Source organism: Antedon mediterranea, chromosome 8 (genome assembly GCF_964355755.1).
Source record: "Antedon mediterranea chromosome 8, ecAntMedi1.1, whole genome shotgun sequence".
Classification (NCBI taxonomy): Eukaryota; Metazoa; Echinodermata; class Crinoidea; order Comatulida; family Antedonidae; genus Antedon; species Antedon mediterranea.
Window position 1 is genome coordinate 22,276,736 of NC_092677.1, and position 60,948 is coordinate 22,337,683.

At 33.6% G+C, this 60,948-nt stretch overlaps 4 protein-coding genes across 4 annotated transcripts; 2 read left to right on the top strand and 2 right to left on the bottom strand.

The window, feature by feature from the left end:
• The first annotated feature begins 3,318 nt into the window (after positions 1-3,318).
• Positions 3,319-23,275, top strand: LOC140056317 (programmed cell death protein 5-like). The gene is made up of 6 exons (XM_072101652.1): positions 3,319-3,464; positions 6,779-6,810; positions 7,047-7,114; positions 14,616-14,707; positions 16,417-16,488; positions 16,868-23,275. The coding sequence occupies exons 1-6, from the start codon at positions 3,396-3,398 to the stop codon at positions 16,916-16,918; spliced, it is 384 nt and encodes a 127-aa protein (XP_071957753.1). The 5' UTR covers positions 3,319-3,395; the 3' UTR covers positions 16,919-23,275.
• Positions 23,276-23,956: 681 nt separating this feature from the next.
• On the bottom strand, positions 23,957-28,531 carry LOC140057712 (uncharacterized). Its single transcript, XM_072103432.1, has 2 exons — positions 27,837-28,531; positions 23,957-27,749 (listed from the first exon to the last, which is right to left on the bottom strand). Exons 1-2 carry the CDS (start codon positions 28,529-28,531, stop codon positions 23,957-23,959), a joined length of 4,488 nt encoding a protein of 1,495 aa, XP_071959533.1.
• A 2,848-nt stretch (positions 28,532-31,379) lies between these two features.
• LOC140056323 (lipid scramblase CLPTM1L-like) lies at positions 31,380-48,023 on the bottom strand. Its single transcript, XM_072101660.1, has 15 exons — positions 47,870-48,023; positions 44,811-45,187; positions 44,472-44,569; positions 43,571-43,757; positions 43,236-43,357; positions 42,446-42,518; positions 41,610-41,727; positions 39,816-39,910; positions 38,275-38,359; positions 35,056-35,159; positions 34,471-34,670; positions 33,878-33,968; positions 33,695-33,739; positions 33,367-33,482; positions 31,380-32,732 (listed from the first exon to the last, which is right to left on the bottom strand). The coding sequence occupies exons 2-15, from the start codon at positions 44,967-44,969 to the stop codon at positions 32,633-32,635; spliced, it is 1,593 nt and encodes a 530-aa protein (XP_071957761.1). The 5' UTR covers positions 44,970-45,187; positions 47,870-48,023; the 3' UTR covers positions 31,380-32,632.
• A 5,322-nt stretch (positions 48,024-53,345) lies between these two features.
• LOC140056304 (uncharacterized) lies at positions 53,346-58,546 on the top strand. Its single transcript, XM_072101630.1, has 2 exons — positions 53,346-53,964; positions 55,972-58,546. Exons 1-2 carry the CDS (start codon positions 53,841-53,843, stop codon positions 56,724-56,726), a joined length of 879 nt encoding a protein of 292 aa, XP_071957731.1. The 5' UTR covers positions 53,346-53,840; the 3' UTR covers positions 56,727-58,546.
• Positions 58,547-60,948: the final 2,402 nt, after the last annotated feature.

The window sequence follows — 60,948 nt, forward strand, 5'->3', positions numbered from 1 at the left end:
CCAAAATTGTGGAAAGAATTCACTTGTAATGGTGGTAATAAACCGGTTATCTTAAAGAAACAAAATAAATGTATAAAAAAACAGGTTAAAAAATACTTTTTATCACTATATGCTGATTAACAACACCTTTGTTTATTTAAGTTCTATATACTTGTTCTTATGTAAAAGGGTCCTACAAAAAAACGAAGCTATAGCTTTTTTATGCAGGATCCCTGTTCTCAGTTGTACTGTAATTATGATGTACTGTAATTGATGACTAAATAAATGTGGAATAAAAAAATGAAATCATAGAACCCTTTAAAATATGAAATCGTGTTGCCAAGTTGTTTTGTTTATTAATTGTTTAGTCCTTAGCCTCCTTCGTAGGTCCTACTCAACTCGCACGTATGACCTGCCAAATAAAACGCCAATAAGGTAGGCCTACATAATACCACCACCGGCACACAACAGGATTCACACACAACAGGGCTACACCACTACACAGAACAGGACAGGTTTGGGTGGGAATTAAATCAAATTATCTCCGCGTAATATTAAATCAGGGAGATGTAAATTACATCTCCTTGATTAAATGATCCATATAAAATCCTTTCTAGCCTTCAGAAACTTTCATCAATGTACCCAAAGTACACATTGTCTAAACGTAACATAGCGCATGCGTACCATCTTAGTTGTTGAGTCTTTGAAATTCTGAAATATGAATATTAAAACAGTGTACGAGTGAGTAGCCAATCGCATGCAGCTGAAACTAGTCAACCGGATAATCTATGCACCAAGAATTCTTGGTGTCAAACCACGTGACTTTTGCGTGTTTCCCCAGACGGAGTATCCAAACTCAAGTAATACACGTATGAAACGCCATATGTGCAAAAATATTTATATTTTTACTAATATTAAGAAAAAACTCCGTCTGGAGCCCAGACTAATCGACAAAAATCGCGGTCGAAATAAAAACAAATAAATTTTAAAAAAAACAATACAGACTTGGGGCAAGTCTATTAAACACCCATCTTCCGCCCACTACGTTCTTATCCCTAGGTAATTTCACCAACTTAAGGGTTTCATTTTCTTCTAAAGCTTTCATTTCATTTTCCATGGCCACCCTCCAGTTATTTGAGTGCTCTGATGTTATGGCTTCAGTGTATGTGGTTGGGATTTTACCAAAGGTTTCTTTAACATTGAATACAAAGTCCTCGCCCTCGAAATTGGTTTCATAATTCTGTAAGTAGCTGGGTGGTTCCCTTTTTCTTTGTGGGTATCTTTTGGTCTGGTCATTTTGTTGCGTATTCTCAGATTCAGTCGGACTCTGATATGATGTGTGGTTTTCAATTACTACATTTTCTTCAATTGTTGTTTCGTTTTGGGTAGGGTTTTGTGTCCCGGTTTTATTTATGTTAGGAATTTCATCTTCGGTTTCATGATCATCTGATGTTTGAGTTTCTTGATTATTTTGGGATTTTGGTGCCATTTTAATGAGCCTGACCCTTTGGACTTTGTCTTCATTTGGGTAATACACTAGGTATACTGGGCTTATGGTGTCATATCCGACGAAAATTCCTTGTTTACATTTCGAATCTAATTTCTTTGTTCCGTGGATATATGCATAACATAGGGAGCCGAATATGTTCATTTTGGCTAAATTTGGTTTGGTCCCTGTGAAAGCCTCGAAAGGGGTTTTCTTTAGCCTATTGTTAAAGCATCTTTTTCTGATGTAAGCCGCTGTTTTATGGCGTACGTTCATAGGTGTTTAGGGAGATGAGCCTCTATTATGAGGCATGGGGCCATTTCAAATAATGTGCGCCATTATCTTTCAGCCGTCTCATTTTGGTGGGGGGATTCAGGGGATGAGAATTCTTGTTTAATACCTTGGTTTCTTAAAATTGTAGTGAAATCATGGCTGGTGGACTCGCCACCATTATCACATCTAAGTCGCTTGACTTTACCAATCGGGGAACAATCAGCCAGGAATTGGGTTAAAGCTATCTTGGCGTCACTCTTGTACCTGAGAAGATAAACAGATGTTATACCTGAATAGTCGTCAACAAATGTTATAGCATATTTAAACCCATCCTTCGCAATCGGATCTATTGGTCCGGCTAGGTCTGTGTGGATTAATTCTAATAGGTAATTTGCCTTTTTGTCGGCTTCCCTGTTTCGGGAGTTGGTAAATTTTCCTTTAATGCATACATCACATGTAGATTCATTATTTGGTAGTTTATTTATTTATTTATTTATTTATTAAGGTATAAAAAGCATCAAATTCCAACCAGCAGCAAGAGTTGAAAAGGTTGGATTACAATCACAAACTGAGAAGTAAAATACATCATATGAGATCTAAACTAAACATTAAACTTAAACTTAAAGGATTCGTGCTAAGTGCGGAATAGTAGACCGGGCCGCCTATATCTTTCTGTACGACATCTGCAAGAATCCAACTTTGAGCTAGTATTGCTCCTCAACGATCTTGAATGCCTATCAGATTTATATGCTGGTAACATATTTCTAAATTTGGTAGAGACTCTTGCCAAACTTGAGAAGAATCTGTTCTCTACGGGACTTTAAAGAAGGCAAACCCACTTGCTCTAAGGCTAATTTATAGCTAACATAATGTGGGCTCAAAATTATGCGCAATGCCCGTTTTTGAATTTTTTCTATTAAATTAGATTGCTGAACAGTTAATGATGAATGCCAAACCTGGCAGGAGGCATATTCCAGCACAGGTCTGATATATGATGTAAATACTGTAACCAGGTCACTGACTGGTGCACTAGACCTTTTCAGGATACATAGAGAGAATAACGCGAGGCTCTTGATGTTATATCATTTGAACCCCATTTGAGAACTGCGGCATTTTCCCTGTTGCTTGTAAGGTATCAATTAGCCCTCAATTAGCATTTCCTGTCACCAACTTTGGTGCTTAGTGCACATAATTATTATTGTTTTGTATTCATTTGATCTTGAAAATGGTTCTATGATGGTACTAAACGTCGATTTCTCTTTTTGTCATTAAATTTTATATTGAAATTATATAGTAAACGTCTTTTAATTCGTAAATATATTATTGTCTAAATATTAATATTCATTAAAGGTCAGAATTATTTATAGGCCTAGGCCTAGGCCTAGTTAAAAAATTGTGAAGAAATATTATTTTATCAATCCCCTTCATTTGCACTTTTTGCGTTCCATACTTTAACGGGGCCGAGTTGACGAATTATTTTTTGGCCGAGTTGACTTGGGGCCGAGTTGACTTGGGGCCGAGTTGACTTGGGGCCGAGTTGACTTGGGGCCGAGTTGACTTGGGGCCGAGTTGACTTGGGGCCGACTTGACTTGGGGCCGACTTGGATCGAAATCGCTCAGGAGCAGCTCAATACTTCAGAAAAACTAAAGATTAATCATGGCTGATGATCCAGAACTCGCGGCTATTCGAGCACGTAGAATGGCAGAAATTCAGCAGCAAATGGGGGTGTGTATATTAATTAAAGTTCTTTGTTGTTACTTTGTTTTACAAAGTTATCTGCTTATTTAATACTAGCTTGCCTAGGCCTAGCCTAGGCCTAGTCTATAGGCCTAGGCCTAGGCTATATCCATCCATTCATTTATGATTGACAGCCGATCGGGGCCATAGGTAGACGATCAAGCTTATTCCAAGACAATTGGTACCAACGCGTGTTGTGGACGTTCGGGTCCAACTATGTGGACGTTCGGGCCCAACATAATTATTTAGACAATGATTATTATAAAAAAAAAAGGAAATACGATCGGGTCCATGAAAACTATTGTAAGTATTGTATACTATATATCTCTCGTAATTGGTTTGATAAAAAGAATTGTTTACACTTTACGCCTTTTCAGCATTTCTGTACTGTACTGTACTGTATACATCATATTAAACCTTCAGAAACGGGTGTGTAGAAAGCGATGACCTCGAATTGGTCGACCCCAACGACCCGGGCGACCTCGAATTGGACGACCTAGAATTGGACAACCCATTACACAAAACCGACGACCCCTATAGCCTAGGCCTAAGTGTGGTATAACATCCCGAAGCCGAACATAGCCAAAGATCTTTAAACCATACCTTATATAATACTTGCAAGCAAGCAATTGATTGAAAAAATACAGAAATATTGCCATTTGATACTGAATGTGTCGACATGAACAAACGAACAGTTATGGGACGCCAAGAGAGTGCATCATTAAAACTGCATTCGACATATTAAAAATAAATTAAAAAGAAATAAATATTATACATTACATGGTTAAACCATGGACGTATAATTACATCTCGTCTTCTTATAACGAACACTATAGGCCTACCAAGCAGCGTGTTGCGAACATGTGCATGTGGGGGGGGGGGGGGCATAAGAAAGCTTTACATTTCACACATGCATTGTATACGGTCAAACCTTACCCGCCGCTGAAAAAGGGCCGTTTTGACCTGGTTTGCCATGTTTATGATATTTCGTGTGCTAATCGAGTCGAATGCAGTTTTAATGATGCACTCTTGGCGTTCCATATCTGTTCGTTTGTTTGTGTCGACACATTCAGTATCAAATGGCGATATTCCTGTATTTTTTCAATAAATTGCTTGCTTGCTAATTCCAAAAAAAATAAAAAATAAAATATTTAGGAAAAAAGTGGGTCATTTTGAGTATCATAATAGTTATTAACTTTCACGAAAAATTAGTCAAAAAAATAATCATTTAACTGAAATACAGACGTTTTTTTGTTCAAAAATAACTTTGACTTCCAGTCAAAGTTTTCGATCTAAACATCTCATAATGCAACGCGCTTGTTTGGCTACTAATTAGCATCATGCATAATGCATACTTGCGGTTTGAAATCTTTGTTTACTTTCGCTCGCGACGATTTTCCAGACGACATGTAATCAAATTAATTGATCTGTTACGTAAATTTGGTTTTTTTTGGCTAAAATTTTCGACTTTAGGTGATTAACTTTAATATTGCTTTGATATAGCCAATTTAAATTTAGAATATTTTGACCTTCATTTTTTTGTGTTTCAAGGGACAATACATCTTTAATTAAATACTGGCCTAGGCCAGTATGTATTAACTGAAAAACGTAATGGAATATAGCCTATGCCTATCTAACTTAGGTCTTTAATGTAGGTTGCTAAAATTTCTACCAAGAGTTTGTGATTCCTCGACTGTGAGTGTGATTGGCTATAAAGAGGAAATACGCTCTCTTTTGTGAAAAAATTGCATCTACTGTATTTTTGCACAAATATCAAGTTGACAAACTGCATTTTATGTAAAAATATATGGGGCTATTGCAATAATTTTGTTCATCTTTAAACGGTTGAAAATGTGAAAAATAGCGGCCTGCTACAGTATTACTAGTATGCATAGTGCACAATTTTTGTTTTTATTCTATAATTCAATTTCTTTTTATTTCGGAAATATCATCCATATTAATAAACTTATTTATTAACAGAAAAAGAAAAATCTAAACTTAAGTATAAAGAATGCTTCTCCATCTACAATACATTTTGGAGTTATGGAGCATATGTTTGCAAACACAAGCAACAAGGATGTTACCACTATTCAACATACGTTGCATGAAACCATAGGTAGATTTTCGCATGTACTCATTAAAGGAAGGGACACCATGTTCAATAAACATTGCACTGGCACTACTACTTCTAGAGACATTAAGTATACGGCGCAGAGCATTATTGTAGCATACATTAAGAGATCTAATATTCTTCATACGATAGTTACACCAAAGGGCTGCACAATACATATTAATACAGTAAGATCTAAAGAGACAACATTTAACATTGGGAGAGCATTTCATAAATTTACGATTGAGTGAGTTGCTTCTAATACACAAAGACCTGTACTGACTTTGAATGTCGGCCTCATCACTGCAATCACACATAAGAATATGACCAAGACCAAGTTTAGTAATAGAATTACCTTCAAGTTTGCAAGTACAAGGACAGAAACGCATACAAAAAGATTTCTTATCATTAAATAAAACATCGTTCTCTTGCGAAAACTCTTCACAAACATGTACCAATAGCTGGAGACCAGCAACTGAAGGGGCAAGTAGAACAAGATCATCCGCATAACTAAGATGATTCAAGATAATGTTTCTACATTGGCAACCCTGACACAAACCACTTAGTCTACAATTTAGAGTACTAATATATATGTTATAAAGGAGAGGGGACATGACCCCACCCTGTCTAACTCCATTGGATACTGTAAATGGATTTGAAACAGAGTTTCCCCAACGTATCACAAAACTCTGTAAATTGGTAGTCATTGGATTCCAATGAGTCATTGGATTCCAATGAGTTACCACAATGACTGATCAAAATAGATTTAAACACCTTAGATAATACAGACGCTAAAGCAATAGGTCTATAATTATTCTTATTAGTAATATCACCTGATTTGCTCTTAACAATCGGCACTAGAATAACTTTAACAAGATCTTTAGTTACATGACCATGACACAGCATAGCATTAAAGCATAAACTCAATAGGATATTAAGTCGTTTACTACCATATTTAAGATGTTCACCACCCAAACCATCAAGTCCGGGTGATTTTCCTACAGAAAGTTTATCAATGCAATTAGATACAAGATCAGGAGTGACATTAATACCAATCTCAAGCGGACAGTATTCTAGAGTCTCCTCTACAATGTAACTATAATGCAACCAATTCTGGGCCTAGAAAGCCTACATTTAATATTACTGTATCTGCAGTAAGTTAAACTGATTTATTGTTTTGCTTTCTTTACAGGGGAAGAATAAAAATGATGAAGAGAAAATGAGGTAAAAAAATTGCTTTCTTTCTTTCTTCAAATAATTTTTTAATAATGATTTTTCTCCATGTTATGCAGTTGGGCCGCCGAAAATGTCAAATTTTGTATGAATGCCCAAAATTCATGGAAAAACCAAGCCCAAAATTGATCTGCAGATATATTAAAATAACAAGAAATTATTTATTGTACATGTTTTTTGGTTTATCTTTTTGACATTACTGTATTTGTTCCTGTTATTATATTCAGGCAACAACAAGAAGAACGAACTCATAGTATTTTGTCACAAATTTTAACACAAGGAGCACGTGCAAGATGTGAGTTATTTTTGCCTAATTATTGTATTATTATAACTATGCACAAAACTTTTCGCCGTTATATAATTTACCATACAAAAAATCTAGTTTTTAGTTTAAAAATGTGGTTGCGGCCGCTTATGGGAGATACAAAATGCATTAATTAGATAGGAAGAACAAACAGGTTTTTGAAAGTGGGGGAGGTGTTTTTTTTTAGTCTGCATCATCATAACGTAATTTCATTGTCACTCGTGATCCAGAGCAAAGTTTCAACCAGTGATTGATCCTCTCTTCTTATGAGCAGGTCGCACGTAGCTTTAGCGCTAGTAATTCTCTGCAAAGCTGCTGGAGCATGTGCAAAGCATTGTTGTTATGGGGACAGTGCTCGCAGAATTGCCTTTGCAATGTCCCAGGGCAATTAAAAAATTATGTTGGACATTTAGGATTTCTCTACCTGTGTCCCAAAGGGCAACCTAAAGTAATCAATATTCCTAAAGCATAGCTCCCACTAGAACGCAACGTAACGCATCGACGCAAAGTGCTGTATTGCATCATCACAATTGGGCACCGATGCAACAGTGCTGCAAGCATCGCTACGGGAAATCAAATCACTTTGATTTCATGCAATAAAGCAAGGCAAAATAACACTGGAAAACATAGTACAGCGCGTACCCAAAAGTATGCAGGGTGAGCCAGGGAAAAGTCTACGGCAACTAATGTTGAGTTTTTAGACATCGCGCATGTTGATTTTATACATATCACACATGTCGAGTTTTTGCAAATCGCTCATGTCGCGTTTATGTATCTAAATCAAATATAATATTTGTTCTAAAAGTATGCCTGTTAACTTCCGAGTTGTGGAAGTATTTTTATAATTAAAAAAAGGCCAAAATGTGGCATGACAAACCTCAGAAAAGTGGGTTAATACTGTAGTGTACAAAATTAACAAAAAGCCCAGATATATTAGATTATAAATTAAACGGTATTTTAATATAATACAGTCAGAACTTAAATCTCCCAATATATAGATTGTTTTTCTTTTGTATTGTTGCTTTTATATATTTGTATTTAGATTTGTAAATAGTATACACCTGTGATAACAACTATAGGTCATCAGTACCTGATGTTGAAACACAATGGTTTGTAATGTAAACTCTTTACTATATTTTATGTTTATTTTTATATACCTCTTTATCAACTCAAACCTATGATACTGTAGGACAATTTAATACAGTACCTATATTACCATGTTGGTAATGATTTTTCTTTTATATTTTTGCAAACAGTTTAAGAACCTGTATCCGTCATATAATATATTGTTTTGATGTATTATGTTAAATTGGATGCACCACTTCTGTGTGTGCCACCGATGCAAAGGTGTCATTTCCTAATAAATTATTATTATTATTAATATTATTATTACAGTTTAAATATGCAGTAGTTTTAATGCCACGAAAAAGAGAGAGAATAATTAATAGTTATTATTATTTATAAAGGATAATCATAAATAGCATGATTTTCAACTTTATTATATATTTATTTTTAGACTACTAAACTGCCTTAGTTGGTTGTATTATGTACATGTGTTCTATGCACCTAAATACACACAATTATTACATATATGTATTGTCCCACTGAACAAATTTTTCTTACCAAAAAAAAAATTTAATTTAAAGCAGAAAATAGTCTGCCAGCAACTGTTTATTTAGTCATTTTAAACACATTATTTTATCGGGGGTTTTTTCTATGGAAGTAATTAAACAAACAACAAATGGTCTATTCGAAGTAGGATTATTAAAGGGGGATTCTGGGTTTAAAATTGCTTTTAAATATCGTTTATTTATTAAATAAAAAATATCATAACAATATAGAATATGAAGAAGTAATATTAACGAGAAATTAAAAAAATTTAATTTCATATACATTTTAGGGTAAATTCATGGAAAGTCTGTTTTTCAGCAGCTTAGGGAATCTCATTAATATTCATGAGATATTCACAAAATCACGTCATCAGTGGATTCCAAACTAATTTACATCTCTCTCCCCTGTCAAACAACAACTACCCGATCATTGTGAAATACATTTTTTGTAGATTTCCTAAGCTAGGCCTAAAGTGTAATAATAACAGTAGTAGCATATATTTATTTGACATTTAATGAAATACAAAATTTAGTACAGATTACGGAGTCATAAATTATACTATTTTTATACCTCTATAGTACAGATCGTATTATCGGCTTCACGTACTAGGCCTAGCCTAAATCATTTTTTTTTTTTTATGGGTGAGTGCCATTCAGACTAGGGATTCCATGCCACGATGGCTGCGTTAAAACATTGGGGCCCATGGGCCCAGCTAGCTTACTACTAGACGATAGGCCCATAAATAACAAAACTCAGTGGATTCCAAACCCATCCTATCAACTAAACAATCTAAACCTAAAACGTTCTACAAAATCGGCTGTAAATATTGAGGCAAAACAAGGTCCGATCGCCGTCCGCACGTATGGTGTCCCGATCGTCTAAGTAGGCCTAAAATAGGCCTAGTTTACTCACCAAAAAAAATTAGTTAGTAGGAAGGAGACCTAGCCGATCCGGCCCAGTTAAAAATTGAGCTAGCTAGTGTAGTAGACCCTATGATACTACCAGGCCTTTTACTATAGGCTACACTTGTTAAAATTAGCAATACTTATGTTTACAAATATTCCAAATATCTCATTCAAGCTATATTATCTATACCATTCCGGTAGGTCGAGTCGACCTTCAATCAAATATTGAATATCGTTCATGTTGTGATTATAGACGGGGTATACTCGACCCGACCAGTTTGGTATTGTATACTGTATTTGCTTATCATGTGACGATGCCAGGCATGGGCATAGAGAGCACGTGTATCGTTGTCTCGCTCCTCATCAGGAATGTACAGTATACGTTACGCTTCATAGATTTTGAAGGCTTTCCCTAAGTCAGAGCGAAAAACAGCAAACGTAAAGTGCAAACATATCTTATTTTTCACTGTTTTGATGAATTTTCATAGAAAATTGACTTTATAAAATGGGAAGACCGACTAAAATTCCATCAGATAAGTAAAATTTTACAAAAGTAATTGATATGGTTAATGATAACGAGTCGTCGGAAGATTGACCATTTCACGAATTACCTATTCTGTAACCACAATGTGATTTTGCCATAGCTGCACTTGTAATCTGGCCTTATTTCACAGCCTTCGTTCTGCTTCACTGGGCGCTTATATAAATTGAAACTTTTCCGTTCAAGAGACAAACAAATATATTTTACATTTTTACTATTCATTTTAAACCCGGAACCCCCTTTAATCCTCATTGTTCATGTTTTTGGGTGACAATACATCTTTAAGAAGAGAAAATGGATATTGTATTACATTAAAACAAATGTAAATCACAATAAAAAGATGAAAACACCTTACAATACATTATGAGTGTGTGACTGAAGATAGATAGTACAGAGTAAGCAAAAAGTAAATATAGACATTTATAATCTATAGATTTTAGAATTGGTATGAATGAATTGAATAGGCCTACTTATTTGTAACAAAATATGCCTAAAAATAACAAATTTAAGTAATATTTATACGTGAAAATGTATGGAATTATTGTAAGAAAGGAACAAATAAATGTGTAAAAACTCGACACGTGCGATGTGAACATCCAACAAGCGTGATGTGAACATCCAACAAGCGTGATGTGAACATCCAACAAGAGTGATGTGAACATCCAACAAGCGTGATGTGAACATCCAACAAGAGTGATGTGAACATCCAACAAGAGTGATGTGAACATCCAACAAGAGTGATGTGAACATCCAACAAGAGTGATGTGAACATCCAACAAGCGTGATGTGAACATCCAACAAGAGTGATGTGAACATCCAACAAGAGTGATGTGAACATCCAACAAGAGTGATGTGAACATCCAACAAGAGTGATGTGAACATCCAACAAGCGTGATGTGAACATCCAACAAGAGTGATGTGAACATCCAACAAGCGTGATGTGAACATCCAACAAGAGTGATGTGAAATCCAACAAGAGTGATGTGTACATCCAACAAGAGTGATGTGAACATCCAACAAGCGTGATGTGAACATCCAACAAGAGTGATGTGAACATCCAACAAGCGTGATGTGAACATCCAACAAGCGTGATGTGAACATCCAACAAGCGTGATGTGAACATCCAACAAGCGTGATGTGAACATCCAACAAGCGTGATGTGAACATCCAACAAGCGTGATGTGAACATCCAACAAGAGTGATGTGAACATCCAACAAGAGTGATGTGTACATCCAACAAGAGTGATGTGAACATCCAACAAGCGTGATGTGAACATCCAACAAGAGTGATGTGAACATCCAACAAGCGTGATGTGAACATCCAACAAGCGTGATGTGAACATCCAACAAGCGTGATGTGAACATCCAACAAGCGTGATGTGAACATCCAACAAGCGTGATGTGAACATCCAACAAGAGTGATGTGAACATCCAACAAGCGTGATGTGAACATCCAACAAGAGTGATGTGAACATCCAACAAGCGTGATGTGAACATCCAACAAGCGTGATGTGAACATCCAACAAGCGTGATGTGAACATCCAACAAGAGTGATGTGAACATCCAACAAGCGTGATGTGAACATCCAACAAGCGTGATGTGAACATCCAACAAGAGTGATGTGAACATCCAACAAGAGTGATGTGAACATCCAACAAGCGTGATGTGAACATCCAACAAGCGTGATGTGAACATCCAACAAGAGTGATGTGAACATCCAACAAGAGTGATGTGAACATCCAACAAGCGTGATGTGAACATCCAACAAGCGTGATGTGAACATCCAACAAGCGTGATGTGAACATCCAACAAGAGTGATGTGAACATCCAACAAGCGTGATGTGAACATCCAACAAGCGTGATGTGAACATCCAACAAGCGTGATGTGAACATCCAACAAGCGTGATGTGAACATCCAACAAGAGTGATGTGAACATCCAACAAGAGTGATGTGAACATCCAACAAGCGTGATGTGAACATCCAACAAGAGTGATGTGTAAACTCAACACGCGCGATGTCAACATTCTACAAGCGATGTGTAAACGCGACACGACCGATGTTAACATAACACGAGCGAGGTCAACTTGACATAGTTATGTCCGTAGGAAATGTACAGTAACCCCTGAATTTTCATGTGTTTGCTTTTGCAAGTTTATTCATGCTACAGCTGCTTGGTTGACGGCTCCTTTAAATGCCCAGCATTATATTTATCAAATTCCTGGTTTTAAGTGAACTGACAGCAGTTTAATTTACAATTTACTGATGTCAAAAATATTGAGTTTTTGTATAATGTGCATTGTTTATACAAAAGTTTAAAATATGCAATTGTAAATCATAATAAGGCCTAAAAAAAAAAAGTTTGTTTGCTGTCATCCGCCGCCCCTAATTTCGCCAAAAAATAGGGGCGGAGATAAGAAAAAAGTTGTTTTTTACGTTGAGGGCGCTTTTTAAAAAAAAGTTTTTTTATGAGTTTTTTTGGCCGAAAAGGTGTTAATCGAGTGTGCGAGGATGAAACAATTAAAATAATAACGTACCATTTATTTCGGTGTATAATCCCACTTTTGACACGCAAATTTAACCTCTTATTTTATACACCGAACATAAATGCCTCACCACACAGATATCGCTAACTAGCTACAATGTACTAACGTAACAGCAACCTGCACGTTTTCAGGGCATTTTATCGTGATTTTGTACTAAATATGATGAAAAGATGTGTTCATTATGGAGCTGTTTTAGGCGCTCCAATAAAATTTCATTTGTAAACGTTTACGATTGGAATAGTATTATAGTTATACGCACGATCGCCGACCGCCGTACCCCCAGCGTGAGCAAGCCCTTCTTGGTAACCACATGGTGTAACAGTATTCGACTAGTATATTCTCCAGTTGATTATAGCATAAACCTAGTGTACACACTTCTAGGATACATAGATACTAATCAAATACGATTGTCCCAGAGCCATATATATAAAGAGTTACGACATTGGATTATAGTCACGTGATATGCAGATCAATTTGTGTCAAACTTGTCTCCATTAATGCATGTAAAGAATAGGAGCAAGAAAATAAAAAAATGTAATTGCACATTTTACGGTGAAATATCGATGTGCACAGCGTAAAGAAGTACTTGCGGCAAAGAATATTGCGCGCGCGTGCGCTAGTACATTATAAAGTTCGATTGATTGATTCTGGAACGAAACATCCCATAACTACGTCCTATTAATAACAATTATGTAACATTTTAAATTCATAATGCATGCTTAATGACTAAATAAAATAATAAAGTGTCGTGGATATATTTGTTAATATATTGAATAGCGTATGAACAATATTAAAATAATAAAGGCAAATTATTACAAATGAAATGATGAACGAGTCTCTGAAAGTTTGTGTCAAAAACACACAGAGAGCCATATACTGTATAAAAAGAGGGGTGAATTTGTGTGTTTTTTGTATTGGTTCATGCTTTGATGTATCCTGACTTGCATGTAGTAGGCCCTAGCATTTATTCTTTTGTTATAATAGACACAATATATATACTGTATGTTACCAAATTAATACCATTAATAAAATTAATTACTAAAATAAAAACGGAATATAAGCGTTATTTCATAGACAAAAAAATCTAAAAATAATGCATGAACTACAGGAAAACGCTATACAAAATAGACGCGCGCGCCCTCAGCGTGCGAATTCTTTGACACAAAAATGGCTTCTAATTTTCAATGTTGCAACTCTTTATATATGGCTCTGGATTGTCCGTGAAACGTGCGCCCTCTCGATAAAAGGATCGAGCGAGGCTAGCCCGCCCGGCCACACACACACGACGTGCGGTCATGCACTCGATGTTGTCGGGGTGCGAAACTCATGAATAACAAGTTAGAAAGAACTGACAGAATGGGGGACTTCCCTTCTTGTTGAGGCTGAGCCTAGGTGAGAAAAAACATTGTTTTGATGAAATATAAAGTGCGTCTTATACATCGACGATATACAAAATACCGATATTTTACTCTCAGTTAGGGGGTGCGTCTTATACACAGGTGCGACTTTTATACACCGAAATATACGGTACACTAAATTCTAAAACGACCTACTGTGTGTAGTAGTAGGCCTAGCCTAGACTAGTTTAGTCACGGGGCGTAACGCGCCCAAAAAACAGAATTAAAGTGTGAAACAAATTATGAATAGATGTTTGAGCTCGTTGTTTTACTCAGTGTGTTTTGTTACTCTCAAATTCGCGTAAAATTAACAGAGAAATTAACATTAAAAAAAAAAAAAATTCTGCGAGGCCTGCTGTGGACGTACTATTGGAATTGAAGTCACCGCACGCACCAGTAGAGTGATGGTATTTACTTTTTAACCCACAATCGTCCAATTAAATGACAGGAGTATATTTAGATGTTATATAATTTGTGATATTTTTTTTTCATAGTAAATAGTATTGCATTGGTAAAACCAGAAAAAATTAAAATGGTTGAGAGCATGTTGATTAGGATGGCCACATCTGGACAAATTCCAGGGAAGGTAAATTGTTTATTTTGTTTGTAGAAACATATATTATTAGTTCAAAAACCAAATGTTTACAAATAATTATTAGTAATTAAGGCCCTGTTTCTGCTGCCAAGAAAATACTGTATTTAATACAGTATTTTTTGAATACCGTATTTTTTTGCCAGCAGAAACTGCGCTCATAACAAAAATACCGCATTTTGTATACCATATTTTCCCCATCAAATTTGTGGATAAAATACAGTATTTACCCATTTATACCGTATTTTTAGTTGCGTGGACGCGACTCTATAGTTCACTATGTCGGTCGGTCTGTCTGTCGGTCCGGTATCACTATGCGTTTTATAGCTTTCTGACCTTATCTTGATATCAGTTTAAGTCAATTTTTCACAGTATATTCCTTATGGCCAGGAATCGCTGTGGTTATGTTTTCACGGTGCGCAATAAAAAATTACGCGGTCTTACTACGCACGATTTAACGAAATCACGTTTGTAATCATATCTTCACAACTATGAATCACAATTAAATAAAATTTGGTACTCATAAATTTCAGGGCATAAATCATCATATGGCAATACAATTACGTGCGTAGCGCGCTTAAAATTGTCGAAATTTATTTTCGATGAAATAAGAGTACGTTTCAGGCAATTTTAAGCGTTTACAAAACTGCCATGAGTGCGCCAATTTTTGCGCGCGCACTGCGCGTTAAATGTTATTGCGCACTCTTTTTGCCCGATTTCTGTTTTCTTGACTTACTTTTCAACTCGAAATTACGTTATACGAGCACGTCAAAAGTGACAGGCTACGCACATGTAAATTAAAAATATATAAATGTTTTTAAACATTTCAACATTTTTAAACATGTTCAGTAATTTCGGTCAGTTGGTAGGTTGGTCGGTCGGTCGGTAAACACTAATGAGCATGCGACTGCAGTCATCTATATGGCCTTGTTTTTACCCTTTTCTGCTGCCAATAAACAATACCATATTTTTTTTAACCTGGTCAGCATCGTGTTTTTATTTTCTGTCGCTGTCAGCTGTTTTACACACGTGTAGGCCTATAGATATTATATTCTGTGAAAATGTGGAGCGAAGAGGTCACAGTATTTACTATATAAATCAGTGTGGGGAGGGAGGGGGAAGGGAAGCTAAAATTTCTGGCCAACTAAATAAATAAGGTAATAAAAGGGACAACCACATTTTATAAAGACATTTCTAAAAAATATAAAGCAGGAGTACGGAATAGACTTGTCTCCAAAGCAAGTAAATTCAAAGCTGAAGCGCCTGCGAAAGCAGTACAACATTGCAAAATACAATAACTCGGGGAGGGAACGAATTACTTGTCCCCATTACAATGTTTTCTGTGCTCTCACAACATCTCTATCACTAGGGCTAGGCTGTTGAAAGTGAGGCGTAAAACTTCCTTTATTGCGATATTTAATTATCGACCAAATAAATAAATGAATGGAAATTTGGGTAAAAGGATGAATTTTAACACGACCACCCAAAAAAGTATTGTTAGCAGAAACAGGCCCTCAGTAAAGGAATCATTTCAAAATATTAGATTAATAGAACTGATATTGACATAGTAGCATAATGTCATGATTACACAAAATGGCACAAAGGGTTCATGTGTTTTCACTATTTAAGGAAGTTGTTGATATTTTATAGTCTATTTTTTATAGTTTAATAATTTACTCTATGTATTCTCTCTGTAATTGTAGGTTGATGAAAATCAATTAAAAGATTTACTTTCTCAAGTTAGTTCACAAACAGAAAGGAAAACAACAGTTAAGGTACCAACCATCTCTTGTTGCATATTGCATTAGTGGCCATAAAACATTATTCCAATTAAGTATTGATGTGGCAAAAATGAAACAATAGAATGAACCCTGCCCCAACACACTTTCTGCCATAGAAAGTGCCTGACACATTGTTTACTATAGACACCTAGCCTAGATATTTTGTGGAATATTGTATTGTAATGTATATTTTTCATTCATAGCACACTATTATTTTGAAAATGTCATTTATTTCAATGTTTATTTCAGTTTGATCATGTAAATACACTGCATATATTCACTAAATGTCTATATTGTATCTGAAATATAAGAGTGAATTTTCATTTTGTAATAATTTGCTTCAAGGATAACCAATATATCATTATTTCTACAGTTTGATAGACGAAGGCTTAATTTGGATGACGACGATGATGATGATTACTGACGAGTACTATAATACATCATTTATGTATCCATCCAATTTGTTGCGTTTTTCAAAAAGGTTGTTTCTTGGCTTTCTACCATTGATTGGACAGCTTGAACACTCTACATTATATAGTGCGCTGGTGGTGGTGTTTGCCTTTTGATGTAATGTCATTCATCTTCAACACACCAAATGTTGCTATAGTATAAATACGTATTATTGTATTTGTTAGTATAGAAGGGTATACTTATTGTTGCCTCATGGTAACTTACAGTATGTACACAATAGTACCTGTAATCAATGCAAATACTCAAGCAATGGAATATGCACCAATGTACAAATATTTAATGGAAAGTTAAATAAGTTAAAGAATAAATAATTCACAAATTTGTTAGAGATTTTAAGAACAGACCAAGGTTAAATAGAAGATTAGGCATAGATGAAATCTGTGTAAAGCTTTAGTCAGTTGGTTTAATCAGATTTGGTTGTTTACACAGATTCTTAAGCGTAACTATATCCCTCCCTCTATTACATTGATGCGTTGTGGGAATCAATGCATGTTGTTTAATTTGGACTGTCCAGCGAGTTCTTCCAAAGTTCATTTTGGAAAGAATAAAAAACTGACGGTGGAGCTCGGACTAATAAACTGACCCAGAGGAAAATGCAACAAAAAGAATAGTTCAAATGAGGCTTATGTATTATTTCTAGTAGTCTTAGAGATTGTGAGAGATATATTTTGGTACATCTGAAAACCCAATTCTGAAGTGATTCTGGTAATTCACTTTTGGGTCATGCACTTTCGGGTCGGAGGTCAATGACCTATTTTTTCAAGTAATTTTACCAACTAGATGGTACGCTTGCTTCGCTCGCGTACCATCTAGGTCTTGTCCACAGATGGTTCTCGATTACACAGTAATTTCAGCGTCAAAAAACTGGCGATTTCAAATGTACGTACCGCGGACTATAAATACATTGTCGTTTTCAGAAACGAATAAATAGACGATGATTAATGTAGTCAACTAAAATTAGCACACTGGGAATTAGGCCTACTTCCGAAGGAGATACTTGTCTTAAAATGAGTCCAAAAAACTAAAACTGTCCCTGTTATACTAGTCGATTGAAATAGTAAAGTACGGTACATGCAACGATACACCACTACGGCATTTATATTTTTTATAATTACTAATAAACAGTAACCACATTCACAGTAAGGAAATTTTGATTCAAATGGCGACCAAAAATGGTTATTACGTACAGTATTTACAATATTGTCAAAGTATTGCAATAATGCTATATCTCAGTTTTAAGTTTATTCTCAAAGGGCCCATAAATTTACCTACTTGTGTTAAACCATGGAGGGCTCATAAATTTACCTACAAACTGGGAGTCTGAGGGTATGTTCAGACTCACAGAGTTACGGTGGAGTTATGTAAGCGGCGTACATATTTTTGTGTCTGAACCATGCCGCGGATTAGCGTTAGGAAGCTGTTACTCCGCGCCAGTGGCGTTAATAACTCTAGCGGGAGGGTAGATTTCATAACGCTAATCCAGTGATGCATCAGTGATTTTAACCTTAACCAATGAAAATACACGACCACGTTTAGCAGACAGCAACTACATACCCGTACCCTATGATACGACAGCGAATTAGCTATGTCAAATGTATTTTCAGGTTAAGATTTTAAAGAACAGTAAAGTTGGCGTCAGTAATATGATATTTTCATAAATTAAATCAATTAATCAGATAATTGTCCATGTAACAATTACGTTTTAAATTATTTTGAATTAAAATGCAATTCTACAAGTAGTAAGAACAAATCAGTATATTTGAAGGTAAACATTATATAAATAAAAATTAAAAAAACAATGTAAACGTTACTTTCATGCATTGTCATGAATGTATACATATAGTTCTATCTGCTTTGACCTGATCAGAGTGTTTTAAACGCAAGGCATTGGAATGTTGATCGTTGTGTCTGAACACCTTGGCTTTTAACGCCACGGATTACCGTACGCCTTGCGTAGATAACTCCACCGTAACTCTGTGAGTCTGAACATACCCTGAGAGATTGGAATGTTCCATTCATCGCAAATCAATACATTTGTATAAACGTATATTAAATCTATCAAAATAGTATTTTTTAAAGAAAATCGGCCTGTCTTCAACATTATGATACTGTACTCGAGCTGTTCAACCGGTTTTCAGCTATTAAAAACAATTATCGTAGGAGGAGATAGGAAAATTCGAAGCATCCTCGTATTATTGTGTGCAGGACATCCATTAGACAGTGTATACTACGGTCGGAAAACACCCCTATTTGGAGAAAATCGTTCAACCTAAATTCGTTTTAATTGTCAATAACTAATTATCTAACTCAATTTAATTAGTAAACAGGGTTACATCTGGTGGTTTAAATCAGTACCGAGATTCTACCCAACTTTATATACCATCGAGTAAACATTCTAGAAATAACGCGCGATTTACCGAATTTTGCCCTTACGTAAATTTATATATACTAGATGGTACGCTCGCTTCGCTCGCGTACCATCTAGGTCGTGCCCACAGAATTAGCACCCTGGGAATTACTTCCGAAAGAGAAACTTGTCACAAAATGAGACCAATTGTTTTAAGTCAAATTTAAACAAACTTAATTTGTGTTTTGTATGTAACATTATGGTTGAGGGATTAGTCCAGGAGTATTAGACAAAAAAAGGGCAAAAGGTAGAAATAAATATGCTAAAGCTGAATTTTTTAGGATAGGTCCCCAATGTTGTCTGGAACAACATTCTAAAAGTCCCCGGTTTTCCCCGTTGTGCTTCACCCTGATTGGGCCATTTTTCAAAATGGCGGCCATCTTAACATTATTTACCATATTTTGACAGCCAGTAGGTGTAAGTAAACAATTTTGGTATCAAAATACTCAGAAGACCAATATTTATATTCACTATAATGGAGAAGTTTTTTAAAAAATTGTCAGAAATGCCTGTTTTGACCTTTGACCCTAAATTTGGATTATCTCAATATCTCATCAACGACTGGCCGTAGAGAGTTCAAAATTTTCCCAAATTATTCAGAATGCCCAACTTTCTATTCACTCTAATGAAAGAAAAATACTAAATTCCTTTAGAAACCTTCTATTCTGACCTTTGAACTATTGACCTAAGCATATTTTAATTTTATAGACATCTTGGTGATCGATAGGAGTACATACGCGAAATTGGTGTCAAAATACTCAGAAGACCCATATTTATATTCATTATAATGGAAAAGTTTTTACAAAAATGACCGGAAATGCATGTTTTGAACTTTGACCCTAAATTTGGATTATCTCAATATCTCATCAACGAATGGCCGTTGAGACTTCAAAGTTGTCCCAAATTATTTTGAATGCCCAACTTTCTATTTACTTTAATGAAAGAAAAATACCAAAAACCTTTAGAAACCTTATATTTTGACCTTTGAACTATTTATGTAGGCATATTTATTTTTATAGACATCTTGGTGATCGATAGGATACGAAATTGGTTTCAAAATTTATAACTTTGACCCTAAATTTGGGTTATCTCAATACCGCATCAACTGCTGGCCGTAGACTTCAAAATTGTCCTAAATTAAGCAGTGTGCCCAACTCTCTATTCACTGTAGTTAAAGAAAAATACTAAAGCCTTTAGAAACCACCTATTTTGCCATTTGAACTATTGATCTGGCCAATACAGTATTTTATATCATAATTATATAGAAATCTTGGTGATCGATAGGAATACATAAGCGAATTTGTTGTCAAAATATTTCAAAACACCCATGTTTTTTTACCTTTGACTTTAATCACTACATTATAATTTAATAATTTAAGTCCAAATAGCATGATGGACATATCATACCATTCATCATGCCATGAGATGTCAAATTTATCTGAAACAACCAAGAAAAAATGTCCGATGGACGAATAATAATATTCATCAATATAGATATGAGGCCATAATTTCTGGTATCAAAGGGTCACAATGTGTCATTTGACAAATCACCTAAATAATAAAATACAATATGAAACTCTTACAAATCTATCAAAATGGATTATAAAGAAATTGTCACTGTAAAGTTGTTATGGTCTTCAACAGATTTTCATGCCCTTATTTTATTAACCATCATATAGTCCTGAAGTATTTTCGATTTTTTGAGAATTTTGATTAGAAAAAAAACAGAGAAAAATGTTCACATCTTAAAGATAAATGCAAAAATTCTTTTAAAATTAAATTGCATCATATCAGATAAGAATCGGAGGTATGACTAGAGCCTAAAATGAGACTTAGACTGAGACCTTGATAAATGGTTGGGTGGGTGACTATGTACAGTGTGCAGTTTTAGACAATTTAAAAAATGTTATAAGATGAATTATGTACTCCAGACCTATATACACAAAGAAATGTAATAGTGCAGCTCAAATCAACCAGTAGTGGTCTCCGAAGAGGAAACATTTCAGAATTGGTGTAGCTCCAAAGTTTAAACATGGACATTAGCCATATAGAGAAGGCGTGGCATTTTTTGGAGGACTAATTTCTAACCTTAATATTTAAAGACTAAATAAATAATAAAATTTGTTTGGTTACTAATGAATAAAAGAAGTGAAAACAGGCTAAAGCCCAAACAGACAGTAAAATGTATCATATATATATATATAGTTTAAAATTGGGGCTTGGTTTGTCCTGTTTAGCATCTGAGCAATTTGGAATGAATTTTACCTCTCATGGCAATGGCCATACTGATGAATTGTTAGATTCTGTCTATCTTTATGTCAACTTAAATTTAACTTTTTGCATCTAAGCCCTCCCTCTGGAGAGCACGGGCTATTGTCGGTTTATACAGGTAAGCTAGGCACGAAATAAGACTAATTCTTATTAAAATGTAATGATTAAGGTCAAAGGTCAAAAGACTTTCAATGGCATTTAGTACATTATTTCTATAAGAGTAAACAGAAACATGGGTGTTTTGGAGTATTTTGACACCAAATTCCCTTATGTATTCCTATCGATCACCAAGATTTCTATACAATTTTGGTATAAAATATGACCAGATCAAGGGTTCAAAAGTCAAAATAGAAGGTTTCTAAAGGAATTTGGTATTTTTCTGTCATTAAAGTGAATAGAAAGTTGGGCATTCCGAATAATTTGGGACAACTTTGAAGTCTCTACGGCCAGTCGTTGATGAGATATTGAGATAATTCAAATTTAGGGTCAAAGTTCAAAACATGCATTTCCGGTCATTTTTTAAAAACTTTCCATTATAATGAATATAAATATGGGTCTTCTGAGTATTTTGACACCAATTTCGCTTGTGTACTCCTATCGATCACTAAGATGTCTATAAAATTAAAATATGTCTAGGTCAATAGTTCAAAGGTCAAAATAGAAGGTTTCTAAAGGAAATTTGGTATTTTTCTTTCATTAAAGTGAATAGAAAGTTGGGCATTCTGAATAATTTGGGACAACTTTGAAGTCTATACGGCCAGTCGTTGATGAGATATTGAGATAATCCAAATTTAGGGTCAAAGGTCAAAATAGGCATTTCTGACCATTTTTTGTTAAACTTTTTCATTACAGTGAATATAAATATGGGTCTTCTGAGTATTTTGACACCAAGATTGTTTACTTACACCTACTGGTTGTCAGCATATGGTAAATAATTTTAAGATGGCCGCCATTTTTAAAAATGGCCCAATCGGGTTGAAGCACAACGGGGAAACCCGGGGACTTTTAGTATGTTGTTTCAGACAACATTAGGGACCTATCCTGAAAAATTCAGCTTTAGCATATTTATTTCTACCTCAAAGTCTAATACTCCTGGACTAGATGGGGAAGAGGATGGATACAAAGAGGAACAATTTTTAAATATATTCTTTATCCATTTAGTAACGAAATATTAATTGTTTTCATGTTTTACAAATAATATACCACTAAACACAGTAAAACATTGCGATGTAATACTTTGTTGAAACTATCACCGTCCTAGTCGATTGAAATAGTAGGCTACAGCACATGTAACGATACATCACTACGACGTGTATATGTTTATAATATAATGTAAAACAATTTGTGAAAACCACCTCTATTCGGGGAAAATCATAAATTCGATTTAATCGTCAATAAATATTAAATTATCTAACTCAACTTAATTAGTAGGCCTAATGGTTTTCAATTGTTTCTTAGAGCCAATTCATACTTAAGTTGGTTCCTACCCTACCCACCAAAGTTGTTCTGCGTTTAGGGCATGTGATGCACCGTAGGCCTATCCTCTACTGGCTTTACAACGCTACTCATGCCAGTGAGGGAAGGGTGATGATGTGGGTGGTTTAACTGCAATAATAAAGGTTTGTATATAATATACGGTGTCACGAACTCCTCTCACGTATGTTTCCGAGCGGTTGAAATACTTTAGGAACTCCCTTGTGACATAAAAGTATACACACAAAATCCACAAAGTTGTAAAATAACTCAAAAACAAAGCTTTAATTTCAATCAACTTCAACTTTCAACAATCCAGTAAGCACTTTAAACAACAGCTTCACAATGACTTTACAATATAACATCCAACCTCTAATCCAACAACCTTACAATAGTTTACATCCCTTTATATACAAGATGCTCCTATCCTTCTAGATCATTCTTTATACTTTTCATTATTACATGATTACAGTTTCTATTAATAGCACTTCTGGAATGTTCTTGATTGTTCTTATTAATTATACATGGTTTATTAAATCAAAACATCTTATTCTAGAATGTTCATGTAAATACTATGTTACTCTATATGTTAGGGAATGGTAATTTATTACACTCCCCCCTCTTTCTGAGCTCAAAACTCTTTCTTGGAGTTTTGAGGGGCAAGTATACACGGACGTGGCAAAATATAACATTTTCGACCTAGAAACCCTGTTTAATATATGAATATAAATTCAAACTACATTACGTGAAAACCAAATTCTCATTACAAACAAAATGTAAGAAACAAGTAACTTATAAACATTAAAACCTATTTTGTCTATTTGTAAAGTAACCCTTGCTTTAAGTTAATGGTTTTCGTGACAATCCGTCAGCATTACCATTAGAAATACCCCTTCTATGTACAACAGTAAAGCAATAAGGTTGTAAATCAAGACTCCATCTAGTTAGTCTTTTGTTTGTCTCTTTCATTTCAACCAACCATTTGAGTGGTTGATGGTCAGTAACTATCTTAAATTTTCTGCCTAGTAGATAATATCGCAGACTTTCGACAGCCCATTTTATAGCTAAACACTCTTTCTCTATAGTTGCATAATTCTGTTCTCTTGGGAACATCTTACGACTAAGATACAATACTGGATGGTCAGTACCATCAGGACCTAGTTGACTAAGTACTGCACCTAACCCTCGATCTGACGCATCTGTTTGCAGTATAAACTCTGCATTAAAATCTGGGTTTCGTAACACAGGGTCTGAACATAACGCCTGTTTTAACTTTACAAGTGCATCTTCGCACTCAGGCGTCCATTTGATTTTATCTGGATGTTTTTTCCCCGTCAGATCAGTTAGAGGTGCTGCAATGTCAGCATAATTAGGAATAAACTTTCGGTAGTATCCTGTCAGGCCAAGAAAAGATTTAACATCCTTCTTAGTTTTAGGGTTTTCCCATTGTACTACCGCTTCTACCTTAGTCTTTTGAGGACGTATCATTCCCTCTCCAATTACATACCCTAAATAATGCACTTTACTATGTGCGAAACTACATTTTGCAGGTTTGACTGTCAGATTAGCTTGCTTGAGGGTCTGAAAAATGTCCCTAAGATGATGGATATGGCTTTCCCAGTCTGGACTAAATATTACCAGATCATCCATATAAGCTGCTGCATAAGATTCTTTCTTGCGCAACAGTTGATCCATCATTCTTTGAAACGTTGCAGGAGCCCCATGCAAGCCAAATGGTAAATACTTAAATTGGTACAAACCCATTGGTGTTGAAAAAGCTGTATATGGTTTTGACCGTTCAGTTAATGGAACCTGCCAGTAACCTTTACATAAATCTAACTTCGTTATAAATTTAGCAGGACCAACCCTGCCTATTATTTCATCTATTCGAGGCATTGGATATGCATCAAACTTGCTCAAGCTATTCACTTTTTTGTAATTTACGCAAAAGCGAGCTGTACCGTCCGGCTTTGGTACCATGATATAAGGAGAGGACCAGGGACTGTGAGACTCTTCTATTACCCCAAGTTCCAACATAGATTCTATCTCTTCTTTTACTTTGCCTAACTTAGCCTGAGGAATTGGATAAGCTCTTAATCTAACTGGGTGTACCCCTAGGTTCATTTCAATATCATGCTTTATTACAGTAGTTTTCCCTGGCTTGTCCTGTAACACTGAGTCAAATTCAGAAAACACCTCCGCTAAATCTGAAAGCTGAGATTCATCTAATCCTTCACCAGAATCTAAGGTTAAATTGGAACTAGAAATATTTGACCAAGAAATGTCCTTATCCTGACCCTCGTCTTGTCCAGTTACATCATTTATAGCCAGCATAACCTCAATAGTTCTACGATGAAATTGTTTTAAAAGATTTATGTGGTAGACTTTTGACTTTTTCCGTTTATCATTAGTTTCCACCTCATAGTTTACTGGACCTAGTTTCCTTAAAACCTTGTAAGGACCTTGCCATTTTGCCTCTAATGCATCGTTACTAGATGGTAAGAGTAATAGGACTTCATCACCTGGACTAAATTCTCTACAAACAGATTTCTGATCATATTTTTGTTTTTGCCTTGTTTGGGATAGTTCAATGTTTTCCTGGACTAGATCTTTCATTGAAGCTAACCTATCTCTCATTTTAACAACGTGTGAAACCACACTTTGAGGACCTGTCACCGTGCCTATCCACATTTCTTTCATTATATCAAGTGGACCTCGTACCTTCCAACCATACAATAATTCAAATGGAGAGAACCCAGTTGACTCCTGCGGTACCTCCCTATAAGCAAATAATAGGTACGGAAGCAATTTATCCCATTCTCGGGGATCATCCTGAACAAATTTTCTAATCATAGCCTTGAGGGTGCCATTAAATCTTTCCACTAATCCATCGGTTTGTGGATGGTAGGGAGAAGTAGTCAAGCCCTTAATTGAAAGTAACTTATAAATTTGACTCAACAACTTAGAGGTAAAGTTAGAGCCTTGATCGGTTAAAATTTCTGTTGGTACCCCTACCCTGGAAAATAATTTAATCAACTCATCCGCTATCTTTGGAGCTTCAATACTTCTCAGTGGGATAGCCTCCGGATATCGAGTTGCATAATCACATATAACCAAGACATATTTATTTCCTGTCTTACTCCGTGCTAGTGGACCAACAATGTCCATAGCGATTCGGCGGAATGGTTCACTGATTATTGGCATAGGAATCATCGGGGCCTTCAATTTAGTTTTATACTTTGAAGTTTTCTGACAATTTTCACAAGTGTTACAATATTCGGTCACATCCTTTCTAATACCAGGCCAAAAGAATCTCTGCTTTATCCTATCTAATGTCTTTTTCCTACCTAAATGACCTGCCAAAGGAATATCATGTGAGACTTTCAATACACTATTACGGCAAGGGTATGGAACTACTAATTGCTCTATTGGTTCTGTCTGGTGTTTAGTGAAAACCTGCCTAAATAAAATTCCATCCTTACAGACTATCTTTATAGTGTCATCATCCTTCTGTACTAACATCTGTTCTCGAAGTGAAATTAAAGTTCTATCCTTAACCTGATAATCCTTAATTTCATCTCTGCCAATATCTAAAATGTCTAATTCACTATCTTGGCCAGATTGAGCTTCCTTTGTTTTTGCAAACTCTTTCCTAACTTTTCGTTTCTCACTTCTGGTTTTATGAACTTTTTCCTTGGGAGGGTTGTTACTGAGTAGTTGGCCATCTAAATGTCCAAATTCTTCTTGAAAATTAACCACATCATCTAACTGATGTGAAATAACCCCAGAAGCTTTTTCCGACTTTAATTCGTTTTCCTCTCTTAGTTTTTCTTTTCTAGCATGATCTCTAGTGGCAACAAAACTATGCCTATCATGATTCTTATCCCTCTTCCCTAATAAGTCTCCAAATTTAGGAAAGTCCCTACCAAGAATTACATCTCTTGGTAAATCGCTGCAAACGCCAACCAACAAATTATGGTCTTCGTTATTAATCTTAATATTGACGAATGCAGTAGGATAGGCTTGGACATGGTCATGGACGCACCTGCATGTAATTTTAGCTTGCTCCGCGCGATTAATTTTTTTAGCCGCTACTAAATCAGAATGAACAAGTGTCATATCACATCCAGAGTCTATCAAAATTTCACAATCACACCCTTCAACTAGGCCTCTACAAATGTAAGGTGTACATGGTTTTGAAACAGTATCTGTCTTTGTCGACAAAAAGCCATCCTTACTTCGACAAAATCGTTCTATGTGGCCTACTTTTTTGCACCGTCTACAAACGAGAGGTTGTCTAGCGTCAGATTGTGATTTATGAAAGTTATCAGGGGGATTATTATTACCCTTACTGTCAACTTCAGGAGTGCCTTTCACTGTTTTCTCCTGGTTGTTTCTATTTTCGTGTTTTCTATTTTGAAACTTTTTCTCAAAATCGATACCTTTTCTAGCTTGAAAATAATTATCTGCTAATTCTGCAGCATTTAATCCAGAATCTGGTTTATGTTCTTTAACCCAAATTTGTACCCCTGTGGGCATAATATCTATTAATTGCTCTAAAATAACAATTTCAGCTAAATCATCTTTGCTTTTATCAGCAGGTCTAGCCCACTTAGTAAATAAATCTTTTAACCTAACATACATTTCTCTATAACTTTCTTCACTTTTCTTTTTAATTGACCTAAACCTTTGCCTATATGTCTCTTCAGTTATGTCATACCTTTGTAATATTGCTTTCTTCACTATGTCGTACTGGTTACTTTCTGTCACTGGTAGTGATGCATAGGCTGCTCTTGCTTTGCCTGTCAAATGAGGTATTAGTTTTACTACCCAGTGTTCTTTTCGCCACTCATAGGTGTTAGCAATTCGTTCAAACGTAGTGAGATAATTTTCAATATCATCACTATCAGAAAGTTTTGCAATCTGAACTTCCTTCAATCTCATCATGTCTTTTAATCGTTTCTCCTCACTGTCCTTTTGCTTATCCATTAACGCCATTACTAACGCTTGCTGTTTCTCCATATCTTCCCTACGTAAACGTTCTTGTCTTTCCATATCTTCTTTGCGTAAACGTTCTTGTGTTTCCATATCTTCTTTGCGTAAACGTTCTTGTTTTTCCATATCTTCTTTGCGTAAACGTTCTTGTTGTTCCATCATCTGCTGCATCATAAGATTCTGTTGTTGCATTTGCTGCTGCATTTGCTGCTGCATTTGCTGCTGCATTTGCTGCTGCATCAACAACAAAACATCTTTTGAAGATGAGTCAGCCCCTGTAGGGTTATGTCCACTGGTTGGTCCAGACTCTTCTGCCTGTTGTTCAGGTTGTACTGATTGAACTGATTCTACATCCGAATCAGTTTCATCGCCACCGCTGTATTCTCTACCGGATCTTGTTGTTGATTGTTTATCAGCCATATTTTAAATCTGGATGAGGGTCTTGTTACTAGTTAATCGTAGTTACCGAGACGTTCACAAGTCTACTGTTCCAAATAAATAATGTACTGTTCTTAAAACAATGTTTGTGTACTTACGATTAAACAAAACGTAGCACTGCGGCTTCCGTAAAATATCACAGTATCGTAAGTACCGCTTTCACAAAATATCAATAAAGTACAGTTGATCCTAAAACAGCCACCAATCTATGGCAAAATACAGTAGATCAAACTGCTACCACAAAATATCACAACCGTAGATAAATACACAGTTAAGTCGAACAGTAGATCGAAATAACCGCTGCCACCAAATTATGTCACGAACTCCTCTCACGTATGTTTCCGAGCGGTTGAAATACTTTAGGAACTCCCTTGTGACATAAAAGTATACACACAAAATCCACAAAGTTGTAAAATAACTCAAAAACAAAGCTTTAATTTCAATCAACTTCAACTTTCAACAATCCAGTAAGCACTTTAAACAACAGCTTCACAATGACTTTACAATATAACATCCAACCTCTAATCCAACAACCTTACAATAGTTTACATCCCTTTATATACAAGATGCTCCTATCCTTCTAGATCATTCTTTATACTTTTCATTATTACATGATTACAGTTTCTATTAATAGCACTTCTGGAATGTTCTTGATTGTTCTTATTAATTATACATGGTTTATTAAATCAAAACATCTTATTCTAGAATGTTCATGTAAATACTATGTTACTCTATATGTTAGGGAATGGTAATTTATTACAACGGCGACTGAAAACGCTAGCTCATTATCCGTTTAAAAAAAAATTATATCCAACCTCTGCAGCACAGATTGAAAAAAAAATGGATCGAATTTCTGTTATGAGTATACAGTACTTGCCTTTACGACGCTTGAGGGAATAGACACTTGGAGAGAGATTGGAATGTTCCATTCATCGCAAATCAATACATTTGTATAAACGTATATTAAATCTATCAAAATAGTTTTTTAAAAAAAATCGGCCTGTCTTCAACATTATGATGCTGTACTCGAGCTGTTCAACCGGTTTTCAGCCATTAAAAACAATTATCGTAGGAGGAGATGGGAAAATGCGAAGCATCCTCGTATTATTGTCTGCGGGTATTTTTCAAGACGGACATCCATTAGACAGTGTATACCACGATCGAAAAACACCCCTATTTGGGGCAAATCGTTGAACCTAAATTCGTTTTAATTGTCAATAAGTAATTATCTAACTCAATTTAATTAGTAAACAGGGTTACATCAGGTGGTTAAAATCAGTACCGAGATTCTAACAAACTTTATATACCATCGAGTAAACATTCTAGAAATAACGTGCGATTTACCGAATTTTGCCCTTACGTAAATTTATATATAGATTATGGCACAGTAATTGATGAAATGCATCAATTCTTTTTGAATTAGGCTCAATTCAAAGCTGATGAAGCATACTACACATTTATCATGTGTAGTATCATGAAAAGTCATTTGAGTCATTATTTTACAAATTATATGGAAAATGAACTCATTTTTTGTGTATTTCATTTTTCTATTTTAATGAATAACAAATATTTTTGTAACATATGCTTGATTTTTTTTCAAAAAACTTTTAAAAATGCCCTGACTTAGTGTTCTACAACAAGTAGTTCAAGAGATAGCATTTGTTGTAATTCTTAACCAATTATGAATAAAAATCAGTATTTTCTAAAGTTATCATGACTTATGGTAGATTTATAACAAAAAAACCCATTACATAACAATGAATATAAACATTATCATTGGCTTTCATTAAATGTATGATTTAGCGTTCTGCGACAAGTAGTTTACAAGGTAGCTTTTTTTGCAATTTTTTACAGAAAATGAGGGAAAACCAGTATTTTCAAAATTTATGATAGGTTTATGACAAAACCTTCCATTACAATGAATATATATTATCATTGGCTTTTATTTAATGTAGGATTTACGAGATAGCTTTTTTTTTGCGATTTGTACCAAAAAATGAATAAAATCAGTATATTACATACATACACAAGCTCTAATTGTAACACAAATTAAAAATTTCTTTTTGATATTCACTCCCATATAGTTAGGGCAGTTGTTAGAAAAATATTTGTTATTCAATAAAACAAAAAAATGGAAAAAATGAGTTTATTTTCAATATATTTTGTAAAATAATGACTTTTTATGATAACCAATGTGTAGTATGATTCATCAGCTTTACATTGAGCCTAATTAAAAAAGAATTGATGCATTTCATCAAATACTGTGCCACAAAATAAAGATATTGGTAAAAAATTACATGAAAAAATAGGTCATTGACCTCTGACCCAAAAGTGCATCACCAGAATCACTTAAGAATTGGGTTTTCAGATGTACCAAAGTAGGTCTCCCACAAACATCATAGAGATGCTATATCTCTAGGAGTTGATGAACCATGTTAACCACCAAGCTAGTGTTTTATATTATTGTAATGCATTTTAAAAATGGTACCGAAAAATTAAAAATAATATTGCTCAATTTGTGTTGGTGTAGTATTGTTCCATTCATTATTGATTATCTGCACTTGGCGGATAACTCCTTTTTATTGTCAGGATCTTTTTTTTCTTTCTTATTCTTATTTCTTTCTTGGAATTTTGTTGCACGTGTATCTCTAATTCTGGTCAACATAAGAATGACCTGTAGATGTGCAAGATATGAAGTCACAGTCACGCAGCGCAAGTTACGCGCGATGGCTGCTCATAATTTCTGAACAAAAATTTATTTTTCAATGGAGCTCGTAGAAAAATGGTTTTTGCAATTGATTTTTGTTTTTCATACCTTCTGTAGTAGATTACATTCATTTTGATGAACTTTAATTGCAAAATAACAACGCACATGCACGTTAAACTTTAAGAATCGTGTGCTAAAAAATGGGTAATTTAATGCAAATTTGTGCAAAAATATACCTATTTTTAATCAGTTATACTGTAGCTCCTCAGGAAGCTGATGAGTTGTAGTTATCAATTCATGTAAAATTTATGTCTACCATATGTTCTGACGTCACCATATGGCCACTCGAATTAAAAAAATAAGATTTTTTTCGCTTCAATGCTAATTAATCCCATTTCATAGAGCGCATTGCGCTTATGCTTACCCCATTTCACCCTAGATTTTAATATGTTTTTTCTCAAACAATAATCTTTCACATGAGTTAAACAAATTTGAATTTTTATTACGTCATCATATAAAAAAATTAGAATATTCGTGACTTGCTTAATTTCATCTATACAGTATATTTCAATCTGTCATAGCTCCTCGGAATGAAAAGTGACCCGCATGATTAAAACTTATTATGGAAGCTGTTGAATTGTAGAAATGAATATGACGTCATCACATGGCCAGTTGAATTCAAAAAGTAAGATTTTCATCTTTTTCGTAAATGTTTTTGTCAAATTTGTATTAATGTAATTATTTAGATAGTTTTCTTCTAAAATTGTTATTTTTACATTTCGCTTTGCGTGTTAAAAATTGGATTAAATGACGGGTCTCGTAATTTCATCTATGCTACACTGTAAATACTGTAATATGCTGTATGATACAAAATAGGTACAATTCAGCACTGTAAGCATATTTAATTCATGTCATAGATTGCCGATGTTCAATATAGTTTAACGTATGTGCATGTTGCATTTCTGCGGATAACCCGAACTCGTCAAAGTGACGAGTTCAAATCTAGTTTTATATTATGTTGCTTACAATCACATAAATCAATGAAAATTGTTGTTTAATCTACAAGTTACCTGCACCATAGACAAATGTAAAATTTTTTTCCTGGAAATGGGGTGTACGAATAAATAGTTAGTTTGCAAAGGTATTTCTTTTGAAGAATATATAAACATATTTTTTAAATCGCAATCTTCAATATTCACTTTTTATTTTGAAATGAGGGCTCTATCAATAATGTAGTTGCAATAATAACTCATTTTAACTCATTTACTAACTAACCTATTAATCTATTCAAAAATTGTTTTAAAAAATAAAATATCAACAATTTATCCAGTTCAACTAAAACATGGTAAGTGTAAATAATTATTATTAAAACAGTGCTATTCTTTCTTGGTTTTCTTATTCTTGTGTTTCATTGTGTCCTCATTCTCATATGAAATGCCATATTCATTCTTCCTACTTTTGTCCACTGGATACAACCTGAACAAATATAAATACAATAATAATCATAACAATAATATGTATTTATTTAGCATCATTAGAATGCACACATATCTACTAAACATGCTCAAGTTAGAACATTGGTCTTAAAACTTTAAAATACAGTAATATGTTGTCTCTTGTAGCCTAATCAGTAAGAACTTGGAACAAAAAACACAGGTCTCTTGTTGGTGTTTTTTTCTTCCAAGATTTCACCAGGGACCTCTGTGAAATCTAGGGAGATTTTTCACAAAAATGTATTCACACTATGCAAACCTTCTTACAACTTGTTACATTTTGCAGATGTGAAAAGGGTATTATTCAAACTAGTACACCATGGTAACCCCATATTCTTTACACCAAAAAATGTGTCAAATTGCTCGACAGAGGAAAACATTTGGTGAAATTAAGTTACTTTTGCACTTTTATAAAATTGTTTTTTATCTTATATAATACTGTACTAATAATATGTAAGATGTGAAAATTATATTATGTATAGTTATGGAGATGGTTTAAAGTTCAGACTTAAGAAATGAATACAAAATTAATAATGAAAAACTGTGTTCAAACATAAAGTTTGAACCACAATGTCTATTTCATCTACTTTTATATACAGTACTATTTATATACTTACCATCGTTGGTACAGATAAATTACAAATACCACATCATCTCTAAAACAGGCCACTCTATGAGTTGTAGGCATGGTGATAACAAATGCACACAAATCATCAATAAAAGTATTCAAAGCCTAGAGAATAAAGTTGTTTGTCTTAGGTACACATATATTTCATGGCATGTACTTTCCAAGATGGCATGCTCCTAGGCTTGTATGCTATCATTACAATTCATAGGTAGGGCAGTAATCATTTTTCATGTAATTAAAGGCCTTGGGCATGCAGACATTTTACATCAAAACACCCATCTTTTTAAGTTGATTAATTTAATCTATGTACAATTTACCTTATACATAAACACTCTCCATGGTAAATGTGAAACAGATTTGAGCTGTCAAAATAAGATTTAAAAAAGGAAAAGGATAATAAAATAGAAACTTAATGTTTAGCGTAAATACAGTTTACTTTAATACCACAACTGTGCTGAGAATGCAACATGTTTTCCTGTATCATATATATCATCACATACCTTGTGGTTTACAAAAAGTTGAGGTAACATAAAGAGAAATCCAAATGCATAGACACCATTAGCTAGACTGTGAATAAGCCATGAATACCAACTGTGAATTCAAAAGACAACATCATTATGTACTTTACCAATTTTCATAACAAATGCCTGTTTTCGTTATTGCAATAATATAATACTAGGCATACAACATTATACAAAAAATGAATGTTTATATAACGGTGTAATAGTACAAATAATTTAATGAAAATAGAAAATTTTATCTTCTCACTGAATTAAATTATTTTCACCATTGCACTAATAGAAAACACTCCGATTTTGGATGCAGAGTAGAACAATTGTTGATTTTCGAACATGCTCAGTTTAGTTTTGCAAGCTGTTGCTCATTGTGTAACAAGCAAGATTCAACAGCCATATAATCAAATTCAGTGGCCTTTACTGTATACTAAAATGTCAAATAGTTGTATACTGTTGATATTTTTTATTGTGTTTATAAAACTATTATTGACATCTTTACATGCCTAAATTGCTTTAATATTTCTATCCTTTCCTGTTTGATTATTTTCAACCGCAAGGAGCATAACAAATATTTGTACCTTTTATACGATACATATAGTAGTGAATAAACAGCAAGTCCTATACATATAGGACCAAGAAGGTAAGATAGATAGACCATAGCTTGGTTATTGATTTCATTTGTGGCCTTCTCTTCCTTAGTACATTCCCCTTTATTGATGATTGGTCTGTAGCCCGAAAGTGAAAAACTGATTTTAAAAGCTTTCTTTATCTTCCAAACCTGGTAAGATACAAATCAAATTGATGTGAAAAGTAATTTAAACACCAAAAACCATTTTGAAGACATAAAGGAGGGTAAAATCGATGGTGACTTACTGTATGATAGTGGTCCATTTATGAGGCCAGGGCTTATGAAGGTAGTCAGTCAGTTTATATGTACATTAGTTTAGAGGCCTTGATTTAAGAGGATGCTGCTTTGAATATAGTGACTTAAGAGCAGGATGCTATTATGATTGCACAAGTAGCTTGTGGCTTGTTTTCAAGGATGGTGGCATATGATGACAGTGGACTGGTGACATCACTGCACTTTGATTATTGATCAGTTAAACTGAAAGCCCACAAGATTTGTGCAAAATTTACCAGCAAATGAAAAATATATGCCATACCTCAATAATTGCACCAATGCCTGCTGGTATAACAACAAGTAAACTAGTGTCCTCATCCATTAGATAGAAAAATATAACAATTTGACTAAATCCACACCAAAGCACTGTCAAACACAAATAAATCATAGAAAATTTACAAAGGTAATTAAATATGGCTATTTATTTTTGTGCACAGGTATGCTAATAAATTAACATATGCTTATCAACAAGATGTTAAAGACCCATATTCCCTACGTTTTTTAGAAACTTTTTTCGTCTTTAAACGGTTAAAAATGTGAAAAATAAGTTAATTCTAATAATTATAGCGGCCCGCTATAAATCCCAAAATGCATTGCGCGGGGATTGATATTTTTGTTTTTCTTCTGTAATTCACCCACTTTTCGATCGATCGTGAGGAAAAAACAAATGGAAGACTTAATTTTCAGCGAAAATACCGGGTTTTCCCCAATTTGTATCAACAGAGTCTGGCAAAAATAGAAAGACAATTAATGCAGCAACTATACATCAGCCTAGGTATATAGCTAGCAAACAATGTTTGTACGTTACCGATGTTTACCAGCTAGGCCTACAAAACTAAGCCTAGCTAGGCTAGGCCTAAAGACCGTCCACGAGAGGTCATTCGCCGCGAGCTACTTAGGTAGTGCATTGTTTCTCACTTTTTATCATAATTTACCATAAAACGTACATTTAAGACAAGGAACGACCTGGTTTATAAAGTAATATATATGTATTATTTTTACAAAACATCACAAATTGTAGGGAAGGGGTCTTTAAGCTTTTAAACCATATGATAGCTTCATGAGTGCTTATTGTAACAAATATGAGTGTGTCCTTGCAATTTGATTGGTTGATTGCGCATCACATGCCGTTCTCCCTAATGGCAAAGTGATATCTAATGGTTCTAAGGCACAGAAAACAATATTCTCCAATACCATAACAAATCTCAGACCTCCGGCTGTGTTGAACATGTATTTGTTCACGTCACACACGCATTTTTGTGCACATAGCACATAAGCAAAGCAAAAAGTTAATTTTTAAAGTCGATATTTGTTCTTCCATGAACTCCAAATATCAAATAACAACACATGTGCACATGATAGTAATAATCGTGCGCTCTCCAATGGAAAATTTAATGCAAATTTGTGTAAAAAGATACCTATTTTGAATTTCTTATAGCTTGTCGGAATGCATGGTGACATCAAATTTTTATGGAAGCCAATGAGTTCTAGACATGAATTCATATACACATTTGATGTACAAAATGTTATGACATCATATGGCCACCTGAATTTAAAAATTACAATTTTTTTCTCTTTTGTCAAAAATAATCACATTCAACAGAGTGCATCTCGCTTATATGTGCCAGATTTTCTTTCAAATTTGAACTTGGTCAACTAATTATCTTTCTCAAAAGTTGCCACCATTTTCATTTTGGTGATCACGCCTAAGTATATTTGAATATCTTAACAACTCTTCAGAATTAAAGGCTGATCAGATGTTGATGATGTTTATAACATGTTGTGAAAGCTGCTGAAATGTATATATGAATTCATATAAAACTGTGCCTATCGGATGTTGTGTCATTATCATATAGCCAGTTAAAGTTTAAAAATAGTTTTTCATCTCTTTTGTCAAAGTATACAAATTTAAAACAGCGTGCAAAATTAAATTTCAGTAAAAATCTCTTTTATCACAATAATCACTTATAATTCGTCAAAGAGAGAAATAAAATTTTAGAATAATCTTATTTTTGTAAATTGTCATTTTTTCAATTCATTCATCAAATGTATGATGTAATTATCATTGTTTGTTTTTTTATACTATATTTCTGTCGAATTTTGACATGTTCCCCTTTTATATGAAACAAATAAAGATTTGATTTTTAAATTATTTTTATAATATGAGGCCTGGCATCACAAAAGCGGCGCAGAGTCGCAACCCAAACTTTTGAGATATTTAGCCTTGAAGTTCATAATGTAAAAAACGGCCTAACCTATCCATTTTAAAATTTCAATAAAAAACGATACTATAAACACTTTCTTTAACATCAAACTCTTGTTCATGAAAAAATATCACAAGCTAAGGGATTTTTTTTAATCTAACCAATGGAAATTGGTTTTATTAAGGTGTTAGGTTGCTAAAATTTCTAACAAGAATTTGTGATTCCTTGACTGTGATTGGCTATAGAGATAAATTACGCTCTCTGATTGGCTGATGCTTTGTTTACGATGAAACAGCATGGTTTCCACTGTAGTTTTTCGAAATAATGTTTCAACATTTTGTGATTATTTAGGAATTTAATCGTTATTTTTATCCATATATTTTTTTTAAATAACAAAAAATATAATATTATGTACCACACAGTGATATATTTTCAACTAGTTAGCCGTTATTGAGGAGATTAATAGCAAGTTTTGACAGAGAGTCTTGTCGCGTTGATCGGCGGGCTAGACCAGGCCCAGCTAATCGGCGTCGCTACTTCATTGTTGATTTTCTCAAAATGAAGGTTTCCTGAGCTGGAAAGTGACTCATATGTTTTCAATAATAACTCTTCATGTAATAAACCAATTTTGATAAACAACGCCTCATTTAATAATGAATGCCTTGTATTCGTTGGATGGTGAGCATATTTCATTCTACTATATTCTTCTCTATTTTAACTCAGCTCCGCCTCATTAAAAATAGAGCATCAATATTTCAACTACTGAAATATTGTAACCATCCAACTCATAAGCATTCATTATTTGTATTATATATTACATAGCCTATGTAAATACGTGAACATGATTGGTTGAAACTGCATCACATAATTACTGCTGCGAGGATCGTAAATCGTATATTTCCTCGAGTACGATAATATTGACTGAGTAATTTTTGCGTGATTATCGTGTCCCTGTCATTAAACATATAAAATCCAGTAAATTCTCGAGGAGTTTGATATTGACTGTGAATAAGTAAGGTGAATGCAACGCCTAGGCAGGCTTATTACATAAAGGAGGCCTAGCTACCCAACCCAGTAGATATTCCACTTGTTGTTGGCTATATAATATAACAGATATCGGCTTTTATATCGGTAAAATATAAGATTTGATATCCCCTTGGGGAATGATACTTTGCTCAAGGAAATATATTTCCCGAAGCACGTAGCGCTGAGGGAAATATATTCCTAAGAGCAAAATATCATTCAATTTCCCTCAGGCAATATCTGTATAATATTACCTGTGCTTGTTGACATTCCAGTCATACGATCTTGATTTCTCCAATAACTTATATCATTTTTAAATGCTAGAATGTCGAATAGGGCCTAGACAAAAAAATAATTGAATTAAAAACCATAGATATAATATCATTCTAAATATCAAAAAAAAAAAAAGAAAGAAAACTAGATTTGAACTCATCACTTTGACGAGTTTGGGTTATCTGTGCAAACGCAACATGCACCACGTACATTATATGAACGCCGACAATTATTATGCAATCCTATGACATGAATTAAATATGTTTACAGTGTTGAATTGTACCTTTTTTTTTTTTATTTTATTAATTTATCTTCACAATATTTAACCAGGGTGGCCCAATCAGTCAAAAAGACTAGTCTCCTGGGTACAATAGTACTTTTTAAAGGGGGGGTTCCGGGTTTAAAATGAATAGTCAAAAATATAAAATATATTTGTTTGTCTCTTGAACGGTCATTCATAGTTTCAATTTATATAAGCGCCCAGTGAAGCAGAGCGAAGGCTGTGAAATGAGGCCAGATTGCGGCAAAATCACACTGTAGTTACAGAATAGGAAATTTGTGAAATGGTCAATCTTCCGACGACTCGTTATCATTAACCATATCAATTACTTTTGTAAAATTATACTTATCTGATATAATTTTAGTCGGTCTTTCCATTTATAAAGTCAATTTTCTATGAATATTCATTACAATTGTGTAAAATCATTTGGAGTTTAATCATTCAGTTTACGTTTGCCGATTTTCACACTGACTTAGGGAAAAGCCTTCAAAATCAATCAATTAGTTGATAGGATGGGTTTGGAATCCACTGAGTTTTGTTATTATAGGCCAATCGTCTAGTATGCTAGCTAGGCCCATGGATGGGCCCCAATGTTTTAATGTAGCCATCGTGGCATGGAATCCCTAGTCAGAATGGCTCTCACCCATAAAATAAATGATTTAGGCTAGGCCTAGTACGTGAAGCCGATAATACGATCTGTACTATAGAGGTATAAAAATAAAATAATATTTATCAATATTTTTTAAATTCGAGTGGCCATATGGTGATGTCAGCACATCCGGTAGGTACAAATTTTACATCAATTGATATCTACAACTCATCAGCTTCCATAATAGTTAATACATTAAAAAAACTGGGGTAACCAGCTATCCTGAGGAGCTATAACTAAGGAGCTAAAAATAGGTATATTTTTGCACAAATTTGCATTAAATTACCTATTCTTTAGCACACGATTATAAAATGTTAACGTGCATGCGGGTTGTTTGAAATATACAGTTTAAGGTCAATCTTCTGACAAAGTTATATGATGTTATGTCCAAAAAAAATGTTAGAGATACATGTGCAACAAAATTCTGGGAAAGAAATAACAAAAAGATAGAAAAAAAAAAAAGATTCCGACAATAACAAGATGTTATCCGCCATGTGCGGAAAACCAAAGTCCTGACACAATAACAAGGGGTTATCCGCTAAGTGCGGATAACCAACAAGTCAATTCCAACAATGGTGAGCAAGTCAACTTACATGCAACATAGCAATGATAGCAGTTATACTTAAAATGAAGAGATTGTTTCCAGTCAGTAACCCTCTCATTTCATCTAAATCCTTCTGCCCAAATCCTGTTAATAAAAAGTCCATTTTGTTATTTAATATAAACTACAGTATGGAGCATACAGTATCCATATATCCAATGCCTATAATCTATATATAAATTTACGTAAGGGCAAAATTCGGTAAATCGCGCCTTACTTCTAGAATTTTTACTCGATGGTATATAAAGTTGGTTCGTACTTTCGGTACTGATTTTAACCACCTGATGTAACCCTGTTTACTAATTAAATTAAGTTAGATAATTAGTTATTGACGATTAAAACGAATTTAGGTTCAACGATTTGCCCCAAATAGGGGTATTTTCCGATCGTGGTATACACTGTCTAATGGATGTTCATCTTGGAAAATACCCGCCACAAAAATGCGAGGAGGCTTCGCATTTTCCTATCTCCTCCTACGATAATTGTTTTTAATAGCTGAAAACCGGTTGAACAGTTCGAGTACAGCATCATAATGTTGAAGACAGGCCGATTTTCTTTAAAAAATACTATTTTGATACATTTAATATACGTTTTTACAAATGTATTGATTTGTGATGAATGGAACATTCCAAATTATTTGGTTTAACCATAGAGGTTTAGATTTATGGGCCCCCTTGGAGAATAAACATAAATAGTATTGCAATGCTGTACAATACTGTTAAGGTATTAACCACTTTTGATCGCAATTTGAATCGCAAATTTCTTACTGTGAGTGTTGGTACTGTTAGATGTAATATAAAAATATATACAAATAAACTTTATTACTGTGAGTGTGGGTAGGCCCTACTGTTAGATTATAAACATATAATATACAAATAAATTAACGTTATTACTGACAGTTGCTTCTCAACGTTTGTATTAATTAATAATTTAAAAATATATAAACGTCGTAGTGGTGTATCGTTACATGTACTTTACTATTTCAATCGACTATGACAGTGAGAGTTTTAACAAAGTACCGTATTAAATCGTAAATGTTTTACTGTATTTAGTGGTATATTATTTATAGGCCTATAACACATTTAAAACAATATTTCGTTACTGAGTGGATAAGAATATATTTTAAAATGTTTCCTCTTTGTACCTATCTTCTTCCCCCATCCCTCAACTCTTAATGTTACATACAAAACACAAATTGGGTTTGTTTAAATGAGTCCAAATAAAAAAATTTGACTCATTTTGTTTCTCTCTCGGAAGTAATTCCCAGGGTGCTAATTTTGGTTGACTACATAAATCATTGTGTATATTTATTCGTTTCTGTAAACGACAATGTATTATAGTCCTGCGGTACGTACATTTGAAATCTCCATTTTTTTTCTCGCTGGAAATACTGTGTATTCGAGAACCATCTGTGGGCACGACCTAGATGGTACGCGAGCGAAGCGAGCGTGCCATCTAGTGAAAGTAATTTTCCTTATCTTCCCATTCACACTTTACTTTAAAAAAGGTGAGATATTTCTCTTAACTATTAAAGTATTTTATTTAAACCTGTAAAAATTCCACTTTAGTGGTATTATTGTGGCACAGATAGGAGAATTTTATGATTTTAAGAATAAGTGTTTCCCTTATCCAAATTCTGAATATGGCCACAGGTACAAATTTAATTTGTATTTTGATTTGTTTTCTAGGAATTATGTTTTGGTCTAGCAATCAAGTTTTGGATCATTATTAAAAAACATATTCCTGCAGTTCCATTTTATTAATATGTAATGAAAATTCAACTTACCCAATTCCTGCATCAATACCATAGATTGCTGAAGGTTTGTGAATAGTCTTAACTTTCCAACTGATATAGGTGTATACTCTATCGATAAAGGCATCTCACATGTAGTAGAATTCATCAACTAAACAATGTAAACACAGTGTGAATAAAGGCTTATATATTGTTTGAAGGTTTGTATGGTAAAATCAAATGTTGATATAAATTACGTATATTAGTTCTGAAAAGAACTGTTGAGTTTCTTGACGTTTCGATCAATATGCTTTGACCGTCCGCAGGAGTGAGAATGCAGAAAATCCAGGAAAGATTTTGAAATTATAACACCTAGATGGTCGGAAATGGCACTCTAAAAATTTTAAATATGAAAACTGAGGTATTAGCCTATTAAAGGGTGACATTTTTCCCATAGACCTATTTTGAGTAAAAGCGTCACAACAGGGCGTTTCGCGCAATTCAGCATTTGCACGTACATGACGGAAAAAGGTGCTAATTGTCCAGGGCTGTTGACAGGACCTGTGGCGAAGCGAACTTTGTTAAATGATGCCCCATATGGCTGGAAATGGTACTCTCGCACATAAAATTCATGATAAATGGCACCTCTACAAACAAAGGCTGGCTTTGTTTGTATCAAATCTGTTAGTGGCGGTAATTATCGCTGTTGGTTTCGATTGAATAAAATAAAAATAAATAAATAGTATAATTAACAATTTTTTCTTTTTATGTATACCCGTTTCTGCTGGCAAGAAAATACCGTTCAATCAAAATGCAGTATTTTAAATCCGTATTCCGAAGAAACTGGCACTAAATAATGTTGGGAAAATGTTGTGAATATTACCACCTACCACTAAATCTGAATATTTAATTCCAAGTTCATTTATAAAAAGGATTGGTAAATACTTTCCACTTCTTGTAAATCTGAAAGAATACAATTGTTTTAAAACTATAATATTTAAATTTGTAGTTTTTACACATAGTTTATATATCAAAATGACATTTGGCTATTATTTTGATTTTGCCATGCAGACCTTCAAATAATATACATATTTATAAACTCAATTGAAATATTAAACAGAAGCTTTGTAATACATATTATAAAAAAGTTTTGAATATCTTACTAAAGTATTCATTTAGTCATTTCCTTCTGATTTTTTAATAGTACATCCATACAAATGAAAAATTAACAATAGCAACTTCCACACAAACAACCTAAAATATGATAAAATATCAATTTGCACCAAAGCTGATGTAGGTTTGGATTTTTGGTTAACTATGATTAGACTATTACAACCGTCATAAATTTTGTTCATAAAATAAGTTATTCGTAACAAACATCATGCTTGCACTACTTAGGGAACTTCAGTAGCTTAGCCCGGTATTAAAGCAAACTCTAAATGAGTTCACAGTAGCTTCACTTAATACAGTATACATTAATGTAATATGTTTTCAATCTCCATATTGTTTCTTAATATCATTATTATCATTCATACTGTAGAGTTACAAATCACATGACAGAAAACATATTATACATTGTGTGCTGCATTGAGTGTGCCATAAAAATGATAAATGCACCAACAAAAATGTACGTGAGTGTGGTCGACATTTTTAAATATTCATAAAGTATGAGAAACTTACTCAAAATATTTGTAAATCTCAAATGGAAAGTTTTCTTTATCAAAAATGATATAATCTGGTACAACACTAACATAGAGTGTTGGTTTATAGTGCAGGACTGGACGAATGCTGTCCATGCTCATCTACAAAAAAAAGAAAAATACTGTACTAATAAATCTAAATCTGATGAATTAACTTAAATTGAGTTTGATGTTAAAAATGATGTCTGATTGTTGTTTGCTTTTGTGATTCTCAATTTAATAGCATTTGCCTAAAAGAATATTTTAAAGAAAAGCAGACAGCATACTGAAAATTAAACATGAAAAATTGATTCTCAACATAAACAGACAAATTACCTGGTCAGATATGTTTGATAAGAGATTGTAAACATCCTCCTTTGGAAGCCGGAGTTGGGTTAAGCTCAACTGACCTTTGCTTGCTTCTTGGTTACTGAATGGAGATGTCCCCACTTTATGTACAAACACATACGCCTTTAATCCCTCCTGTTTACATGCCTTTTGTGGTAGAGATATATTAACTGATCTGCAAATTAATATAAAATGGTTTTTAAGAGAAATACATTGATTTTTGTCACATTGTTTTTCCGTCCATATTCTCTTCCTAGCTTATGTATGTTCAAAAACAATTCTATTATAAAAATTTCATTTGATTTTAATTCTTTTTTTTTAATTTCAAAAGCATTTGTTTTAAAAGGCATATTTGATCGATTCACTTTATTTAAATTAAAACCGCTGAAAGGTATAATACTGTAGCTACAAATGACTTTACATTTTGAAGGTTACCCGGACCAGGATTTCAATTCTGGATGAATTTTAAGCTGTAGGATGATATCCAAATTGTTGTGGTCACCAACTGAAAACTGTATAATTTGTATACATATATGAACATAATATATTACATGTTTTATTTCATTAGTAATTTCAGAGGTAAACCAAGGTGCTATGTTCAATTACCTCAATGGTAATGTCTTTATTTGATCAAACATTGTTATCATTAGTGACATCAGACCATCGATGGTATAATTGTTTTAAGGTAGTTGTTATTGTAATGTTTTAAGGATTGTATTAAATATTGTACCAGCTATGCCTATAATAGGTAACAACAGGTAATCATAGTAACAATTTGTAATACTGATGGACCAATAAATATTACATTACCTAAAAATTAATAAACTAATTATTATAACACGGTGACAATATCAGATCTCATCTCATCAAGCAGATTGATTGAACTTACAAAGAAGCTGACAGTGAAGCGTTGAAATTGGATACTTTTAGTATGAGCTCCAGATTGTTTTTTGATATTTTACTTTTCATCGACGTGTACACTGACAGCTGTAAGTAAGAAACAATTAAAATTGATAATTTGTGGTAGAATTTATTTAACAGGAAAGGATCCAATTAGTTTTTGGGGTGGAACAAATACATTTACAGATATTTAGTTAAAGTTGAGAAGTTAATAAACATGATCAATTTCAATTGTTAGTTTTTATAGTTATAAAAATTTGAGTGACTAATAAAATATAACACTAAAAGTAAAATGAATATAAATTAATTTGCATTTAATGTTACAAACCTGTAAACGCTCGCTTGATGCAAACTGAGGGTGTATACATTTTGACCGATCCTTGGCAGCACATGGCTTAACAGAAAACATATTATACATTGTGTGCATTGAGTGTGCCATAAAAATGATAAATGCACCAACAAAAATGTACGTGAGTGTGGTAGACATTTTTCAATATTCATGAAAGGAACTGATTTCAAAATCAATATGTTATAATAACTGTACAATCTGAAATAGCATTTCTATCAGTTCAAATGGATACTACTCGCTATATACAACTAATGTTTGGGGTTATATGTTTGTGTGTTTTTTTATTAGATGCATACAATGTTCCATACTGTATGTTCTTCTATTAGTAGAGTACAGTCCTTCACCAATTCAATTGTCTGCAAAGAAACAATAAATGTGAAAAATGGGAAAATGCCTAAAAATGTGGATCACTCACTGAACTGACACTGTCTCAACACTGCCGCCTCCTACACACAGGCGCTGCAGCATCACCACTTACTAGCTTTCAGATAGGCCTAGCCTACCTACTTTAGTAGGGGTGCTGGTCAACCCGTACCCATGTCAACTCATACCCAACTTGTACCCAAATAATTGGTCAACTCGTACCCACTTTTGCTAACCCATACCCAAACCAAACTCGTACCATTTGTTGGCTTACTCGTACCTATTGGCTTACTTACTTACCGATTTGATGGCGCAAAACTAGAGGTATGCTTTTGCCGTGTGAATATTTTTATATTTAATAATACAAATGTATTACAAATGTATGCCAATAAAAATTACCATTGATTGTAACCATAGTTTAATTAGGCATATTTATTGTTAACATTCATTTAAATGTAATATATTTTTATAGAGAACGTATGTTTGTATCGTTTATTTACGTAAGAGAACATTTAATTAAGAAAAATTCATTTACTGTTAGTATAGTATACAATTCAATTAAGCCCAGGTAAAGTACCAGCAACGTATCATTTATCAATTTATATCCTTATCACCTAATTATCTTCCCTGATTACATATATTCAATCAAGTAAATATTATTTATATTTAGATTCAATAAAAACGTTATGTACATTTTATTGGTATATAAGATTGTTTGAATTATTAGAGAACTCCCTGTTTTAAGCAAAAATCCTGCAGGAGGGCTATGGTTGAATTACGTGTAGATTTCGTGCTACGTGTGTGCTACTGATTCCCCTTGTATAAAAAAAAACATGCATTTATAGGGTGTCAAATAGACGACACAGCAATGACGTATTATCGTTTTCCATATATTTTCTTATTAAAATAATTCAGTGAAATAATCATATACACGTTTGTTTAAGGCAATTAAACATTTTTGGCAGATTTTTTTTTCTCTTTTATAAAAAAAAAACTTTTAAAAAACACGCATTTAGACCTATTTGTCAAATAGACAAGGCAACAATGACGTATGATTGTTTTGCATTTAATTTTTTATTAAATAATTGAAAGTGAAATGACCATATACACGTTTGTTTAAGGCAATTAAATTTTAATAATAAATTAATAACTTATTCATAACAAAATAAAATGCAGCAATCAAGGCATGGGCCTACTGACATCTTCTATGTAAAACAGTGCCCTCAATTAATAACTTGGCTAGTATACCCAAATACGGTTGGAAGCTGTGCTTTTTTCTTTAGTCTGTACATATAATTATACTTTTTAGGTCAGTAGTTTTTGCCATTATAGTATTGATCATGATTGGTATCTAAAAAATGAATGTAAAAAAACTGGGTTTAAATGCAATATTATAATATACTTTACATAGCATTAGACATGGTTACGGGCCAGCCCATGATGGGTACGCGTGAGCCAAAATTTTGGCTACAAGCAAAGAATATATCACAAGAATGAGTAATCTGCAATTTCCCCTGTAACAGTAATGTTGTCCATGTGGTAGTGCGCGCGCCATAAGTGAGGATGTATCTGGGATGTATACAACTTTTTGTGACGGTTACACTAATCAAAGGCTGGACCACCGGTAGTATTTTCATGATAAAAAATGTTATCAATTACATGCCAACATCATGTTAAATGCTGTTTGGATATTTAACTGTTCGTTTCATGCAATTTATTTAGTAAAAACTGCCGTATAAACAGTTCGCTTCACCAACCGGGCGCTACGATAGCGCTACCGGGCGTGTTGGTGTTTACACGTTTTCACGAAGGATAGTTTAATAATATTCCTATATTTAACTTGTTTCTGGTAAAACAAATAAATGTTAATGAAATTTAACATTGTAATTTATATCATAAAAACAATACTTAATTTACCGGGCGTAGCGTATTACCGGGCGTAGAGTAGTACGCGGCAATGGTAAAGAATAGGCCGTGCTGAGTAACGCTTCATTGATTTTTGGTGCCTGTTAGGCCTTTTTTGTGAACTAATTTAGCATGTTAGTAAATAATTGTTTGTAAAAGTGAATGTACACTAGTTTGTTAATAAATATGTATTATAAAATGGTTTACAATTGCAAAATATATTATCATAATTCTATTTAATGTGACATGTATAATATCTATTAAATCAAGTCTTATTTAGTCTGTATACATCCGCCCTTATGAGGGCGGCATCACTCTCTGTTACAAATTTCTCATGCAAAAATCGCGGAATACTCATTCTTGTGATATAGCCTATATTCTTTTGCTACAAGCCAAAATTTGGGTCTGAGTTGATGGGTACGATTTGGCATAGGTACGGATTGACCTTTAGTAGGGACGTAGTGACTAGTACTAGTAGGCTTGCAAGCCTATACATTACTAGGCATATAGGCCTAGGCTGAATCCATGTCCCATGATGATTCGGCCCTGAGTCGATTCAGCCCGGGAAGATTCGGCCCACTTATAAAATGCATATCAAAGCCGATAAATTTAAGTGTGTCGAATCGTCTCAGGGCCGAATCGTCCCGGGCCGAATCGGCTCAGAGCCGAATCGTCCCGCTACCGCCTAGGCTACTAGCCCTGGCCTAGCTAGGCCTAGGCCCTAGTTCCGTTTCGCACCTTGTATTTCAACTTCAAATGTGTTAACTAACCTTATCGGCGCTCGTGAGTACAACACATTAGAAGTACTTTATGATGGGGAAATAGACATAAATCCTTTAAATTGATGAATGTTCTTTGCTATAATAGAGAGAAACGAACTGTGTTGTTTTTGTTCTTCAATATTTTCGTTCTATGGAGCGCCAAAAAAGCAATAAATAATAGGGGGCTAAAAACTCAATAATGGAATAATTTAATAATCAAAATAGACGCATTACCACCGTGTTTTTAGCCCTCTATTATTATGATGGCTGCTCTATATTGTTGTTGTATGACAATTCATAAAATGTAATGGTAAGAATATTTTTTAAAGAATAAAAAATCAATACCAAATATCTTTTTTTTAACGAAAATAGTTGTTTTATACGATTTAAGGCGGGGCTGCTGGCCTGCAATCTCCCATTTTGGTTTGAGCTTTAGTACCTTTATGATATTTAATAAGTTAGATACCGTTACAGTTAGAACAAATACAGTATCTTAGATCAAGCAAATATCAGAGTAGTAGGCCTATAGATCACATTTTACAATTTGTAATAATTGTTGACTTTTACCACCTTTTTCAATTTCAACCATTAGTTTTATTTTCACACATTAGTGCGCATCCTTTGGAAAATAATAATGTAGATAAATGAACACACATCAAATTAAATAAAACATATTGATATGTAAGCAATACGGTATACATTTGACATAATTTTTTTTTTTAAACAGTCTAAAAAACGATTTAAAAGACATACGGTGTTTCCTAAACCGCTGTTTGGGTCGCTATCAATTCAGATGCTGTCTCATAAATTATTAATTAAACTGATCTATGTGAAATGTTCTCAGTTTTGTAGAATCTACAACACTGATTACATTTTAAATTTACAGTTTTCCCCTATGTTGAGGTGAGTAGCGTAGTCACAATTGGGAATCGACAATGGACGCCTTTGACGAATCGTTGTTTTTACTATACACTATCTACAAACTGGTTCTACAACGACGCTAGTTTTCTGTGTAGTTTGCAAAAGTAAAGAGTATGTAACTTGACTGAAAAACTGCACCGACGGTTAGAACTTTAACAATGAACATTCAATAAAAACAGGTCCATCCCAAATAATGTTACGCTCATAGCGATGTTATTCAGGCCCTTGACATTAACATTGAACGCAAATGTTATCCTTAGTCTAGTCGCACGGTGTTCACCGTCGGAAAAGGTATGCTACGATCGTTTTGCCAATTGCGAGTGCGCTATATTGATTGAGATGGGCAGTGTGTTTCAGAGTCGAGGAGCAGATGTGGCGAAAGCTCTGAAACAAGCTCCTCGACTCCATAAGAGTTGCTTGATATAACCTGATGAAGCAGTAGCCACTCGCCAGATCGTAGGTTACGTTCTGGCCAACTAGAGCTGCCATTTATTATGATTTTACGTCCGAGAGTACTATTTACTATAGGCCTAACAAGCTCAAATACGCAATGTTGCGAGAATTCCCAAATTAGGATCATGGGGTCGCGGTCAAAAAAGTTTGCGGAACGCTGTCCTAAACAATATTTTACAAATCGCGTTGATTTTTAAGGGGTTATTTTTGTGGATTACGTTTTGCGTTGATTTTACAATTTGCGGCTGAACAACAACAGTACAGAATAATCTTGTAGTATTTTTAACTTGCATTATTGGGCCCGGGGTGTAGGTTTTCACTTGAGTGGTCCTGAAAAAATAGTGCATTACCAGTTGAAATACTTCATGACTGGTCGGTCCCAGTGGTAGAAATAATGATCACACGCACTATGGAGTGTCTTACGGTCTGCTTTTAACATGCCGTTTTAGAATTAGAATGGCCAACAATGTGAAAGTTTTACAACTTTTAACTTTATTTTAGTATTTCAGTAATTCAAAGCAAGGTACAGTGGTGTTTTATTACCCGTATCTCCGACATTTTAATATAATATACCGAGATAAGTAGGTCTACATAAAAATATATGTATTGTGCTCTTTTACGCTTATCTATGCAAATGAATTATTCATTTTAAATTACCCGTAAGCCTATTTTGCTTCATGATATTCTTTCATGCATCTGTTCATCTATTTGTTGCATCTAATGGGTGAGCACAGTCAACCATTGTCAACCAATTAAAATGTGCCTTATTTTTGTTGTAATGTTATGAATTATTATTACATACATTTAGCTATAATAGCATACACGTTTTGTTTCCGTAAATATATGGGCTTATATGACGATTTTTGGGATCTATATCATTATGATATGTCAATATATGTGAGCTATATTTTACTGTCTTTATGTGTTGTGTTATTTCAATGGGATCTCATTTCAATTTATTTCTTAGGCTGTTGCACTCATGCACAAAAGTAATTGATTCTCTATTGAAGTCTTTGAATAAACTTCTAATTACGTTTCACCTGAACATTAAGATAACCATAGTAACCATACTATTTCGATATCGATCCAGAAATCGAAACGCTCACCTTACGAAATACCAACAGGTGTTTCAGCAACTAGTTGCTTACGCGCAGGATATAATCAAACAGGTACCAACATTAACCATTTTCTTGTGAAAGAAAAATATTAAATGCAAAATTATTTTATCTGTTGATATATTTTGGGATATTTGGCGTAGACCTATTTATTTTCGTATGAAAATCTGTAACTTTGCTTTTCCTGGGCCTGAAGCTATTTTACCATGGCTCCATCTGTTGCTGTTTTTAAGAGATGGATTATTCATATCAGCCTCCTTGACTAAAGGTTATTAAAGACCTTTGTGCCATGACTGTGTAATGGAGAATTATACCTTAAAACGCTGATAATTGCTGCCCTCAGAGACTACTTTATCTATGGCATTGGTCTATGTAAATCTCAAGCACTTAACAGTTTTCTCACCATTAAGACATGCGTTACATCTTTCACTCGGTAGAGACGCTGTAATCGGTGTTTTTAACATAAAGACGGCTGAATTACACAATGAAGCTGATATCGATACTTACTTTAAAACATTAGCAGCCGTATATAAAATCACCCTGGAGGTCTAACAGGCATTTAAATTTTCTAAACCCCCGGCAAAGGTATATATTCAAAATCTATAAATATGTATTTCTATTATTTACACGCCCGAGGCAAGGTGGATATAATTTTCTATATCTACGATAGCATTGTCTTGTCAACAGTTTCGTATTGTGATCATACTTCCACTTTATTAAGCAAACATCACGTAACTGACTAATTGTATTCGTCTACTTTACTGCAACTTATGAATACATAAGACACCATCATAATTTATGCTTAAATATTCTTCATTGCAAATCATTATCTTTCGCTCAATATTCAATTGTTGTCAAGCTAATGACTGTGTAGTACAAGAGGGTTTATCAAGCAGCATTATTATATGGGATTTAATGACAGTTGATTAAGTCAAATGAATGCCACTTACACATATCTATGTTATGTATATTTACTTTATGTTAGTAAAATGACTACTAAAGGGTAATTTTATCAATTATTTGTTTTAAAAGCCCTTTTAATCGATTGGTTACAGGATTTTTACCAATAAATGAAAACAGAATGAACAAACGAATGGCCGAACGAACGAATAACCGAGCAAATGAACTGGGGATAATTGTAATGTGTATTAAAAGTCTTAACTTGTGTTTGATCTCATTTTTATTATTTTTGGTGTTATCTAGCAATTAGGGGAATAAATATCTGACTACGTTTATGCATTCACTATTTTTTTGTTTCATGTATTTGGTGTGGTGTGTGGTGTCAACTGGAGGTATATAGAAATAGAGCCCAATTATCGTCTTCATCTTTCAATTTGTCATGACAAATTTATTATTTTCTTAATAAATATTATATATGTATAAATCTATTATTACAGTTAATTTCTATATAATAATGTTGATTCATTAATATCAATGACGTATAGCGTTTATTCTATTTGCCAAACAAACAAATTCCAAATTAAAAAGTATTCAATAATATGCATAGGCCTACGTACCCTGATGGAAAAAGGGCTAGCTACAATCCATTATTTATTGTGAACTGTGTTGTTAATATTATTTAATATTATTCTCTTTTTATGGCCTACTTTAACCGAGTGAATGTAACCGGGGTATAATGGTCTGAATGATGATATTTGAAGCCTGGCGAACGCCATGCTGTAAGTACAGCGTGTTTACTTTTAAGAACAAAGACACGTGGATATTTTATGTTGTGTGACTAGTATTAGCTAATAGCTTGACTAATTACAGTAAGTAAATCAAAATGAAAACAAGAATTCATATTTGTCATATATGCTTCTATGACAACCAATTCATGTTTATTGCATGATGGGAAATAGTGCTGTCCAACAGCAATGCCAACAGGTGGTGCGTTAAGTATTTAGAATCATTACCAGGTCCTCCAAATACTCTTGATTGCCTCTTTGTATTTCTTTCTGTCAATAAATAAATTGATTGTTTGCTTAGGTTTGTTTTAAGAATTATTTTCTTGAGAAGTGTCGGTTGAAAGTTATAACACATAACGTTGAGGATCTGATAATTTGTTTGCATTCAGCGGTAGCCGGCGCCTGTAAAACAAATGCTATTTTAATTTTTAAAACTTACAATTAACAAACAATTGCTTTGTAATACATATACAAAATAACAAAATTCGGGGTTCGATTATAATTGTACGGTTCTTTTATTTGTAGTTGTATTTCCTCTTTTCCCTTTGTCGCTATATTTAAATATATATACATTTACGTAAGGGCATAGACCAAATTCACATAGATAAACACTTTCGAACAGACTCACAAAAGATTACTGAACGTATACCGTATTTATTCTAATTCGCTTTGAATAAACGCCTCCCTCGAATAAACTCCCCTCATAGAACATCATTTGGAATAAAGGGGCGTTTATTCGAGTAAAAGCGATAAATAATTAAGGGATTGCCACATTCTGTCAAATAATGATAAATAAGGAAATATCTGTACTGCCATCTCAATAAATCGTAGGAAATGTATTTGATATTGCAACAAGAACATGGTATATTTTATTTGCAATGCTTTGCAGCCTCCAATATGCCTCATCACAATATTTTTTGACGTGTTATGTCTTTGGTCATGATCTCGTTTTTTGTAGATTAAAAACATTTTAATGTCATTAAATTGGGCAAACCATTTTATCCGTTCGATTTTGTTTTGTTGACTGAAAGTGAATAATCAATATTTACAGCTAAGGTGCGATCGACATCCGGCACTTCTCCCCCACCCCCTCTCCCTCCCCACTGACAACAGTCCTGTACTGAAGAGGTCACCCAGTATAGAGAAGAAGTTAATTAATAGATAAAAAGCATTAAAACAATTTGTATCTCTCACTACTATGGACAAATCCTTCCCTCACAGGCTTGCACCGCCAAAAAAAAAAAGGATCACATTATCACCAAAACTTATTTCTCCTGCCTAATATTCTCGTCAAAACCGCCTACTAACTTCATAATCCAATCAAATTTTGCTATTATCGCGCATGCGTTGAAATTGTATATTTGCACTTGATTAATCCAATTCAAGTGAATTACAGTGAATGGGCCACAAGTGAGTCGCGTGGCTCAGCTCGGGTAAACAATAGTAGATTATCGCTGATATTGACTCCATTGTTTGTCAAGATCGTGTTTAAAAGACGTCTAACTAGACATCTCAGACAGAAAGTTGGAGAGTGGGGTTACCGACGAACCATCGTAGAACGAACTGGTTTTCCTTTCCATATCAATCTCATCGCGCTATCAGATCTTTCATTTTAGGCAATTTGGATGGACCAAGGAAAATTCATCGCTTAAATTGAATTAATTAATTTAACCGGGCTCTCACGAGGCTTATTAGATGGATTACTTATCTTGAGTTAGTTGATTACCGAATCTGTAGAGAGAACACAAGCAGAAGTAGAACAAGACTACAATTCTCAAAACTGTCGAATTCATAAAAACAACTAAAATGCCTCGCTCATTTCTTGTGCGTCGAACGACTGATGATGATGCACGGGTTGTGATCCGTGAAACATCACTTCCAGAATGGACTGTAGTCCCCGAGCTTCCGGTCAACATACATTTAACAGATGGTAAGACTAATTTTTTTATCTATTTTTGCCTTTTTCATCCTAATTTAGCTATCCCCAAAATTCCCGCGTTTTACCAATTTGGAAACGTTGATCATTTGAGTTGATATAAATTAGGTCTTCGGTAAAAACAATTTTTTCTACGAAGTGTACGGTACTTCATCGACTTTATCATTATCATATTAAATAATATTAAGAACCAATCAATTATATTTTTAATTTATTGCTCTTCTATGATGTCATCTACCTTAATTTTTCAAATTGTGAACATGTTACAAGTTAGCTTATAATTATAATAACCAGATAGAAATAAAGCGAAAGATAAAAAACGGTGCATAGTACTTAAATGAAAATGCTATTTCTTGTTGACCTACATCGAGCTGTCCATGAGTACGGTACCGTACTCAATAATGCCAATTCGCATAGTCACTGAATACATTATACAATTGGGTTAATTGCATCCCCACTAGGCTACACTATCTTGATTAGGTCCTATTATTGTGTGATCAGTCTTCAATTTAATAAATTGCGTAAGAATGTGTTAATGATAATGAATAAGAATATTATTACGGAAAGTATGCTTACTGAATTACTGAGACTAAATGGTTCATTTGAAATATTATTACGAAACCTTCATTAAATCTAATCAGAAATAAATCGTAATAATTCGGTAATGATTATTATGATTAATAAATCCTAATGATTAAAATGTATTTACGTAATCTATAGTAACCGAAGTGATACACTGATGATGTCAAAATATATTACTTAAATGTAATATGTCATATAAATCATACAAACTAGAATTAAAATAATGTACAGGTGAAGAACCTGTTAATGGATTGGCAAGTCCATATTGAGACAGTTTATTTATCACGTTAGGATACATAAGGTCATTCATAAACATTTATAATTAATGAGAGTTAGGCTTAGATAGTTTTACAATATTATTATTAAACTTCAATCAAGCTGTTCATTACAATAAAGTACAATCAAGATATTCGTATTTCATACACAAAAAACACAAAATGTACGCGCGTACAACAAGGTATCGATGATTGTCAGCATCTCACTGACATCAAAACGATATCGCAATATAACGTTAGCTTGAGGTGCAAATACTTGTTTTACTCATAAGCTGAGTAAATATGAGTGGATGTGACCAAACACTATGTCGCCAATTAATATCTTGAATTAATACTTTGTTCTTGTGACATAAGAGACAATGCAAACCCAGATTTGCATAAGGAAGGTATTGAATAATAACTCGGTGTTGTCATTGTGTGTTAATCTAACAATCGTGCTAATGGTTTGAATCATTGCGATTTCAAGTGATAGCTATCAAAATACGTCTACTTCACAAGAATGTAACTTGTCACCAAATTCTCTTCAGATTGATCGAATAATACCAAATACAATTTTATTTCTCCTAAAACTTGTTGGCTGTCAGTTAATTGATGAATTTATATACAGGTACTACGGTACATTCACAATGTTATATCATAGCAGCAAACAACGTCAATTTATCTGTACATATTAATGCTTGGTATGAGAATTTGATATTCAGACATTAATATGATATTTATAGACATAATTGACGTATGCATAAAATATCAAATTGATGTATGCGTGTATGCGCATTAAATACAAACAATATATTAACATCATTCTTTTAAAAAAATAGCCCACATCCCAGTAATTAGACGCTTATTACCAGTAACCATCATCATACTAACGATACTGATTGTTGATGGATCGTGGTGTATTGACAATAATAAAACTTACAACAAACAGTAATCGAAATTCAGTCAATACACCAACATATGGTAACACACAAGTTACACTATAATAAGTGATTATTATCAATATGCAAGGAGAGAAAGAGTCGGCTACTTTGTAAAGATTTAAATGTAGCATTGTTGATTGATTTGTTTAAGTATGATACAGTTAAAATTATAATGATGTTAATAATTTTTTATGTTACTATTTCAATTGTTTTTGTTATTCTAGGGTACGTGCAAAATATTTTCCCTTCGCCGACGATTTCACCAGTAAGCCGTAATTCATTGAGTGATTGTGAGTACGTCTCTGATTCGGACGTTAGTCGTGATGATACATCGTCTATCACGTCACATAGTGACGTATCTGAAGCCAACAACAATATAAACAAACAAGTCTTCCTATCTTACGATGCATTTGATATAACAGACGGACGATCACGTCGCCGTTCACCAAAGACCGGCGTACAACCAGTTGAAAAGCGTCAACGTTATAAATGTAACGAATGCGGTAAACATTACGCAACTTCGTCGAATCTATCGCGACACAAACAAACTCATCGCAGTTTAGAAAGTGACCAAGCCAAACGCTGCCATATCTGCAATAAAGTGTACGTAAGCATGCCAGCTCTCACCATGCATATATTAACGCATGATCTGAAACATAAATGTACTATTTGCAACAAGGCTTTTAGCCGGCCATGGTTGTTGCAAGGTCATATGCGTTCTCACACTGGAGAGAAACCTTTTGGATGTGCACATTGTGGCAAAGCATTCGCAGATCGATCAAATCTTCGTGCACATATGCAAACGCATTCATCTTTCAAGCATTATAGTTGCAAAAGATGTGACAAATCATTTGCATTGAAATCATATCTAAACAAACATCACGAATCAGCGTGCATTATCAGTCCAGAGTCCAGTGACAACGAGTGCAATTTCATTATTCCAAAAATGCAAAAATCAGAAACTTCGCGATGTGTTTAATGATATTTAAGAAATCAAAATAGATAAAAGTTGTACGTATTTTAATATACGTTTACTTTATTTTCTAAGCAAAATGGTATTTTTTAATTAAAAACCAATACTATTCATAGTGTTTCAGAATAACCGTTTTGCAAATATGACCAATAAGAAAGATATTTTGCAAACGTACTAACATTTCAGGCAATATATTTATAAACATTTGTTAACAATGTGCATACTTTTTAAACGTAAAATATTGTATATAGATGCACTGTCAACTTTCCGTAGTTTTGATACTGATTTAAACATTTTAAAAAGTAGGGTCTGTTCCCTAAAAATAATAACCAATATTTTGCAATTTTCCAAACTTGTATATATATATATATATATATTATTTATTTTAAAAAAAACATTCCTAAGATAAGGGCGGGAAACAGTAAAATGAATATTGACCAATTTAGGTTTTTTCATAAGCCTATATATTTGCAAAAAAGATGATATTTTTTAATGAATAGGTGATAACAAAGCAATAGGCCTATTTAAATGTGTTTCTAAAATTCCTATTTGTCTAAATTGTCTATTTGTATAAATAATGTGTAATATTATTATTAAAACCAATAACAGTATTTGGTATATAAACAATTGTGTGACTATTCTACTTAAAATGTTATTTTGTAAATTTGATAAATAACATCTTATTGTGCAATTTTAGATAGCTGTAGGCCTAAATCCATATTGAGATTCTTCCTAACTCGGTTAAAATAGAAACCAAAGATAAAGGTCAAGCGATAATTAACGATCAATTTATTCTCAAAAGTATAACGAACTATGTATTAAGTGTATGTTTTACTTGTTGTGAATCTCTCTTACAAAATAAATGTGTGTGGCATATGAAATTGTTCAATTCTTCCAATACTTCTTGTCATCCACTCCAAATTTTAATTATATTCATTACGGTATACTTCGTTGGACAAGATATTACATTTGTGTTACTCTCTATTAAAAACAATAAATGAATTAACAATGTCAATGATTAAATATTAAGTAAACCTTTCACTGTTGCTCGTAGGGTATTCTATGCAAATTTGTCAAGAAAATAGATATGCACCGGATTCACATCATCTAACATATTCAATGTTCTCATGCTATTAAATTCCCAAGAAATAAAAATTACCAATATTTTTAGACTGAGGTTTAAAGCCTATCTGTAGTTTTATAATGATAAAAAAGATATTTGCAGTTTTAGTGATTAGAAACATAACAATGTCTTTCCATTTTTGGTACACTAATATAATTTGCATATTGTAGATATATGATACTGGTCGTGTTGTTTTATACATTAAGGGATACTATACAAGTAATTTACTAGGCGATCGTGCGTAAATTTCTAATAGGTATTGTGAATTCAGTGTCTCTACGGGTTAAGATTTGAGTAGACTACACCAACAGGTGTGGAATAAACATTTGAGTGTACGTAAAGAAGAGTGTCCCATGGGCATGCTATCGATGCAACAACCGAAACCGTTTCTTTCTCGTCACCATCGAGAATTACTATCCAAGCGGATTATCTTCAATTTAATATGTTTATCAAATTATGTCACATTAATTGAGGATACTATGCGACAAAATCTTTAGCACAAGCAGTTACACTCTACAGTATTTATTCCTCTGTATATATCATAATTCGTTTATGTTGTTTAGTGAATTACTGCAGAACGAATGGTACGCCAAAATAGTAGTAAAACATACATTATGTTGATCAAATGGCAGCATAATATATTCATTTTTTAGAAGTGACACTATTATTAGTAATATTATTATTAAAATGAAATGGAAATGTGTTTGTGTTTTGTCTTCATTATTGCTTAATAATTAACACTACTTTTACATTTTTTAATATTTTTATATTTACTTTCTCCTCATTTTCATTAACATAACACAACATACTTTAGGTATTTATGTATGTTTTCTATCACAATCAATATAAACTGATGTATTATGTAATATCACTTTGAATAATATGTTCATAAATGTCATTCTTAAAAAGATATAGTTACATGTTTGGCACAAAGATTAATAGACTCAATAGGGCCTACTGATGAAGATAAGTTCACAGTTGATAAAATAATTGACAATTATACATATTTTATATTTAAAATGTTACTGTACAGATAATCTTATACAATTTAAAACAATTCTATGAAATAAAATCAAACTAAATGATCTAGATTGAGCTAGATTTTCACATTCTTAATAATATACTGATACTGGCACAAGTCATGTTTTCAGTATATCCGAAATACTTCAATTGCATAATATCGAAACTGTCGAAACAGATTTTGACCTAAATTCATATTATATTTCTCAATTTTATGCTTCAAATCTTTTTTGATTCTTAAAGTTTTATTGTGAGTACAAATTAGAATGATTTGGGTTAGTTAATAATAGCCATTTTGTTATTATATGCACCTAACATTAAGAGACACTATAATCACAATCTGATCTGGTCATCATCATAATCATTTTTGTTTTTCACATCAATTGAAAATCATCATTCTTAACAATAGTATGGTAACTATAGTTTATTGATAATATTATTATAGAAATCACCTTCCGGAGCACAACATACTATACACACGATCAACTGCTGTTTGAAAGTGTTTTTCTGACATATCTTGAATATAATTATCAACTGCATCTCAAATAATAAATTGTGTGAAATACTACATTTTTAAATAGCTCTACGATCGGTCGACCGACGATGACATCATATATTCCCATCAAATATTACGCTCTCGAAAACTAACCGCTTCAATTCAATTGAATTATTTATCGAAATGAGTGACTAACAAATTATGCTGACGTAATACATACGCTAGTGTTAGCATTTGGACCGTTGCAGGTGCTAGGTGTCTTGGAATGCTGGCTACTATAGCGTTTAGTATTCCACAGGTTGACATACGTTTAACGTAAAGTTATGAAATGTTACAAAATCGATTGAAATTATTAACATAGTATAAATTCCTGTCAACTCATTATTGATTAGGCAGCCATTATAATAATGATTTTGTACATTAATGCTTTTGGTTTTTCTGAATACGGATGTCGACATTTGATTTTTATAACCTGGTGTGCAAGTTTCTGTACAAAATTATAAAACGATAGGCCTAATAATTAATTAAACATTACCTACAAAATGTGGATCATCTTCATAAACATTATCTTTAGACATTGCATCATGGAAAATTCTTTCTTTATTGATTTCTATATATTTTTTAGGCCTTATCGGTCTATGGTATAATCTCTGTTAATTATTAGAATTATTATTCAAAATACTCAGATTTTTATTAGTTAGAAATTGTTTTTGTAGGTTTGTTTTTGTGCATTTATCGCTTGGTATATGCCTAATTTGTTCGCCTCAGACATACGGTATGCATTAGTAGAATGGACGAGCTTGACAGTGTGATCCGGCAAAGTGGTTATAGTATTCATGATTTATCCATTGCAGGAGTAATGGATTGATAGAGTAAAACATACATCCAAATATAGATTGTTCTGGCATCACATCAGCCGGCATTCAGTGGAGACACTCAACTTAAATGTATAAATGTTATTTACTCTCCCTGATAATCTTATTCAAAATATCTATTGTGAAAACAAAGAGAAAGATGTATACGACAGAAAATGTCAATAAAACAAGTCAGTGACTTGCGCATGCCATTAGGCCCAAGATATGAAGCGCCCACTTGATCGTAAATATTCTACTCATCCAAGTTGACATGTAGACTGAAATACGACCATAAACCAATATTGTAGCTTTTAACTTTTAAAACGTTTGCTATAAATGTATTTCTTGTGCAACATACAAAGCATTTACGTTGATCTAAATTGAAAATAACAATGATACAAGGGTACACAGACAAAAGTCTGTCTAATAACGAAATGACAGAAAGCAAGACCAATCTCAACATAAAGTAACCTCTGAATAGAACAAGATTTGTGTTAATTTGTATCCCAATAAATATAATCCAAGAGAGTAAAATAATTATATTTATGAATTGAACTGTAAACTCTTCAAAACTGCCTAATGTTACAATTTGTAGATAAAATTAGCAAATAAAATGAAAGATGTTGCACGGAAATTCCAACCTCAAATTTAATTATGTAGGGCTATGGAATAGACGGAGTTGTAAGTGTATTTGTCACTGGATATATTCCGCTGTCATGCATATTTTACTAATGG

Excerpts from the sequence above, each read along its gene's own strand:
- LOC140056317 (XM_072101652.1), top strand. The coding sequence starts at position 3,396 with ATGGCTGATGATCCAGAACTCGCGGCTATTCGAGCACGTAGAATGGCA. Across the intron at positions 3,465-6,778 it reads AAATTCAGCAGCAAATGGGG|GGGAAGAATAAAAATGATGA; the intron begins GTGTGTATATTA and ends CTTTCTTTACAG. Across the intron at positions 7,115-14,615 it reads ACAAGGAGCACGTGCAAGAT|TAAATAGTATTGCATTGGTA; the intron begins GTGAGTTATTTT and ends TTTTTTTCATAG.
- LOC140057712 (XM_072103432.1), bottom strand. The coding sequence starts at position 28,531 with ATGGCTGATAAACAATCAACAACAAGATCCGGTAGAGAATACAGCGGT. Across the intron at positions 27,750-27,836 it reads AAGAAAGCAATATTACAAAG|GTTAAAAGATTTATTTACTA; the intron begins GTATGACATAAC and ends AATGTATGTTAG.
- LOC140056323 (XM_072101660.1), bottom strand. The coding sequence starts at position 44,969 with ATGTCTACCACACTCACGTACATTTTTGTTGGTGCATTTATCATTTTT. Across the intron at positions 44,570-44,810 it reads CATCAAGCGAGCGTTTACAG|CTGTCAGTGTACACGTCGAT; the intron begins GTTTGTAACATT and ends TCTTACTTACAG. Across the intron at positions 38,360-39,815 it reads CTATCATTGCTATGTTGCAT|GCCCTATTCGACATTCTAGC; the intron begins GTAAGTTGACTT and ends TTTTTTGTCTAG.
- LOC140056304 (XM_072101630.1), top strand. The coding sequence starts at position 53,841 with ATGCCTCGCTCATTTCTTGTGCGTCGAACGACTGATGATGATGCACGG. Across the intron at positions 53,965-55,971 it reads CAACATACATTTAACAGATG|GGTACGTGCAAAATATTTTC; the intron begins GTAAGACTAATT and ends TTGTTATTCTAG.